The sequence below is a fragment of the Heterocephalus glaber genome, unplaced genomic scaffold (assembly GCF_053883595.1).
Source record: "Heterocephalus glaber isolate CG9 unplaced genomic scaffold, H.glaber_assembly_v1.0 deba00000122, whole genome shotgun sequence".
Lineage (NCBI taxonomy): Eukaryota > Metazoa > Chordata > Mammalia > Rodentia > Bathyergidae > Heterocephalus > Heterocephalus glaber.
In genome coordinates, this window is record NW_028258138.1 from 25,982,062 (window position 1) to 26,054,150 (window position 72,089).

A 72,089-nucleotide genomic window follows, 5' to 3' on the forward strand; every position below is an offset into this window, starting at 1 on the left:
ACTAGGAGGCCAGAAGAATTTGTATGATTCCATTCTTCTATTCTCCTATCAGATACATTTCTACCAAAAGGATTCAGCCTCAACCCCCCAAAATTGAGATAATGAACAATGGTAGAGAGTTATTCAGAATGTAATGTTTATCCCTACCATGTTCTAACCCTTCAAATACCAAAACATGGACTTGACAGATTAGCTTATAAAAGTATTTTTTCCAAATGTAGGTTATTTATCTTTTTATATCTCACAAATAGCAATTTCAAATAAGGGAAGAAATGAAAAAATAAAAAGATGTAGGAAACAAATTTCATTTACTCTGAATTTTTACTCTAGATATCTACCCTTGGAGACAACTTTATGGTTCTATTGCAGTGTTATCCTGTTCATTTGGGGGATTTGTTAGATACTGCATTCACTATATAAAGACAATTCATGATTTCAAATCCTTAACCACAACAGTGACTCAAGGCTATAAGAGGTTGGACAAGTGAATAGATAGGTACCAATTGAAAATTTAAGAAAGCCAGGCTACTTTAGCTAAAAGATAGTCTCATATTGGTTCTAACAATGTGTTAGTCAGGCTTCTATCACTATGATATGACATAATTATAAAGACAAGAGCTTTATTTTTGGAGGTTTCAACCCATGATTGTTGGCCCTACTGCCTGTCACAAGGCAGCACAACACAGCTGGAGGGTGTGGTGGAGGGAAGCTGCTTACTTTATGCCAGGAAGTAAAAGAGACTGAGGAAGAGGGGCAAGATTTTCATTATTTCCTTCAGGGTCATGCTCACAATGATTTAAAGACTTCCCACTGGATCCCACCTTTTAAAGTGTTCACCTTCTTCCAGTGGGACTGCAGCCTGGGATCAAGCTATTTAACACTTACAACTTTGTGGGATACTTATCCAACCTATAGTAACCAGAGTAGGTGAACACTCACCATACTCCCCCCTTTATCTGAAGACAACACCTAGGCGGAAAAGTCATACAGCATTCCATAAAGAGTGGCTGGAGACTATACATATTTTTATACCTGGAAGAAATAAGGAGGAAGAGGTCAAAAGAGAATACATCAGTCAACATTCTGAATTGAAATAGCACTCTTTCATAATATCTGAGAACTATTTTCAGGGCAATTTTGCTGGAGTCAAGAGACATAGAAGTACCCAGAAAGTAGCAACAGTGAGAGGCTTTCATTCCTTTTAGGCCTAAAATGGCTAGAAGATGAAACTGGTATTGAAACATCACAAGAGATGAAGACACAGAGAAGTGCTGTCCAGCATAATTAGACGTATAGAGAAACACACCAATACTCAAAACATGTAACTGAAACACAAAGAAACTTGGAGCAGTAATATTCAGAAATCACATAATGGTGACGTCTTGTTTTGGGGATTATGGTGTTAGCCTCTGGGGTAGAACTTAGGGCAGAGAAGTAGAAGCAATGAGTCCAAAGGGAATAAATGTAGAAAAGCCAGTGTAGGAAAGATGGAGAAGTGTACATCCAAGATAATTTACATTGATATGATATAGTGGAAGGAAACCTAAGCCACATGAAGAACATAGGCCTAAAAAAGAATGTTCTTCATTTTTCTTTCCTATTTTTTTTGTCTGCATGTAGCAACTCTTTTTTAAATTTTAGTGAATACAACTATTTTAAAGAAGCCCACACAGTCATGAACCATTTTCAAGGTTCTCGGTTATTCTTGGATAAAAAAGAATGAATCCTTGAAAACAATTTAATCAGTGATGCCATCAGTATTCAGTCTCTGAGAAAGTTTTCAAGGGCTGAAACTATTTGAAAGTACTTTCATAAAGGTGTTTCTTTAACAAAATGTTCTGCAAGGTATTTAGTTCCAAAAATTCTACCTACTTAACAACTGAGACATGAAGAGATTTGTTTGGAAATCTAATTCCCTTTAGACATTCTCCCTTTAAAGCTTAACAGCAATTGTATAGTCATTAATATAATATTAAAGATAAAAGAAGAGAGTAATTTATCTCCCTTGAGAGGGAATATTTAGTGTTTAATTCTTCCAAACAGGTGGTAATATAGCTGAATTTTTGAGAAAGCTAAACTTCAGTTATCAAATGTTATGCTACTCTTAACTTTAAACCCACTAATTTGAGAAATGACTCAGCAACTTTACAGTAAATATGATATGGCTTTCATATACTTTTAGCTATGTGGGTTGGACACTCTTAATAGATGTTATTATGAAATAAAGTATGACATTTGATAATTTAAGGAAATATAAAAATTGGCTATTAAAACTTCATAAACTTTTCAGGCATTAAAGACTATGCATACTTTTTTAAACAATCAAACAAAATTAAGTTTATTAAACCAACTGGAATCAGAGAGTACATTTTGGAAAAATTCTTAGTACAATCCCAGAAAGAGGAAATGAGGGAGGAATGATAGTTTTAGGCCTTGTGGGTTAGGCTGGATAATATTTTTAATTGTTGTTATTCTTGTTATTTTTAAATTCTGTCTATCCCCATGAATGTTCAATATTGGATTAAATATATGAGATGGAAAAATGAGTGTGTTATGCACAAAGTACAAATATCATTGTTTCAGAAGGCAGATAGTGGACCCAAATTTGAATAATAAAAATAATTGAATGACATGACAAGACCACTTACAATTATTAAATTATCCACTACTGAAATCACAGGAGAGCTGAAACTTTAAAGAGATGTATCTGCCAATAAAGTGCTTGGTTAGTGGATCACACCTTGGCAAATTCTCAGGTAAGTAAAGCTGAGAGAGTAAATACTTTCAGTTCTTTCTCCTTTCACTTACCTTGGAGCTAAACCACTTAGAAGTACAAAGGAAGGGAGCTGGTATGATGATATTTGTAGAAGTCAGACTCTCAGAGAATAGGGTAGAAACAATTGGAAATCTAATGATTTAGAGGGGAAAAATCTAAATTAAATAACATAAAATGGAATCTTGAAAATAAAGGGACTCGCTAGCATTTTCTGATAACATTTGCAAGAGTTAAAGTTTGTATGTGAGGATATGTCTCAGAATGGAGTTCACTATCATTTTGACTTTTTAAGTCAACAAATTAGAGGCTAAATTAATTTTTAAATTCAATCCAGCCTGAGTTGCAAAATTTGCCCTTGGGTCCTATTTTGAAGAGAGACACAGTTTTTCATAGGTAGTTGTTATTTTCTTTTCAAAATGAAAGAAATGGAAACAAAAACTGAGAGCAATGATCACCATGGCTTGACAGTGTGTTAAGTAACAACTGGGCTTTGGAGATACCTGCCATTTTCAAAAATAACTTTTTTGGACTAATTGCCAGTAGGGCACCAGGAATTTAGAACAAGGAGTGATTGGAGGAAGATTTATTAGGAATAAGTGATGGAAAAAACAATAGTACCATGATGTTAAGAAAGGAAATTAAGACAGTATTATATTTAATTTTTAAAAACATTTATATTAGTACATGTTTGCAGTACATAATGATGACACTCATCATAGGGTTTTAGTATATAGCACATCTTAATTCTGTTTATTTTATTTCCATTTCTCTGGACTTCCCTCCCTCTCCCTCTATTTTAAGAATAACAAAGGAGACCTAAAACATATGAGAGCAATCCTTGATTTAAATCAAGTACAAATAACATGTTAATGTAAAGAATTAATCCATTTCTACTGATTTTCATTTTCTGTCTCTGTTTGATTTCTCTCTCTTGGTATTGTGTGTTATATGTTTCTATATTTGTGTGTATAATTTTGTATGTGTATCAATTATCTAGAACACAAGGTAGCACCTGTCATTGGCAATAAACATCTATTATTTTGTGGCATTATTTTTTCTTTGTTAGTTTATTTTTTGTATGAGAATTGAATTCAGAGCTTCCACATTGAATTACATCCCCATGGTACAGTTAGAAACAAAGGAGCTGAGTGAGCTACTCCCTTCCCTTCATTCAGCTATGGACAGGCACCAATCTGGTGGTTTCCACGTTTAAGTTTAAGAGGTCATGATGCTCAAGGTGGCAGACCATTAGCTCTGACACCAGTGAAAGAGGGAATGGGAGGCAGCTGACATCAGAGGAGTCTGATTCTTTAAATAGAGGAAGCCCGAGTTGTGTTAGTGCTCACTGAGAATGCTTTTCCTTCTTCTCCCAGGGCTCAACACACACCACAGCCCATGAGCCAATGCGCCAGCCCTGAGACCACTAGCTGCTACATGGCCAACACGGCCACCAGCTCCTTAGTGGAGAACATTTCCACCACCAGCAGCAGTTTCACCTACAACCCTCAGTTCCTCTTCCTCCGTCTTTTCCCTCTCTTTTTTTTCTAATAATTTTTTAAAACTTTTTATAGTTTTCTTTCTTTGTTTCATTACAAATGGTAGTGGTCTTGCTTTAGATATACATAGCGATCACATTTATCATGTGGAATTTGGACAGTACATAATATATCTTAATTCTTTTTTCTCCAATTTCCTCCCTTCCTTACAACTCCTCTTCCCCTCCATAGTTACAAAAGCTTTGTTTCCATTGTTTTCTTCTATTCTTCCCCCCGCTCCCCGCCCACTGTTTCCCTTTCCATTTGAACATTTTCTTCTCATTTCCCAATATCTATTATACATTTTGGTCCTCATGTACACTTTTGGATTCTCATACTAGAGAAACAATATGATATCTAAATATGTGTGTCAATTTATTTCACTTTAGAGTATGGTCTCAAGATGGATCTACTTAGCTGTCTCAAGTTAATCTTTCTTTATAGCAGAATAGTACTCCATTGTATAAAAAACCACATCTTCTTCATCCATTCATTAGTTGATGGGCATTTGGGCAGTTTCCAAGGTTTAGTTATTACCAACTGTGCTGCTATAAACAAGGGTGTGCATGTATCATTGTGGTATGATGCTTTTAATTCTTTTGGGAAGATATCAAGAAGGGGAATATCTGGGTCAAATGGAACCTGTAGTTTTAGTTTTTTGAGGAATATCCACATTGATTTGATTGAACCAATCTACACTCCCACCAATAATGGAGAAGGGTTCCTTTTTCCCCACAGCCCTGCCAACATTGGTTATTGGTTGATTTCTTGATAATAGCCATTCTTTCTGGAGTAAGCTAAAATCTCATTGATGTTTTAATTTGCATCTCTTGAATGACCAACAATGTTGAACATTTTTTTCATATACTTATTTGCTTTTAGTATTTCTTCATCTGAGAAGTGTCTATCCCTTTCAGATGCCCATTTTTGGACTGGGTCTTTAAATTTGAAGGGTTTGATTTTTTTGAGTCCTTTGTGTTTTCTGAATGTTATCCCTTTGTCTGAGAAACAGCTGAAAAAAATTTTTTCCTACTCTGTGGGTTGTCTCTTCACTCTGTTGACTTTTTCTTTTGCTGTGCAAAACCTCTTTAGTGGGATGAGATCCCATTTGTTGATTCTTTGCATTATTTCCTGTGCAGTTGGAGTTTTTGTTCATGAAGTCTTTGCCTACACCTTTATCTTCAGGAATTCTACCTATTCTATCTTCCAATAGATTTGGGGTTTCTGTTTTAATATTTAGGTCTCTGATCCATTTTGATTTTAGTTTACTGCATGATGAGAAATATGGGTCTAGGTTTAATCTTTGCATATGGAAAGCCAGTTTTCCTACCACCATTATTTTTTTTTGTATTAAATTCTTTTATTGGTACATTGTAGGCAACACAATTACATTTCTCATTGGGAATTTTACCTTTACATAACGCATCTTGGTTCTTATTTTTTCCCCATTCCTAGCCTTCCCTTCACGCCCTCCACCCTTCCCTATTTACAAAGACTTTATTTCCATTTTTTCCATTTCTCATCATTTTTCCTTTCCCTTCTTTCCTTTCCCCTGCCCCTCCCACTACCCCTACCCCTTTGGACCTTTTCTTCCTATTTTACATTATCGATTATTCATTCTAATCATTGGTACATTTTAGGTATACAATATAATGACATTCATCATTGGAAATTTGCACCTTTACATATTCTCTCTTCCTACCACCATTATTAAAGAGGTGATCTTTCTTCCAGTGAAGGTGTTTGGCTCCTTCTTGTGTCATTTTTTAATTAAATTTTCTTCTTCATACAGACCAATATGATGTGAAAATATTAAGTGCAGTTCAAGCACCTATTAAATTTTCACATCCTCTACTTGTAATTCACTCTGTAGCTTTATGATAAGAAGTAAGTACTATGATAAGCTAAATAGTTTTTCAAATTTAGCTGCTAAATTAAAAAAAGATCAAGGTCCATCTCTATCATGAAACTCTAGAGGTAACTATGAAATGAAAGGCCAAAGTGGATGGCTCAGAAAATGTAATACATTCTTGTGGAATTTAGAAGAAGCTGGGAAGATTAAGGAGGGCAGGGGAGCCTAGGGAAGGACCTTTTGAGGCAGCAGATCATGATCTAGTTGTTAAGTTGTTTGGAGGTGTGCAATGCTATGAGAATGGTTGTGTGGGAGTTCAAAGCATCCTAGAATAGTGCACTAAATATAACAATTCTACAAAACGGGAGAGTGACTGAGAGTTTGCAGACAGGGAAAGACTGCAAGTATTTGGGTGGGAAGAAGAAGGAGGGTTATAAGTTTGTTCTTAGGCCTTTCTATGAACTTAAGTTTTTACAAATTATTAAAATTCCTTTTAGCTGGGGATAAGGAAGTCTTCTGTAGGGCATTCTTGAGAAGAGTCAATAAATAATCACACATGTAAATACTTAGCCTGACACTTGGCCTCTAGGTAGATGTTTAAGCAGTGAATATTAGTTATGGACCTTCTTTCTTTGAGATGGGATCAGGAAGATAGAGCAGAGGATTAGGAAGGCAGTAGTAAAGAGATATTCTAGACTGGAGCAAAGCATACTTGCAGTGACATTTTTGTGAAGACAGTAATGGAAAAAATTTGCTCCTGGTAAGCATCCCTATCTACTTCATGGAGATGAAAATTATTGCTTCACACATTTTTAATTTAGTAAGGTATCAAATTTGTTTACAAATACCCATCTATGGTTTAAGCTTACCTTTTTTGGGGGGGCAGGGTCTCACTGTGCAGCCCAGGCTGGCCTTGAATTTGTGGCAATTCACCTTCCCCCCTGCCTCAGCCCCCTGAGTGCTGGGATTACAGGTGTGCACCATCATGCCCAGCAGGAGTTTACTTGATTCCTACTGTGTTCCCCATACCTCACCCAGCTGTTGGGTTTACCATGCCAGTTTTCTAGGAAGGTGCCATCGAAGAATCCAGTGGCTAGGAATAGGAATTTTATTTAGTAATTGACACATCATGGTCACAGCCCAGGGTTTCTTTCATCCACATCCATTATGCCAGTGATTGTTGATGTTTAACTCAGCTGTAAACAAAAAGGAGCAGTCCACCATGACCATTTTTTGCAAAGTTGTGGGCTATGCCAGCAAAGAGAAGGAAGGGTAGGAACACAGGGCCATAGTGACAGAGCATGTGGACTTCTACAGAGCAAGGAGAATCCAGAGAGTGGGAAAAGTCCCTGAGTAGGGTGCTGGTCTTTTGCTAGTTGCCATATAGGAAAAACTACCATGAGATGACTAAACTAAGCAAGCATGTGGAATTGTTTAACTGGATACCTCGGCTCAGAAATACAGTTTTGTTTTGTTTTTTTCAATAGGGACTAAATACTTTTTTGGGAATTTTAGTGCTCTCAATTCTAGTGCTTGCTAGGATATTCCATCAGATTATCAACTTTTGCCACCCTTTTCTGCTTTGACAAGCATTGCATTCTTTTCCCATATTTTCTTTCCTTTGCCTGAAGTCTTCTATTATCAATTAGCAAAGGAAGGCTCTTTGTTCAACCATCTTTACATCTGAAATTTCTTGCTCTCCTTTATTCTCCTGCCTTGTTTTCACTGTTTTGTGACCACTAGTTTTTCTTTTGTTTGTGGATGGATCACCTTACAAATTTGGGCTGTCAATTTAGACTATTTCTGTTTCAATTTTGAATTAATATCCTTTATCAGCACTTAGGAATATTGCTAAATTAATTTTTTTTAAACTTGTTTTTTTTTTCCAAAAAGCTTTCTGATCTTTTTGAAGGTTCTCATGTACATTGTAGCTAGTCACTAAACCTGTTTTTGAATATTATTTTCTAGATATCCCATGAAGGGTAAGAATGTTTGTTTTCAGCCATTTTGAATATATTTCACTGTTGCTTTCTAAATATACCTATTTTTTGCAGTTTATTTTTAATATTCACATTTGTTGACATATTCATTCTAGTGTTGATATGAAATCTTCATTATACATATATATAATATGGGATATATGCATTTGTTAAAACATGAGATTTCCCTAGATTAAAGTACTAATTAATTTAAAGATACTACCTTGTTTGTATTTTTACAGTTTTTTAATTAAAATTGTGATTCATTTTATCTAAAAAAAGAAAAAGTAAGAGAGTTTAATCAAAGAGATGATCTCTCTGAGGAAATTAGTCCTAGTTGCATCAGGAGATTTTTATTCTGAACCTTTGTACAAATTAACATGCATTCATTTCTATAAAATGGGTATGATAATTCTATTTCCTTATATATTACATTTAATTAATGATTGTGCACTGTTGCATGATGTATATTCATAAATTAATAGGTAATAATCTACATTCTCAGTGTTCTTTATTAAAGTTCACTGAGAGCTAATTAAAAGGAGCATAATTTGTGCTTTTTGGAGGAGAAGTGTTATCTAAGTGTAAATTAGGGAGAGAAGTGGCAGTTAAATCTATACAACATACCTATTACCACACATTTGAGGCTTAACTCTAATTACAGATCAGACATGAGAGCAAACAGCATCTGGGAGACTTCCACTCATTTCAGAAGGCCCTGCTTAACATCTCCAAAAGAAGAATATTCATTTAACAACAACAAAAAATATCAAGAAGCCACTTTCTGCTTTGGACAAGAGGTGAGAAGGAAAAGGCCTCTTTCCAAGTCATCACATCAGCACGGGTTACAATTCTCTGCTGTACACAATATCTTCTCAACAAGTGTCACGAGAAATGGAGTTTAGTATTTAGTTCTTCAGACTGAAGAAAGCATTTTTGTGGATTGGTAACTCCACGCAGAAAGGGCATTTGCACCTGATGGAAGAGCACAATTCTGTAGATAGATTTGTGCCAATTTTCAAACCTTCCACCATCTGAATAATCCCTGAGGTTAAATAGCTGGTAGACATCTGTAGGCAGAAGTAAGAGAAATGAGATCATCAAGGAACGATATCGTGCTTACAACATGTGGCGAAATGAGTGGCTCTTCACCATCTGTTATTTGTGTGTGTATTTTATTATGTAAATGTTCGTACACACTGAATTCTAAACAAAGGAACATTACTTCCACTTTGTTGGTGCTGCCAAGCTCGCCTATGTGTCCTGGAAAAAGAAAGTGGCAGACAGAAAATTCAGGGTTCATCTGGCCACTTGTGTCCCTGTCCTTTCACCAAGAGGGTGAGAGACTCTAAGTAGGTTTGATTCCTTTTCTACATCCTGTTAACAAATACAAAGCTTGACTGTGAATGGAAAACAATGTCTTAAATACTACAGTTATGGTCCAAAGCTTCTTTTGCTGGCGTCCAAGGGAAAAAGATACCAGAAGCTAGGATGCCCTGGGATGGATCCAATGTACACTAGTGATAAATCCAGGCTAGAAAATAAATTTGGACAGAGAAAACAGGCTCTGTTCAATTTTCTCTCATCTGCTTAATTCCTGGCACACATCTCTGGGTCATGGGAAGGTTCTGGTGGACTGCTGTCATTGTCTCCCCCAAAACAAGAAGGGTGTGTGTGCATGTGCATGTTTGGGAGGAATAAAAGTAAGGAGATTTGGGTGACACATATTCTGGTTTAAATTTTCATAAAATTACCAATTTAAATTGAAATGTAATTATCCTAACTGGCATCTTTTTGGCAGCAGCTTTTAAAAAAAATCCCTCGGCTTTACTGTACCAAGCAAAAGCCCAGAGGAGTCCTGACACTGGCCTTTAATCAAAAGCTGAAAAGACACAAAAGCTTTCAGATAATCTATGCCAAGCTATCTTGGACAGCACGGAATTGCCTGGAGCACCCTTCTGGTGGCATTTAAAACACCTGGTGCCCTTAGAAAAAAAATACATCTGCGTCTGCAATTTCTCCTATAATTCCCTTAAACCTTTCCATCTCAACCCATTCTCCTATCTTTTAAAAGTAGGGATGCTGCAATAAGTGACAGTAAAATAAAGCAATTTTATTTACCAAGCAAATGATACTTGTCATTGGCTATGCCTTGAGGTGACAGACTCAGGTGGCCATCTGCACAAACACTTCCTCACTGTTTATTTCATGCGGTTTAATATAATTAAACTATCATTGTGCTCATTGATTCTGCTCAAATTTTAATTTGATAATTGGGGAAAAGGTGTGCATTTGAAATGGAGGCAATTAATTGACACTTTAAATGCACTTGAACAGAAATAATTTAAGTTACACCATACTTAGTAGTGACTTATACTGTTGTGTTTATGTGAATTCTTTCATTTAGCTTCTATCATTAATAGGTAGAAGTAAATAATGCTTCACAGTCTAAGTCCTCTTGATACTGGCAGTCTAATTCTGAAATTTGGAAATATTTTAGCTGCCACATATAATCTCATTAATTTCACAGTCATTGGTTTTCTAAAATACAGACTTCCTAACTTTAAAAAACAACCTAAGCATTCATAGCTAACCTTAAACATATGTAACATAATTATGCAGATTGTCACATAATTTTGTCAATAGACAGCTGATTTTCATCTTGACAAACACCTTGCACAAAGAAATAATAATAACAAAGACACAATTTTTCAATTTATAATGCCCATTTTCTTCATGATTTCAGTGAAAAGAAGGAAAATAATTAGTTCTAGCTTATTTTTCTCTAATACCAATTTTACTTTAATTTGTTCCAAAGGAATTTATATATTTTGATGAACTTACTGAAATTTAAAAAAGAACCTATTTATGGATAAAGCAGATTTTTTGTGTTAATTATCTTCCATCTGGAAACAAATATGCTTTCATATTTTTTCAGACTTCAAGAACAAAAGCTAGTTTGTTTTAGCAACTTGTAAATTCTCCACCATTTTTCCTAGAGCTCTTTTATTTATAGAGCCTGAAATAATTTTAATCAAAACTCTGAAGCAAATTCAATTTTATAAAATGTTAACTGCTATAAATTATGCCTGCAGTAAATATTACTTAATAAAAATATCTGTTGTTTCTACATACGCTCTGAGAGGATTTGTTCTGAAAACAAAGGGCTGAAACAATTGCTTTGTTTTATAGATGAAAGTTTATGCTCTGTTTCAATCTACTATTTGATATTTTTAATATTCAGTGTAACTATGGATGAACCCAAGGACATTTTGGCAGGATACTTCAGTTAAACTACCACAGTCTTTTTATTAAAGCTGGAAACTTCATTAAAATAGGCTCTGTAAGCTCCAGCTTCAAATCAAGGTTGGCAACAAGGCTCCTAAGAATCTTTTCATATAAATGTGGTTCTCTTGGAACTTGAAAACTTCTGAAAGTAAGCAATACTAAAAAGCATAAAATGGCAAAAAAATTCCAAAGAAAATACAAGAGTACACAAAATGTACATCTGTAGCATACATATTCATTACAAAAACACTATTTCTTATAACTTTTTTTCATCTTCTACTTTCAAATAAAATTCTCCAAAAATATATTTGATCAATCACCTAATATAATAGTTATAAAGGAAGAAAAACATAATCCTGAACATAACTCTTACACATCAAATTATCATATTGCATCACACAAATGTATATAATTAAATTATTAACAATAATAAAATGAGTTCTTATTAATGAACAGAGTGAGGTCTTCTAAAAGACTAAAGTATTTTAAAGCTAAATAGAAACTGATAGATCAACTGATCTAATTCATTAATATATAGTAGTATCAAGATACTATGGGCCAGCAATTAAAAGGCTCTGCAGACTCAACAAATAGGGAGTGAACTGAGATTATAAATTATACGTTTGAAATTCCAGATTAATGTTTATTCTATATGGCATTATTTGTAATTTCAATGCTCCTGGTTGAAATGGTGTCAATCTTATAAACTTGGCATCTCATTTAGTAAATTAATTAATAATTATGACAACTTTCATTGTTTTGTTTTTACATTTTTGAACAAAAGCTAGATTCTACAAATCTAGGTCTTTACTTCCTAAAACACCTTCATTCTATATTTAAATATAAAGAACACCAATATGTCAATGATATATTTTGAATTTACCAATAATCTCTTTCCTTAATGTGTATTGTTTGTTAATGAATTAATAAGGAGAGTCTTCTCTTTTTCCCAAGGACTCACTCTCAAGAACATTTTCTGAAAGCTTATAAATCACATAGAGGTATTACTTATGTAAGAAAAGCTATAACATTCTTAGTTCATGGCTAGATAATAGCTGATTTCCCTTATATTCAGTGTGTACATCTCACTAAAATAATTCTTCCTTTAAAAATGAGGTATCAGTTCAAGGGATCAACATATTCTGTTGATGCTTATTTAAAAGAGAAAGACCATCTCTCTTGAAGGAAACACCAAATTCCTTAACTTGATTTGTTTTGTTCATCAGAATTAATATCTAGCTCTGGTCTGGGTGTTTAGTCAATAAAATCATATATATGCTACAATTACTCATTTCAAATTACTTGGACAATTCATATACATATACAGAAATTATGACAGTTCAAGAAACACTAAATAAAAGTGACTAAATATGTTTTACTAGTAACAACAGGTGTTTAATTCATAAAATTCTTTCACCCATGGAACAACTTGAATGTTTTACATTTCAATTTTTTAAAGCACTCAGTATCAAAATAAATTATGTGAATAAGGTAATTTCTGGTTTCATTAAGTATTTTTTTTTCTGTGACCATAAGAGTAGACACAGGGAATCTGGAGGTAAATAAAATATAGTAAGTTCACTCAAGGAACCTACTGACAGTTAAAAATATAGTAAGTTTGAAAAGTGAAGAATTTGATCACTCGTATTCTAGGGGTAATTGCATAAGATATTTTTTAGCCATGAAGATATTTGAAAAATGAAAAAGATAAAAACAATAATTCAAAATCAGTGCCAAGAAACAGGAAAAAAAGATACTGAATAATAAACGAATTCCTTGTTGATATCTGTAATAGTGAGTGCTATGCCATTACTTTACATGTACATGCAATAATTCTTAGTTTGGGGAAATATTTGAAATAGATATTTTTTTCCCTAAAATGTGATTTTTCTCAGAAATCCAAATTTTACAAAATTATTTCTTCAAGTTAGGAAAAATAAATTCATTGGTATGTTTAGCAAATGGTGATCTCCATTTACGATATTGAAAATCACCTGAAGGTGAGCTGAAACAACTCATGGGATCACTAAGAGATGACTGGCACTTATATAAACATTTCCTTCATTTTCAAAACCTTGACATTTAAACAGCAGCTTCTACTTAGTTATACTATCATCTCTTCTTTCTGCGTACTAACCTTGGCCTGCCATTTTACAGGCTTTCCAAGTGTGTAGGAAATTTGGCTGTGTTAGATTTGTTTTAATATATTCTTGGAAATTTTATCTGGAGCAGTTCTGTGTGCTTTCATCAAGTGGCTAAAATGGATGCAGGTTTTCTAATTCTGCCAAGGTCATGACTAATATACCATCAGTTGCTATAAAAGTCTTATAACAGCAGGTTCTGAAGGCATAAGAGATAGGGCATGTGGGTTACTTTGCCATCTTTCTCTCACTTTTTATATCATAGTTTCATTGCAGTAAAATCAGGGGAAAAATCTTTGGGCACTACTCATGCCATTTTTTGAAAGCCTTAATAATTATCCTGGCAGCTTACATGCCTTATTAAACCAGGAGATGTAATGTGTGCATAATTCCTTTTCTAAAAAGACTGCCCGTGGCAAAGACAGATGCTCTGGAGAGAATCACACAGTGAGCTGTGAAACTCCCCTAATCATGTGTTTGTCCATTTACCAGCACTTCTGTTGTTACCAGAACATGTTTATGTGCAGTCTCAAGGATGGCTTCTCAGCATAAATGTGAAGGTAGCACTCACTCTGCAGGCTGTGGAGTACATTTACGATTGTGTGTGCTTCCTTCTAGTTTTTGTGTTCATTGTCCAGTTCAGGGTTGATATTGCTTGCTCTTCACAACACTGCATGCAGCGGGAACCACTTCTGTCTCATAGTACTCACAAGAAACTGTAGAACATTCTCCAGACTAGAAGGTTCACTTCTCCAACTTCTCCAATCCAGCTCTGTCTAATGAATGAGGCTGCTAAAATACTGGCTTTTGTTTCCTGGGGCAGGGGATAGTCTCTTGCCCATGTGGTGAGAGGAGAGGTACCCAGTTTCCCCTTAAGTTAAAAGTACAAAAAGCTGAAACCATACTGTAACTTAAATTTAATTCTCAATGAGTTTAGAGTTAGTGTGTTCCAGCCAGAGAGGCTGAATGGTCTGGGATGAAAGCTATTGTTTTATGTGTTAAGAAGAGTGAGTATTCTGTAGCTAATAGCACTCTTTTGAGTATCTACCTTATTTACAGTAGAGGAATGGTATAGATATCATATTTCATCAGTAATGAGGGCTTGAATATGTTCTATGAATAATTATAGTATCTCTTCATTTCTTTTGTTATAAGAAACATTTACAATAAAGTCTTTTAAATATGCAGTGAGAGTGTAATTCAAGTTATCAAGTCTAACAAGAAATTGTTTTGGCAAGTTCACAACCCTCTCAAAATTCAGGGGTTTGGAGTTTCATGTCTAATTGGAACCTTTTAATGTTGGAATAGGTTTGCTCTTAAAAAAAACAATGTATGCTTTTAAACAAGGCAGGTACCTTTTAAAAATAGTAAGTTTCTGTGACATCAAATTATACATATTAAAAAATATAAATTTTGATGTCTTAATAAATATACAAAAATGAGAATTAGCGAATTATATGTACATATCCATAAGAAATAAGGACATTGAAAAATTGTTTGTAAAAGCTTTCTGCATTGCTATTGAGCCAAATAATTGAAAAAAAATACCTGGAGAGACTGGAAAGTTTTGATAAACATGTTGCAATTTGCTACAATATTTTCCCTCAAGAGTACAAACCAGCTGTATAAAGACAATTCAGCTTTCTGGTTTGCTATTAACTTAGATGATCCTAAGATTATTTGTTGCCACATTTCCAGGTTTTCCAGCAAGAAAAGCAACCTCTCCAGTTTTTAAAAAATATTCTCCACACGTGACTTTTGACCTATTATACATCTAGACATGTACACTGGACATACTAAGCACATAAAAGAAAAGAAATGTATTTTTTGTCTCTTTCCAGTCTCTTTATGTTTAGTAGATGACTTCCATGATTTTATATTATATGTATTAGGTAGCAAGTATCCTCTTAAAACAGTAAGCTTAGATATAAAGCATCACTGCACTGGTAAACATAACTCAAAAACATTACTTATTGTCAATAACAAGCAAAAATTAATGACAAGGCAACATATTTTTGGCAACACCTATCAAATAGGATTTTTGTAAAACTAGGTCTCAAAGATAGAGTTGTGAAAGAATTCTAAAGGATGTGTTTGTGCATGTGTGTCCGTGTGTGCTATTCTTTGATTGTGTAAATATATATCAAATGGGGTGCTTTATGTTTTAACTTTGCAAAAGCTTTTTGATGCTTCATATTTCAATTTTGAAAAACTTTTCTTTATCCTTTTTAATGAAGTGATTCAGTTTGCAGGTATATTGACTTGTTCAAGCAAAGACTTTCTTTCTTTATTTTAGTTTTCTTGCTTCAATATTAAGTTGCAGGAATCTTTTTGAGATAAATGTACATAGTGCTATGTAAAAGTTAATACATACTTCCTCTTTCACTTGGTTAAGGCAGTGTATACTATTTTCTCTATCACAAAGTTCATTTTTCTCCATACAAATATCCAATTGTTGCATCATTGTTTTGGTTCCAGTTGTAGTATATGTGCAGCCAAAGTGAGCATGTCTCAAAAAGCACATTTTTAGCTTCCTTTGAAAGATCTTTATACTTTGCTTCAAAAATCATTTGGCCAATTGTAATTTAGCTTATTTCTAGATTGTCTATTTTCTTCCTTTTATTTATGACTCTTTTTCTCCTAAACTATACTCTTGATTCCTATTTTTTATAGTATTTTATGAATTAGAACATTTAGATCCTCTAGTTTTTTTCCTCTTTTGAAAAAATTGCTTGAGTATTCATTTGCATTACCATATGAATTTAAGAATCACCTTATGATTTTTGCAAAAACTTGCTGAAATTTTTGCTTAGATTGCAGTGAAAGTATAAATCCTTTTGGAGAAAATATATGTCTTAACAATATCTATGTAGCCACATACAATTAGCAAAATTACAATATTAACATGCATAAAATACTATTAACTAATTTATAGGTCTTCTTTAAGTTTATTCTTTTACCCTACTAATGTCCTCTTTCTAAACCATGATTCAATCAAGGGTCATACATTGTAATTACTTATCATATCTCTTTAATCTCTCATTTTGGGAAGTCTCTTCTGCCTTTTCTTTTTGTTCACATCTCCATTTCCAATCAACTCTTTAGTTTAACCAGTGGATTTTTTATTATAAATATTCAAGCTTTTAGTTCTGAGATTTCCAATTTTTAATTTTTTGGATGAATATCCCTTTACTCGATAAAAGTTTCATTTTGTTTATGCCACTGAGCATAATTATAACTGCTGTCTTAAAGTATTTGTTTAATAATTCCAGCATCTACTAACCTCATAGTTGTCTGTAGTCATTTCTTTTAAGATTGTATCACATTTTCCTAGCAATTTATATGCAAATAATACTGGAATATATCCTGGACATTCTAAATCTTAGGTTGTGGAGAATCTGAATTATGTTATGTTGCTCCAAAAACTGATGATGCGTTTGTCTTAGGAGGCAATTAACTTGGTTAGACTCAAAGTGCAAACAAGAATGTCTGTGGTAGATGGTAGCGTAGATCTCAGGACAGCTTCTCAAACTGCAACTATGAGTTGCTTTCCATTTGTCTCATCTAGCATGTGGTTTAGTGGTCAGTCAGAGACTTGGCCTGGATTTAAATTCAAATAGTTGGAGGTTCTCCTTCTCTGGCTGCCTCCTTTGTGATAGTCTCCTCTTACTTTCTGGAGAGCCTATGTCCCTTGGCCTGTTTCCCCTAAGTAGTAAACTGATGAGGTTTCTACTAGAGTTGTTTGAACCATTCTTACACCACCACTGCTGAAACTACGGCTGCCCTCTGTGTAAATTTGACAGAGAGAGAGGGAGGGAGGGAGGAAGGGAATGAGAATATGAATCTGTTTTCTACTACTTGGCTCTTCTTTAAAGTCTGCCTGTTAAGCTTCCCTTTCTAGAACCTGAATTAGAAACTAATTCCCTTTCTAGAACCTAATTATATTTGTAACTTTTACATATTATAGCTTTATAATGGAGGATTGCTTGGTTGGATGATTATTTCCCCATTAACATGACATAAGAGATTGGTTGGAAATTGGATTTTGAATGGTGAGATTAAAAGTAGAGAATGTGGAGACTAAAGTACTTGAAAGGGAGAATCTAGTCAAAGCTTCACTAATACAATATGATAATAAAATATAAAATAATGCATTCTGTTGGGTAGTCTCTAACTCGTAATCAACCACTTAACTACTCCCATCTACTTCAGACCTCCTGACAGCCATACCACAATAGCAACTAGCAGCCATATTTGTGCAATTCAAGTTCAATTTCCCAGCCAAAATTTATTGGGAGTTGATGGCACACTACCTGTTCTGGATCCAAGTCTTTTTTTTTTTTAAGAATTAGGAGTTAGGATTTAGGGAGTTTCTTTATCATTGTGGGTTAATTTCTACCACATAGAATGTCTCTTATCTTTTGACATCAGACGAGTAGAAAAAACATCTATCAAAAAACACAGAGAAGGCAGACAGACAGGCCTGTGCACGCCCTACCGAGGTCCTGAGTGGCATGGAAGATGCTTAATCACACCGCTGTAGACAGGCAGGTCTGCCCACACCTTACTGAGGTCCCCAGTGGCGTGGAAAACTCGCCAAATCAGTGCGCTGCAGACAGGCAGGGCTGTGCACGTCCTACCGAGGTCCTGAGTCACGCAGAAGACACCAAATCACCCCGCTGCAGACAGGCAGCCACCTGATTCCACAATACAAAGACACAGAGGCCACCAGACCACCAGACCAAGGTACTGAGTCCCGTTGCTCCCAGCCCAGAGGTAGGGGCTTCTGAGCCATTGTCCCACTGCTCCTGGTCCAGAGGAAGGGGTTTCCCGGACACCATCCCTCCCCCTGCTCCCAGCCCACAGGAAAGGGCTTTTGGGTCACCATCCCTACTGCTGCTCGCGGCCCCTGTCCCATCTCACCCAGCTCAGAGGAGGTAAACCGTGCAGGCTCTAACAGCTTCCGCCCAAGTCGAAATGGGAAAACACATAAATAAGTCTCAAAACCAGACTTCCAGATCACCTACAGCAACCCAAAGGGAAATGACATGGAACACTCTGATAATCAACCACCTGGACCCACTGAACTGGCAACAAAAGGGGATCTGGAAAAAATGAAATCAGAAATAATTTCTCAGATAACAGGAGAAATTGTGCCCCTAGTGCAAGACATGATTAATAAATCTAGAGAGGAGCTCAGGAACATGATGGAATCCCAACATAAGAAACAAATGGAATCCATAAAACAGATGCAAATAGATTTCCAGGACATGAAAAACTCCATTGAAAGTCTACACAGCAGAATGAGCCAGTGTGAGGACAGAATTTCAGATATAGAAGATAAGATTGCAATTAGTGACCAGGAAAAGAAAAATTGCTTCCAAATTATAACGGAACATGAGAAATCAATCCAGCAGCTGCTAGATGATGCAAAGAAGAATAACATAAGACTGATTGGGCTCAATGAAGAAACAGGAGAGAGTGGAGACGACATAAAAAACCTCTTCACAAAAATAATGGCAGAAAACTTCCCAAGCAGGGGAAAAGAGCTTGACATACAAATAAGTGAGGCATATAGGACTCCAAATAGCCTTGATCAAAAAACATCTACACATAGGCATATAATTGTTAAGATTCCAGAAACACAACAGAAGAACAAAGTTTTCCAAGCAGTCAGAGAAAAGAAACAAATCACATTTAAAGGAAAGCCCATCAGAATCACAGCAGACTTCTCAACACAAACCATCAAGGCAAGAAGAGCTTGGAGTGACATATTCCAAGCCCTCAAAGAAACAGCCTCCAACCCAGATTGATGTACCCTGCAAAATTATCTTTCAAAATGGATGGAGAAATAAGATAATTTCATGACAAATAGAACCTTAGGAACTTCGTGAATACCAAATCAGCACTGCAAAGAATTTTACATAATATCCTAGGAACAGACATTGAGGATCACAACCCCAGGAAGCAAAGCAGAATGAACCCATCTGGCATGACAAGAAATTAAATGGAAAGAGGGAGAAACCAACAAAAAGAAAAAGTCATGGCAATGACAAGTCAATACTTTTCAGTTATAACCATCAACGTTAATGGTCTCAATTCAACAATCAAAAGAAATAGACTGGCAGAATGGGTCAAGAAGCAAAATCCAACAATATGCTGCTTACAAGAAACACACTTCATTCAAAAGGAAACTCATAGACTGAAAGTTAAAGGGTGGAAAACAATACTCCATGAGACAGGAACCCGAAAAAAAGCAGGAGTAGCTATCCTCTTTGCAGGTCAAGTAGATTTCAAACCAACACTGATTAAGAGAGACAAAGAAGGACATTACATCCTCATAAAGGGAAGAATCCAAGAGGAAGAGATGACAATCATAAATATATATGTACCAAACACTAGTGTACCCAACTATATAAAACAAATACTAACAGACATGAAAAGTCATATATGCACTAATACAATTGTGGTGGGGGACCTCAACATCCCACTGTCACAAATAGATAGATCAACTAGATGAAAAATAAATAATGAAATACTAGAACTCAATTGAACTCTTGAACAAATGAATTTAACAGATGTTTACAGAGTCTTCCACCCCACAAAATCAGAATACACATTCTTCTCAGCTGCACATGGGTCATTCTCCAAAATAGACCACATTCTCACACATAGAACATGTTTAAGTAAGTGTAAAGGAATTGAAGTTATCCCCTGTACATTATCAGACCATACTGCGATGAAATTGGAGATCCATAGCAAAAGAAACTCAAAAAATTTCATAAACACATCGAAATTGAACAACACACTTCTGAATAACCAAGGGGTCACAGAGAAAATTAAAGAAGAAATCAGACAGTTCCTTCAATTAAATGACAATGACAATACAACATATCGGAATCTATGGGACACAATGAAAGCAGTCTTACGAAGGAAATACATAGCAGTGAATACGCATATTAGGAAAACAGAGAGAGCCCAATTAAACAACCTGATGCTACACCTAAAGCTTCTAGAAAAAGAAGAACAGGACAACCCCAGAGCTCATACAAGGGAGGAAATTATAAAGATCAGAGGAGAAATCAATGCAATGGAGACTAAGAGAATGATACAAAAAATCAATGAAACCAAGAGTTGGTTCTTCAAAAGAATCAACAAAATTGACAAACTCTTAGCCAACCTTGTCAGAAAAAGGAAAGAAAAGGCCCAAATCCATGCAATTAGGAATGAAAAGGGTGAAATTAAAACAGACCCAGCAGAAATCCAGAGGATCATCAATACCTACTTCCAGAACCTATACGCCAAAAAGATGGACAACACAGAAGAAATGGACAGATTCCTAGATACATATGAATTACCAAAGTTGAACAAAGAAGACCTAAAAATTCTGAACAACCCAATATGAACCAATGAAATTGAAAATGTAATTAAAAACTTATCAACTAAGAAAAGCCTGGGCTCTGATGGCTTCACTGCTAAATTCTACAAGATATTTAGAGAGGAACTGCTGCCACTACTGTTTAAACTCTTCAATGAAATTGAAAGGGAAGCAATACTCCCAAATTCATTCCTGGAAGCAAGCATCATCTTGATTCCCAAAGCAGAGAAAGACCCAACCGAAAAAGAGAACTATAGGCCAATCTCACTAATGAACATAGATTCAAAAATCCTTAATAAGATAATGGCAAACAGAATGCAGAAGATCATCAAGAAGATCATACACCCTGATCAAGTGAGATTCATCCCAGGGATGCAGGGATGGGTCAATATATGAAAATCAATTAATGTAATACACTATATCAATAGAGCCAAGGACAAAAACCATATGATTATCTCCACAGACACAGAAAAAGCATTTGACAAAATCCAACATGTATTTATGATAAAAACCCTACAAAAAATTGGAATAGATGGTCTCTACCTCAAACTGATAGAAGCCATCTATGAAAAACCAACAACCAATATCATACTAAATGGTCAAAAACTGAAATCCTTCACATGAAAATCAGGAACAAGACAAGGTTGTCCACTATCACCACTCTTGTTCAATATAGTTCTGGAAACATTAGCCACAGCAATTAGACAAGAGAAAGAAATAAAAGGAATAAAGATAGGAAATGAAGAAGTCAAATTATCATTATTTGCAGATGACATGATACTGCATATAGAAGACCCCAGGAACTCAACTCCACCAAAAATCTTCTAGACTTAATAACCAAATTCAGTCAAGTAGCTGGTTACAGGGTTAGCACACAAAAATCAATAGCATTCCTCTATACCAATGACAGACTCATTGAGAGAGAAATAGGACAAATAATCCCTTTCACAATAGCATCCAAAAACCTGAAATACCTAGGAATCACCCTAACGAGAGAAATCAAAGACCTCTTCTCTGAAAACTATGACATTCTGAAAAGAGAGATTGAAGATGATAGCAGAAAATGGACAGACATCCCCTACTCCTGGGGAAGAAGGATTAATATAGTGAAAATGGCTATACTTCCAAAACTGCTATATAGATTTAATGCAATTCCAATTGAGATCCCAGCAGCATACTTCATAGACCTCGAGAAAACAATCCAAAAATTCATTTGGAACAAGAAGAGACCCAGAATAGCAAAAGCAATTCTAGGTAACAGAGACATGGCAGGGGGGATCACAATCCCCAACCTGCAACTCTACTGCAAAGCTACTGTGATAAAAACAGCATGGTACTGGCAAAGAAACAGACTTGAGGACCAGTGGAACAGATTAGAAGATGCGGAAACAACGCCAGACACAGCCATCTCATCTTTGACAAAGGAGCCAAACACTCTCACTGGAGGAAAGGTAGCCTCTTTAATAAATGGTGCTGGAAAAATTGGGCTTCAACTTGCCAAAGATTAAAACTAGACGTATATCTCTCACCATGCACTAAACTAAAATCAAAATGGATTAAAGATCTAAATATTAAAATAGAAACTCTGAACCAGTTGGAACAGAGGTTAGGTAGAACCCTTGAAGACATAGGTGTAGGAAAAGATTTTATGAACAAAACCTTAGTTGCCCATGAACTAGCACAAACAATCAACAAGTGGGATCTCTTCTTATTAAAAGGCTTCTGCACAGCAAGAGAAACCACCAGCAGTGTGAAGAGATAACCCACAATGTGGATAAAAATCTTCACCTGCTCTTCCTCACACAAAGGTCTACTATCTCAAATCTATAAAGAACTTAAAAAGATCAGACCTCCCAAATTGAAAGACCCAATCTGAAAATGGGCATCTCAAATGAACAGACATTTCTCAGACAAAGAAGTAGAAATAGCAAATAAATACATGAAAAAATGCTGAACATCACTGGTCATTCAAGAGATGCAAATGAAAACAACCCTGAGATTCCACTTCACTCCAGAAAGAATAGCTGCTATCATGAAATCAACCAATAACAAATGCTGGTGGGGCTGTGGGGAAAGAGGAACCCTATTCCACTGCTGGTGGGAGTGTAGACTGGTGCAACCACTGTGGAAATCAGTGTGGAGATACCTCAAAGAACTAGGACTGGAAGTCCCATTTGACCCCACTATTCCACTGCTGGGGATCTTCCCCAGAGAATTAAAAGAATCATACCACAGGGTTATATGTGCACCCATGTTCATAGCAGCACAATTTGTAATAGCTAAAACTTGGAAACAGCCCAAATGCCCACCAACTGGAGACTGGATAAAGAAAATGTGGTTTTTTAATAAAATGGAGTACTACTCAGCCATAAAAAATGAGAAATTAGCGACATTTATAGCTAAGTGGATGCACATTGAGGTGATACTCTTAAGTGAAATAAATAGGCCACACATGTGTAAATACCGAATAGTTTCTCTGGTGTAAGAAACTGAAAGTGTAAATAAGATCTAAATGTATAATAGGTAATGTGAAAGAGGAAGAAAAGGGGCAAAGGGGAAGGAAGTGGGAGGGCTAGGGGAAAGGATAGAAGGAAATAGGATTAATATGAGAAAATGAAAAAATAGGAACAAAATCTTTCTAAATAGGGAGGAATGGAGGGGTTGAAGGGAGGGCTGGGCAAGGGTAAAAAAATAAGAACCAAGAGAGAATACGTAACGGTGCAAATTTCCAATGATGAATGTCATTATATTGTATACCTAAAATGTACCAATGATTAGAATGAATAATAGATAATGTAAAATAGGAAGAAAAGGTCCAAAGGGGTAGGGGTAGTGGGAGGGGCAGGGGAAAGGAAAGAAGGTAAAGGAAAAATGCTGAGAAATGGAAAAAATGGAAATAAAGTCTTTGTAAATAGGGAAGGGTGGAGGGTGTGAAGGGAGGGCTAGGAATGGGGAAGAAATAAGAACCAAGATGCATTATGTAAGGGTACAATTCCCAATGAGAAATGTAATTGTGTTGTATACCTACAATGTACCAATAAAAGAATTTAATACAAAAAAAAAACAACACAGAGAAGCAGAATCATGAAATGATGAAAAGTCAAATTAAGTGTAGTGTTCTAGTGCTCTTTTCTACTCTACCTGACATCTAACAGCATTATTTGCATATTTGAAATCCCTGTATGCTAATGAGCAGTTTCCTATTTTCCTTACATTGGCTTTTGTAGTTTGCACCTTTAAGAATCCCAGTTTATCCAAATACTTTACATATTACAGGCATTATGAGAAGGTTTATGTAAGTATAAAGATAGAATGCACAAAAGAAAATGTGATGGGGAAGCTAATGTAGTCCAAGATGGGCTAAAATTATTCATTATTTAAAGTGAGATAATTTCAAAAAAACATCATGTAGATATTAGACAAAGATCCTATCTGTTAACTTGTATATAGTCAGAAGAACATAGATCAAAAATATTTTATAAGCCATGGATATTTTTCCCACTTGCTTACGTAATGGTAAATAAGATAATGCTGTTAGGCATAAACTCTCTAAATGCAATATTACTATCTTATCCTGCTGCTCATTCTGCACCTCTGGGTCAATCTCATTACTATAATTAAGTTTCTGTTTAATCAATTTTATTTCTGTACTTAATAAAAAGAGGCAATTTTTCTAGATGCTCTGTTTCCCCAATTATATAGCCACTAAGAAATCAATTGCTTAACAAAAGTTAAAGTAATATGATTTCAAGATGAATTACTCTCTAACAGAAGGACATACTAAGCTGGATGAAAAATAAGAACCTGTCCCCGGATCCCCCAAACAAATAAATAAATCTCAGGAAAGGCAAAGCTTGGGATCTCTTGGATTTGTCAAACATTTCATGGATCTTCCAAAACATTTTGGCAGAATAATTCCCTAAAGTGATTCATTATCCATTAATTCATATTTCAATGTCATTTAATATTTGTTGAATATTCACAACATGCTAGCTTTGCACAGCTGCTGAGAACATGCTTCTCTGTCTCTCAACCTCACACTGCATGTTTTTTTAAAGATGTAAAAATAAGATACATTTTTATTTCTGTTGAGAAAGCAAAAGAAAATTAATGCACATACCCTTCAAGAATTAATTTTCATACCTTTATAGGAAGGTGATCATTCATTTTGAAACCACAAAATGTGCCCCTTATTTCCACTTATTTACACACACACATATATATAATGTGTTTCTTTTCTATTTATATATATTTATATACATATGTGTATTTTTATGTATAAATCACATTTTCACTTATTTTTGATATTACTTTTATATATTCATGTATACTTTAATGGTTCTATCTTTTCTATAAAAATTTAGCCATAATTAAATTTTTATTCACAGCCTAGTGTTTCATTTCTGTGTAGATTTTTGGACATTTCTATTTTTTAGCAAAGAATATTTTTTCTGTTATCTATATTCTTTATTTGTATATGATTCTTAATTGGAAAACTTTTGCATACACACTTTTATATTTACTTGGATCCCATAAGAGAAGGCTTTGAACCATTCTTTGCTGCATAAATCAACAAATCTTACTCCCTCACTTGATTCAAATATCTGCTTTCTCAGGCCTTCTTATCAACAATAACATGTACACACTTTTGCCCACACTCTCAATTCCTAGACTTTGCTGTAAGTTTTCTTTCCTTACATAGTGGACTGTTTTGCATTTGTTTATTGTCAATTTGTACCCACTACACTAGAAAGCCCATAAAATGAGGATTTTTGTCTAATTTCTCCAGTACTTCAGTATGTTAGAATAGTGGGTAGTACAATTGGAAGGTTGGCAATTATTGTTAATAGTGAATTCTCCAAAAGTACTATTTTTCTCTTATTTTAAAATGAAACTCAATTTGAAAATCATCCTATGTGCTATCTTCCACTTCTTTTTAATTTTCTAACCTAATTTAAGATTTATTTCTTTTGCCTAATATTCCTTTCATTGTTATTATACGTAAGCTACTTAAGTCCATCCTTGGGAAAATGTTTCCTATTTTCTGGTAAAAATTCCTCTTACTCAATTTTTTCATTCACTAAGACTTTTTTATATTGCACCTCATGGTTGCTTACTATGACAAACAAATGGATTTCTTTGAAAAAATATTTTAGACAGAAAAAGCTTAGATACTCATATACTGATATTTGGTGTAGACGCTATAATATTTTGACGGATTTCAAAATTTTTCATTTGAGATAAAATATAAAAAAGAGTTTTAAAAATTCCCCAGTAAATTGTCTTTTTATTTGAGGGAATATTAATGTTTTGTTACAGTTCAATGACCTGAAAGATAAAAGGGGGTTATAACAACATTATTAACTATTACTTAGTGTCATTCGATATTATTTCTTTATAATAAAAGTAGAAAAGTCATAATCAGCCCCACACTGTACAAGAAACCTAGGATGTTGGATTTGAAAAAAAAAAATAGGTCAGTTTGTTTATTGTCTTGATTTCATGAGATACAACTGATTCGGCATGGCTCTAGAACATTGTATTCACTATTTTTCTATTCCAATAGTGGACTGCTACTTTTACAAAACACAAGAGAAAGTTATTATGTGACATCTTGTTGATTTCCTTTGATTTCTTTCAAATAAGAAAAGTATTTGAGCCCAAAGTTCCCACTGCATTCACCAGTGTCCTCTATCCAGCTAACATATTTTTAATTAATGTTAACAGTAAAAAAAATAGTGTGTGTTATGATTATTCAGTAATAGCCCAAACAGCTGGCTGATTTTTTTTTTTCTTTTTGTTTTGCTGTTGTTCTTGTTTGGAATTTTCTGTTCATATTTTGAAAGAAAGTGTAGAAATCAATCATTTTTTGATTGAAGGAGTCATGTGTTTTTTGAAGGCAGATGTCTTAGTTACTTTCTTGTTGCTGGGATAAAATACTAGACACTCACAAGTTAAAGAACAAGAAGTTTCTTTTATCTCACAATTTGTAGAGGCTTCAGTTCATAGTTGGCTGGCTCCAAGGCAGGGTAGCATGGCAGGGGGACGTGGCAGAGGGGAAAAAGCTCATGGCAGGGCAGGCAGGAAACTGAGCACTCAAGGGAGGTGGTAGATTCTCTCTCTCTCTCTCTCTCTCTCTCTCTCTCTCTCTCTCTCTCTCCATCTAGACCATGACCAAAGTGACCCATCTCTTTTTACCATCTCTTTCTACCAGGCTTCACCTGATATCATACCCAGCTACAAACTCATCAGTGCACTAATCCAGTATCACACATTCATGATCCAGTCATCTCCCTAAAGCCCCATCTATGGGTGCATGAGGCTCTTGGGGGGACATCTAGATATAAGCCTTCACAATAAAAGTATACATCTTACTAGCTGACAATTTACAAAACAGATTCTTATTCTTTTCTCAAGGGAGTATAGAGAAGAAAAGTCTGTGCTAGTAATGTCAAAGCGTTTTTGTTTTTCTAAGACTAGAACACTACTTCCCAATGGCTCATTTTGCTGATAGAGACAAGGTAAGGTGACGACAGTTTTATGGTTATTTTAGAGACAGGTGGTATTTTTTTCTATTATTTTCTGGACCTGAAAGTTTATCTAATTTGTGGTAACTTGAGAACAGGTAAATATGTTTGCTTTGTAGTATCATAACATCTTATGTGTAATCAGCCACATCTCAGAACAGTTTTTACTGAATTGAATTCATCTTAGACCAGGTGCTCTAAAAGGTAATGGTTGGATACATTGTCACACTGAGTATAAAAACAGGACATACTTTGTGCAAGAACTGTTTTCACTAAAACAGCAAGTTGGATAAGGTTTACCTTTCTTTCTAGGTACCTAGCTAAGAACTGAGTGAACTTAAAGAAATAGCTTTAATATAGAAATTTAAACACCTAAGTTTGTCTAATGATAATTACCAATGTGTGGAATGATGTTTGCAAACATAGTCAACCATTTTTATCTCTGTTATGATATTTCAAAAATAGTTTAGACATTTTCTATCCAAAACACTCTGCCTGTAAGTTAAGCAGATAATATAGAAATTAATTTTTTCTTTATTTCATCATACAGCATTAGGAAGAAGCTTGGGCTGAGAATTTTTTAAAATGTGTTTTCTATTTCCTTTTTGTTAATCTGTTTAGTTATGCAAAATTAGTTAATATTTTTTGGCTCAGTCCTTGTAGTCTGAAAAATGAGAAGGATGGTTTATGTTACGTCTATAGCCTACTGTGTTTCAAGATTCTCAGACTTTCTCAGTTATCTGTCTTAAAATGATCCATTTGAACTTCATTAAAATAGATTAGAATTCATGTCAAAAGGTGTCTCTTATTGATAAAATAACCTGAGAAACCACTAACTTCCATAGATGATAATGAAACAACCTAAGCTCATTTTGTTTCTGTAAATCATTTTAGTTGGTTTTGCAAAGTTAAGCTGTAATGGCAGACTTGCAGTTCACAGTGTTACAGCTCTTAGTGTTACAGCTCTTAGCCGAATCAGGCTAAGAATCAAGAATGTACCACTGGGAGGTTGGAAGCAAGTGTACAGCTGTATTACGCCAGCAGGCTGATCGGGGATTTCTCCCCAAAACAATCAACCCAGAGCTGGCAGTGAGTCGGGTTTGTATAGATCAAGACAGGAGGGCCAGGGATACAGATGTAAAGCACTTAACATCAGTTCATACGTTGAGGAAGTTACATCTGAAAGGTCGCCGAAGAAGGGGGGCACACACACGGACGTTCAAGCAAGCTTTATTGGGGCGGCAGTCTGCAGCCTGCCGGGCTGACTTACAGAATGGAGACCAGCAACTGTATGGGCTGAGCTGGAAGCTTATATAGGGATCTTGCAGGTGGGAGAGCACTAGGCCATTGGTGGGGGTGGGTGATTGGGGCTGGGGTGTGTAACAAGAGGTTTCGGTTGGGGGGGATGGAGTAACAGCTTTCGGGAAGCCCCTATCTCACTGGAATATCTGACTAAGAAACCGGTGGGGCAGAAAGACCTTAACTAGGCAGAAAGTCACTAACAAAGGGAGGTCATGCCTTAGCTATGCGGAAGTTCCCTGTTCCTTGTGGCCGGAGTGAGGTAAAGGGAAAGGAGAGGAGGGGACTTGCTCTGTGGGGGCTCTGAAATACCTAACAACATCCAGTTTACATGATTGGATAGAAAAGCACACTGGAATTCACTTCACTTGTATACGGTGGGAAAGTAGGGATTACATCATCTTGAGGATACAGACATTTACTGAGAACAAAAGACAATGAAGGAGGACATGCCCCGGCAAGCCTCAGAAATGCGTTAGGTGTGAGAGGGGGTATGACAGGGAGTGACTCTGGTCAGTCAGGTCAGCTAGCCACAGGAAAAGCTTTTTGCTGAGAAGTCATTTTTCCAGCTCAAAACAATGTAATTTTTCCTATGATTATAAACAGAAGCTCAAAACAAAGCTAAATATTAATGCTATCAGTAGCTACTTTTTGAGTGCCCAAGATTAGGACTCTTAGGTAGCTTCTATATCATTACCTACAGATTAACTGGTTTATGGTAGGTAGGTAGCATGACTGTTATTCCAACCATGGTGTTGAAAACCAAGTCTCAGAAAAATGCAATACATAATCTATCTTGGGGGATTAAATTCAATTCTTCGTTTGTTTTTTTCTCAAATTAAAATAATGCCAGAAAACATTTTACATATAAAAGAAATGTTTTTCATATGGGTTTCTAGAAGTCTAGAATAATAATATACTTACAAAAGCGTCACATAAATCAAATAACTCTAAAAGAGCCATTTGGATTTTAAAATACAAAAATAAAAAGCCTCTACAAAGTGAATTTTGACAAAGCTAAAGACTGGGATACTTTGTTCATCTTTTATTATTATTACTAGTCTGTATACCAGAATCATTTCCAATATACCAATAATATATTCACTTTAATTTGAGGTTCTTTAGAAATAATTGTGCTGGATTTCATGTACCTCCTTGCTTTCATGGTATATTTATTTTACACCTATCATTCCTGAAAAATATTTGAGATAGTGATCTCTTCTATAATAACCTCTGCAAAAAATAGATCTATAACCATAAAAATTCATAAGAGCATAAAAATTTTAAGAAGATAAAAAGTGCATGTTCATTGATTTTTTTGTCTTTTTATGTAGGCATCTTTAAAGCGATAATTAAAATTAAAAAATTTCAACTAGGAATCGCATGTCATATTCCAAATGATTAAATTTTATACATATTATGACTTGATTCTGTCCAAAATAAGAAATTGCCCAATTTTCCTGGTAGTTATTTCCTTAGGCGTTTGAAAAGTGCTCAGGTTTAATTTAATGATTAAATTAATACTGTACTGAGGATGAGAACACTAATATTCTGAGAACTTTGGATAAATTCTAGGGAAAGATAGCCCATTTTCCATGAAGACAAAAATATGTAACTTAAATAATTTTTTTTTTTTAGTACCGCAGATCGAACTCGGGTCCTTGCGCTTGGGCAGCAGGCGGCGAAACCACTGAGCTAAATCCCCGCCCCGTAATTTAAACAATTTTAATATATTGAATACAATAGGTGAGAAAGGGTGAATTTCCAGGATAAACATGGGATTTCTCAGTTGCATAGGTAGACACATTGTATTACCACTGAGAGAGGAAAGAAACAGAAGAGGATCAGGGTAAAGGCAGAAAATGGGGAAAATTATGCAGCGTTGCTATATCAAGCTACTTAATTGAAGATATTAAAAAGGCAATTCTATATGTGGTCTCTGAGTTGTAGATAAAAGTTGTGAGTCTTCAGGGTATAGATGATATGTTAGCTTTCTGTTACTGTGGCAAGATACCAAAGATAATCAACATAATATGAAGAAAGATTTATTTTGGCTCATGGTTTTAGAGATTTCTATCCACAGATGCCCGACTCCAATGTTTTTGGGCCTGCGACACAGCAGAATATCATGGTGGGGGGTACTTGGTGGAGTAATGCCATTCCCCTCATTGTGACTGAGAAAGAAAGAAAGAAGGGGCTGGGGCCCATTATCCTTTTCATGTCCCCAAAACCTAACTTTCTTCTACTTAAAGACTTCATCACCTCCCAGTAGTGCCACAGTCTGGCACCAAGCCACACTTTATAGGCCTTTTGGGACTTTTATGATTCAAACAGATGGTAATGAAAACTTTGAGCATAGATAATTGGGTATAAGAGCAGAACGAACAGAGCAATTCTGAAGAGACAAAATTGACTAGAAATTTTTGTGGCATCTCACTTTTCTGTGAGTGATTGTGAATCTATAATGAAACAGAATTGTCCCATTGCAAATCACCATTGTCTTTCTACAACTTAAGAGCAGACACTAAATAAGATAACAGATACAATGATCCAGGAGTAGAGTTTTGGGAGATAGATGTAGTAAAATGATAAAATATAAAGGGATTAAGAGGATTTGCAAGAATGGTTAAGGGAAAAACTGAAGAATGAAGTAAAAGTAGAAAAGAATATTGATTAAGAGATTTAATGAAAATGATACAGAAATCATAAAAATATATAAACATATAACCTTTGTGGAAATTGTTCGAAATGTCAGGTCCTGAAATCTGAGGCTTTTAAGAGAGAAGAAATGATTGCATCTCTGATTTTGGGAGTAGAGAATTTGGAGATGAAAATTTCTAGGGTATAAGTGGTAGAGGCAAGGGTGGAGTGTTAACTGTATATGTCAACTTGACTGAGCCATAGAATAAACACTGTTTTTAGGTATATCTGTAAGAATGCTTCTGTAAGACCATTTGAATTGGTGGACCTGGGGCAGTGGATTATTCTCAGTGTGGCTCTTCTTTTCATTATGGATCTGTTAAGGTTCTGACTAAAAGAAAGGGCAGAGGGAGGGGAAAATTTACCCATTTATCTGCCACATTGTTTGAACTGGAACATCTTATCTTCTCCTCACCTTGGGATGAGATTGACATCATCAAATCCACTGGCTGTCAGGCCTATACATAGGTACTGAACTAAATCCTCTGCTTTTCTGATTCTGCATCTTACAGACAGTAGATCATGGGATTTCTTGGCTACCATAATGACATAAGCTTAATACATCTTCACATGTACACACACACATGCACACATGCACACACAATATTTATTAGGAGGATCAGCAGTATGGATGCTGAAAAATCCCAGGATCATGGGAAGACTTACAATCACAGGAATAATATGGGTTATGCAAAGGGTTCAACAAATGTGAAAAAACTACCTGGAAGTTAATAGATGACAGGTACTAGGAAGTGAGCCTCAAGAAGAAAGAGTATTATGAGAGGATGAAAAGCTAACAGTCTGGAAATCACAACACAGGATTAAAGAGGAAAATGAACCCTATTTCTGAGAGCTAACTTGTGAAAGAATATACAGCCACTATTTGAAAGGGATAAAGGGGAATTTCTACAATAAACTAAGGCTTAGTTAAAAAAAAAAAAGATGCTCTGGAGACATCTGAAGACAATGATCAAAAATAAGGAGTAAACTGGGCATGGTGGCACATGCCTGTAATTCAAACACTATGGGAACATGAGGCAGGAGGACTGAAAGTTTGAGACCAGCCTGGGTAACTCAGCAATTTAAGAAGACTATATCTCAAAAAACAAACAACAAATAACAAAAAATAAAACAACAGAAGTGCATGCAGATCCTGACAAACAGCGATGTGGACCAGAGCCTTGCAGCTGCAGGCAGATCCCAGCCAGAGCCACTCCTTGAAACCAGTGGCTCGGGCACACAAGCCCAAGCCAAAGGGTAGCCTAGAAAATAGCTGCACAGGTGCACAAACATCAGTCAGAGCCCTGCCCCATACCATCAGTAAGTGCATGGAGACCCTAGCCAAAGGCCTGCTCAGATACCAGGGTCTGAGGTCCACAGCCCCCAGCCAAAGGCCCTCCCAGACAATAGCTACATAGGTAGCAGGCCCTAGCCAGAGGCACACCTAGATACCATAGCAAGAGTGCACAGGCCACAGCCAGAAACCCACCCACACAACAGGTTAGCTCAGGGATCCAGAAGACAACCATTCTGAACCCAGGAATTGGTGCACTGGTGAGCACCAGAGAAAAGCCTGCTCAGTAGCTTGCTGAGAATTGAAGACCACTGGGTGAGGAAAAAGTTGCCTCAACAAAGGCACATCAGGATGCATCTGTTGAAATGAGAAGACATGTAAAGAAATCTCAAAATCAGGCTCCAGATCACCTAAGGCAACCCCAAAGAGAAACACAATGGAACAATCTGATACTAAACCACCTGGACTCCCTGAACTGGCAACAAAAGAAGATCTGGAAAAAATGAAATCAGAAATAATTTATCAGATAACAACAGAGATTGTGCCCCTAGTTCAAGACAAGATTAATAATAAACCTAGAGCAGACACAGATTAAAAAAAAAAAAATGGAGGAGCTGAGGAACATGACAGAATCCCAACAGAGGAAACAAATGGAATCCATTAAACAGATACAAAGAGATTTCCAAGAGATTAAAAACTCCATTGAAAGTCTGCACAGCAGAATGAACCAATGTGGGATAGAATTTCACATATACAAGATAAGATTCCAATTATTGAGGAGGAAAAGAAAAATTGCTTTAAAATTGTAAGGGAGCATGAGAAATCAATCCAGCAGCTGCTAGATGATGCAAAGAAGAATAACATAAGACTGATTGGAGTCAATGAAGAAAGAGGAGAGAGTGGGGATGACATAAAAAACTCTTCACAGAAGTGATGGCAGAAAACTTCCAAAGGAGGGGAAAAGAACTTGACATACAGATAAGTGAGGCATATAGGACTCCAGCTAGCCTTAATCAAAAAAATCTACACATAGGCATATAGTAGTTAGGATTCCAGAAATCCAACAGAAGAATAAAATTCTACAAGCAGGGAGAGAAAAGAAACATATCACATACAAAGGAAGCCCATCCGAATCACAGCAGACTTCTCAGCACAAACTCTTAAGGCAAGAAGAGCTTGGAGTAAGGTATTTCAAGCCCTAAAGGAAAAATATTCCAACCCAGACTGATGTACCCTGCAAAACTATCTTTCAAAATTGATGGAGAAATAAGATACTTTCATGACAAAGAGCACCATAGGAACTTAATGAATACCAAACCAGCACTCCAAAAAATTTTAAACAATATCCTAGGAAAAGACAATGAGGATCACAACTCCAGGAAGCCCAGCAGAATGAATCCATCAGGCAGGACAAGAAATTAAATGCAAAGAGGGAGAATCCAACAAAAAGAAATAGTCATGACAATGATAAGTCAATACATATCAGTTATAACCATCAATGTTAATAGTCTCAATTCAACAATCAAAAGAAATAGACTGGGAGAATGGGTCAAGAAGCAAGATCCAACAACATGCTGCATACAAGAAACACATTTAATTAAAAAAGAAACTCATAGACTGAAAGTTAAAGGGTGGAAAATAATACTCTATGTGACAAGAACCCCCAAAAAAGCAGGAGTAGTTATCCTCTTTCCAGATCAGGTGGAGTTCCAACCAACACTGATTAAGAGAGACAAAGAAGGACACTACATCCTTATAAAGGGAACAATCCAAGAAGAAGAGATGACAATTATAAATATATATGCACCAAACACTAGTGCACCTGACTATATAAAGCAAATTCTAACAAATATGGAAAATGAAACAAGCACTAATATGATTATAGCGAGGGACCTCAACTGTACACTGTCACAATTAGATAGATCCACTAGATGAAAAATAAACAACAAAATACTAGAACTCAATCAAATTCTTGAAAAAATGAACTTAACAGATGTTTACAGAGTGTTCCACTCCACAAAATCAGAATACACATTCTTTTCAGCAGCTCATGGTTGTTCTCCAAAATAGACCATATACTTGCTCATAAAACATGTTTAAGTAAGTGCAAAGGCATTGAAGTTATCGGCTATATAGTATCAGACCATAATGTGATGAAATTGGAGATGAATGGCAAAAGAAACCCCCAAAATTTCATAAACACGTGGAAATTGAACAACACACTTCTGAATAATAAAAGGTCACAGAGGAAATTAAAGAGAAATGAGACAGTTTCTACAATAAAATGACAATGCCAATACAACATATCAGAATCTATGGGACACAATGAAAGTAGTCTTATGAAGGAAATTCATAGCAGTGAATACTCATATTAAGAAAAAAGAGCAAGCTTGATTAAACAACCTGATGCTGGATCTCAAGCTACTAGAAAAAGAAGAGCCATACAATCCCAAAGCTCATATAAGGGAGGATATTATAAAGATCAGAGCAGAAATCAAGCCAAAGGAGATGAAGAGAATAATACAAACAATCAAGGAAAAAAAGAGTTGGTTCTTCAAAAGAGTCAACAAGATTGAGAAGCCCTTAAATAATCTTATCAAAAGAAAGAAAGAAAAGGCCCAAAATCCATGCAATCAGGTATGAAAGGGTGAAATTACAACAGACCCAGCAGAAATCCAGAGGATCATCAATACCTACTTCAGGAACCTATACTCCAATAAGATGGAAAACACAGAAGAAACAGACAGATTCCTAGATACATGTAAATTACCAAAGTTGAACGAAAAAGACCTAAAAATTCTAAACAACCCAATATCAATCAATGAAATTGAAAACGTAATTAAAACTTACCAACTAAGAAAATCTCAGGCCCTGATGGCTTCACTACTGAATTCTTCAAGACATTTAGAGAGGAACTATTGCCACTGCTGTTTAAACTCTTCAATGAAATTGAAAGGGAGGCAATGCTCACAAATTCATTCCAGGAAGCGAGCATCACCTTGATCCCCAAAGGAGAGAAAGACCCAACCAAAAAAGAGAACTACAGGCCAATCTCACTAAGGAACATAGATGCAAAAATCCTTAATAAGATACTGGCAAATAGAATCCAGAAGATCAAGAAGATCACACACCCTGACCAAGTGGGATTCATCCCAGGGATGCAGGGATGGTTCAATATACGCAAATCAGTCAATGTAATACACTATATCAATAGAGCCAAGGACAAAAACCATATGATTTTCTCCATAAATGCAGAAAAAGCATTTGACAAAATCCACACACATTCATGATAAAAACCCTACAAAAAATTGGAATAGACAGTCTCTACCTCAAACTGATAAAAGCCATCTATGAAAAACCAACAGCCAATATCCTACTAAATGGTCAAAAACTGAAATCCTTCACATTAAAATCAGGAACAAGACAAGGATGTCCACTATCACCCCTCCTGTTCAATATAGTTTTGGAAACATTAGCCACGGCAATTAGACAAGAGAAAGAAATACAAGAAATAAATACAGGAAATGAAGAAGTCAAATTATCATTATTTGCAGATGACATGATACTGCATATAGAAGACCCCAAGAACTCCACCAAAAGTCTTCTAGATTTAATAACCAAATTCAGTCAAGTGGCTGGTTACAAGGTCAACACACAAAAATCAATAGCTCTCCTGTAAACAAAAAATAGTTTCACTGAGAGAGAAATGAGGTAAACAATTCCTTTCACAATACCATCCAAAAAATTGAAATACGTAGGAATCAACCTAACAAAAGAAGTCAAAGATCTCTACTCTGAAAATTATAGCACTCTGAAAAGAAAGATTGAATATGATGTCAGAAAATGGAACGACATTTCTTGGTCCTGGGTCGGAAGAACCAAACAGTTAAAATGGCCATACTTCCAAAACTACTATCTAGATTCAGTGCAATTCCAATTGAAATTCCAGCAACATACTGCACAGACCTTGAGAAAACAACCCCAAAATTCGTTTGGAAGTAGATGAGATCTAGAACAGCAAAAGCAATTTTAGGCAATAAAGACAAGGTGGGTGTATCACAATCCCCAACTTGAAACTATACCACAAAGCTACTGTGATGAAAACAGCATGGTACTGGAAAAGAAACAGACCCTAGGACCAGTGGAACAGATAAGAAGATGGAGAAACAACTCCAGACACACTCGGTCATCTCATCTTCAACAAAGGAGCCAAACACCCTCACTGTAAGAAAGATAACCTTTAATAAATGGTGCTGGAAAAACTGGTTTTCAACTTGCCAAAGATTAAAACTAGACCTCTATCTCCCACTATGTACTAAACTAAAATCAAAATGGATTAAAATGTAAATATTAAAACAGAAACACTCAACCAGCTAGAAGAGAGGTTAGGTAGAACTCTGGAAGACATTGGAATAGGAAAAATATTTTCTGAACAAAACTTCAGTTGCAGGTGAACTAGCACAAACAATCAACAAGTGGGACCTCTTCTTATTAAAAAGCTTCTGGACTGCAAGATAAACCACAAATAGTGTGAAGAGACAACCCACAGTGTGGGAAATAGTTTTTACCAGCAGTTCTTCAGACAAAGGTCTACTCTCTAGAATCTATAAAACACTTAAAAAAATCAGACCTCCAAAATTTAAAGAACTAATCCAAAAATGGGCATCTGAAATAAACAGATTTCTCAAAGAAGTAGAAATAGCAAATAAATATATGAAAAAAATGTTCAACATCACTGTTCATTCGAGAGATGCAAATGAAAACAATGCTGATATTCCACCTTACCCCAGAAAGAATGGCTGCTATCATGAAATCAACCAACAACAAATGCTGGTGGGGCTGTGGGGAAAGAGGAACCTTGATCCACTGCTGGTGGGAGTGCAGACTGATGCAACCACTATGGAAATCAGTATGGAGATACTTCAAAGATCTAAGATTGGAAGTCCCATTTGATCCAGCTATTCCACTCCTGGGGATCTTCCCCAAAGAATTAAAAGAATCATACCACAGTGGTATACATGCACCCATGTTCATAGCAGCACAGTTTGTGATAGCTAAAACTTGGGAACAGCCCAAGTGCCTGTTAACTGGAGACTGGATAAAGAAAATATGCTTTTTCTATTAAATGGAGTATTATTTAGCCACAAAGAGTGAGAAATTAGAGGCATTTATAGCTAAATGTATACACATTGAGGCAATACTCTTAAGTGAAATAAATAGGACACATATGGGTAAATACCCAAATAGTTTCTCTGGTGTGAGAAACTGAAAATGTAATTAAGGATGAAAAGGTAAAATAGATAATGTGAAATAGTAAGAAAAGGGGCAAAGGGAAAGTGGAAGAGGTAGGGAAAAGGAAAGAAGAGAATAAAATTAATATGAGAAAATGAAAAAAATGGAAGCAAATCTTTGTAAATAAGGTGCAGCAGAGGGGTTGAAGGGAGGGCAGGGGAATGGGGAAAAAAAATAAGAACCAAGATCGAATATGTAAAGGTGAAAATTCCCTGTGATGAATTTCATTATATTGTATACCCTAAATGTACCAATAAAAGTAATAATATAATAAAAAAACAACAAAAATAGACAGGGCTGGGAATATAGCTCAGAGTGAAGGCCCTGGGTTCAATCTCAGTACTACACACATATATACACTGGAAGTGGAACAAAGCAGAAAGGCATCACAAACACTGTACTTTATCGTTTTGTTAGGAATGAAAGACCTTCACAGTTATATATAAAAAAAAAACTATTGTGGAATAATGGCTATCATTTTACCTTTTGTCTAATATTTACCAAATTTTCTGACTAGGACTGGTAATTCCACATTGGTATAATCTACTAAACACAGAAATACTTACTATGGGACAGTTGCAACATTGCATTTCCATGTAACCAAATGAGAAATACCATTTGTGGCAGCTAAAAAATTCTCCCTTTATATTTTTGCTCACCTTTCATAATGTATCTCAACCTTTGATATGGAAAGAAAGCAAAAGGAACAATTTTATCTCCCTGAGGCAAAGAGATTTTTGACCAGCTGTATGCATCTACCAAAGAGGTATTGTATGAATTTAATGCTTTTCATTAGAATTGACATTAGTGAGCTTTCAGAAAAGTACAAATTATACATAAAAAGGACTAATAAAAATCCTTGCTTAAATTTTTTTTGCCACCTTAACTCAGTCCATTACCCTTTACCATTTTACATTTTCTTCCCCAGAACAGAAGCTCTACTATATTCATAATCATGCACTTACTTACACATACTTACCATCACGTCTATCAATGTAGTAAAGTAGCATCAAGGAAACACATTACCACATGGGTACAATTATTTTCCCTTGTGTTTCTGTCAGCAAAAATAGAGGCAGTTATAGGGGCAGTTATAAAAAGCGTCATGAATCACAAAGAATCATCTTAACTGAATAGATAAGCTAAATTTTTGGCTCATTGATTGCTAGTATGTTCTATACTTGTTTTCCTCATGGGATGTAGATCTAGTTTCTAAGTTGCCTAAAGTATTATCCTTCTGTCTGGTTAAGTAAATGATTAATACAATGGAAAATGATGCAGGCATTTTAATGAGGCAGGTGTCTATGTACTGTCATGGAAAAATGCTCATGATATGATGCTTTGTTTAGGTTAGATTAGGTTGCCAGAAAATACTTTCTGACTAGGACAGGCATATGCGGAATGTTTACTGGGAAATGAGAAAATTAGAAGGGAAGGACTGAGCACAGGGAAAATCTGGACTGCAATGTTATTATAAAAGGCCCTAACTCATATTACCAAAAGCTTGGTAATGGTCCTTTTGAGTCACATCAAAGTGTGGCAAAGAGGGGATTTTACTCCCATATTTCCATATTTCCGCAGCATAAGGTTTGATGGAACTCCTATTGTGCCCCAGTATTAGGACCTCTGGACTTGCAAAGCTGAAATTTGCATAGACAGGAAACAAAAATTTCTCATATGGTAATTGCGAATGATGTTAAATAGTGCCTTATCTATTTCTATTTGGTTTCTGGACTAATTTTACCTATTGGTGATCATTAGTGATCATATTATTTATCACACCCTGGGAGATGGCATCATGCTTCTGAATATTATCTGTAAGACTGAACCCAAGTAATGTATTTAGAAAGCCAACATGCCAAGCTACAAGACTGATAAACTATGGGTGGTGCAATGTATAACAAAGTAAGTGGATACCACACCTATGTGTCTATTTTTTATACACAGTAGTTTTACTGTAATGTAATTTATGGGATGCTGTGTTGGGTAAAATACTCTGTAATTATTCAAAAAATAATGTTAATTGTGTCTCTGAGGAAAAAAATAAACAAAATTTTTTTTGCCAATATAAGGCAAATTACTTTTTCTTGTTTCAAGGGTATTCAGCTTGTCACAAAATATATGGTAGAATAGGCTTGAGGAATGGGGACATATGGAGACTCAGCCTTCATCTCTGGTAGGGGGGATATTGAGAAGTTGCAGTAACCACATAAACCCTGATTAGTGGGCGCTCATTACTGTCTTGTTATGCCTAACCTCTATCCCTGCTGCCTGACTTGGTCATACATTCATTGAGATGGGAAGGAGTGGCCAGTAACAGGGATTTTCATGTAAACTGTCCATGATGTATTACTAACTTGATTGTTTAGAGATGATTTTACATTAGATTCACTCTGGTAAGGCTTAACAAATTGTACAAAACTGCACACTCCACTCTTATGTTATTTTTCTCCAGTTATATGCTACTTCCTCAGACCTTCTTGTTTCCAAACTAATGTTCTGTCTCTTTTCCAGACCCTGACAAATTGGGTAAACTATGTCCCATCAGTTTGAAGATATTCTTAACATTGTTCCTTTCTCCAGATCTTACTCTTGCTCTTCGGCCTTGTTTTTGACCTGATTTATTTTATTACTATTAAAAAGGTTCATCTGTCTTGCCTGGGTATCTTAGTCCATTTGGATTGGTATAAGAACATACTGCAATATGAGTGGCTTATAAACAATAAAAAATTTTTTTCCCACAATTCTAGAGGCTAGCAAGTCCAGATTCAGTGTCACTTAGGAGCCCATTTGCTAGGGCACAGATAATGCCTTTCAGCAGTGTTCTCACCTGTCCAAAAGGATAAATGTGCTACCTTGGAGTTAATTCATAAAGGCAATAATCTCTTTCATGAGGCTCCACTTCATGACCTAAAGGCTCCATGCCTTAATATCATGACCTTGGGGCCAGGAATACCACATATGAATTTTTTTTTTGTACCAGGGATTGAACTCAGGACCTTGTGCTGGAGAGGCAGGTGCAGCGCCACTGAGCTAAATCCCCAGCCCTCCACAGATGAATTTTGAGAAGGAACATTCAGACTATAAAAGTGGATTTTATAGAAAACTTGATTTTGATTCTATTGTTAAGGTTGAATATAAACTTCATCTAATATCTTTTCCCACCAAGACAGGCTCCTGTTGCATAGGCACTTCTAAGATATATGTTCCAAGTGGCAGAGCTGTTTGAACCTCAGAGCAGACCTGCTGAGTCTTGAATTAGGGTCCACTTAATACTAGAGGTTTTTATATCCTCTAGTAAATGTGTTGAAAGTATTCCATATTGTTAAATGTGCTACTTTCAAAATCCAAAGAGGCCTATCAATTATTATATTGATTCTGAGTGGTTGTCTTGAGAAGCAATCTTTTTATTTTACTTTAGAGAAAACATTTTGATATTTTCTAGTCTTTGGGAACTCTAAAATTTTCACTGATGTAAAGGGTTCATGAATCTTACTAGAGTTTCTTGTCTGCCTTCTTGGAAACATGTATCTTAACGAAGGTCTTCAATGTACTTGTCATTTTTTGCTCACTTGGTTTGATTAGCCTGATGTCATCTCTTTAGTGGGTCAGTCTGATGTTTTCCAGATGTCCAGATGGTCTAAGTCCCTTCAGAGTATATTAATTCATAGTGATGGAAAGTTAAGATAGTTCTGACTGATAATTAAATTCTGCATTTCTTCTGGAAATTTATTATGCTGTTTTTGTCTGGGAAAGGGGTAAATTTCAGAAGTTTCTAATTGGCTTTCTTAAGATAGTTCTTATAACTGTTCATGCCACAATCATGAGATTTGCATTAATAAGAAAGTATAACTGTTCAAGCTATTCTTTTACAGGTGGGGTAAATTCCTACTGGGTGAGTTTATAAACCTAGCGGACCTGGTGTGATACTGCAATGAGCCAGGATTTCATTTATCACCTGAATACTCTCCACCCCTACTCTAACAATGAGAAGCAGGATGGTACTCTAATCTCTGGTTACCAATGTCAATTCAGACTGAATTTACAAGATTTACATGAGTAAATGGCCACAGGATCCCTTTGGGAAAGATTGAGGAAATTATACTTGAACATGTTTTCTGTCGAGTTCTGTGCCTTATAGGTCTGATAAGAGATGATGATTTTTGCTTCTATAGACTGTTGGCCATACATACAGTTTTGATTCTTTAAGCAATACTTATGCTGCTTGTATTTTTTATTCACATTTCTAGGGATACCATATTTCACTTTCCATACCCATAGCTCTGTTAGTCAGCACCCTGTCTACTATATCAGCCTTGTTGCTTAACCCCATGATTGCATATATCTTGCTTTTGGTGACTCATGCCACTACTGGATTGCTGTTATTTCAGGATCCTATTAGGTCATTACTTTCAGGGAGTTTAGCTCTGCAACAGCATCTCCTACTTTTACTCTGACCTACAAATGATCCCCACCATTCAGCTTCTCAACAATGCCAGTGCCTCTCACATCAGCACAATCTTTATTGCCATAATAAGGACTACTATGGTAAGTGGAGTATCCATTTCAAAGCTCAGTTGCTAAGAATATTATTCTCTGGTGAGTTTTCTGACCTTAGATAGTATCATCCCAGCATGCTTATTTCTTTCAGTCTTTTGACTCCTTCCCATCACTATCTATCACAGTATTTTTTGGCCTTTCTACTTTATATGCGAGAATCATTACTTTCTACAAACTTTCAAGGGACATTCTAGCAGTGTATAGTAGTGCTCTATTAAGCCCTATATTTCAGTAGTCTGCTAATATGTTGATAAATTTTTTCCTTATTCATCTTTACTTTTACCCTTCTTACCCAGGCCCTCAATATCTAGTGCCATACTCTTCCTTCTCCTAGAAAAAAAATTGGATTTCATGCTTTAATGCAAAAGCTTTCTCTTCCTTTGAGATACACAATACCTCCATAGCTAGGCAGTATTTGGTATACGCTTCTGGTTATGAGTCTGGATCCCAGGATATCCTGATGGAACAAGCACTGACTTATAATGTGTTAAGTTTAGATCTAAAATATTCCCCAAGGTCTCATGTGTGGTAGGTGATTGCATCATCGGGCACCATAATCATCAATGTGCTCATCCTAACAGTAGTTGATAGGAGTTGGGGCCTGGTGGATGTAGGTCACAACTGAAGGGAGTATTCTTGGATCCTCTTTTTTTTTTTAAGACCTTTTTTAAGACCTTTCCTTAGTCAGGCCCTTACATGTGCCCTTTCTGGCTTGGAGCCAGCTCATTATGAATCAAATCCCCTGAAAACTTTCTCCTCCTTTAAGTTTTGAGTGTTGGGTATTTTGTCCAAGTAATGAGAAAGTGACTGATATACAATGTCTCTGGTTCCTATGAGCTCTGTGTAGCATCAAATCAGAGGCTTAGGGTAGACAGTGCTGTCTTCTAACATGGGGGATTGGGTCACTTTAGTAAGCAAAAATCTAGGAAATCTGAAGGTTTAATTTCTCATATACATCTATCCAGATACACCTATTTCAAGCCTCAAGATCCCACTCCTTCCAGAACTAAAGGTAAAATCCGTGATGGAAGAGACCTTCCAGGACTAAGAAGCTTACTTTCTCTGCAAATACTCTTCTACTTAAGTCCTGAGAGGTATTTTGTTGTTGTTGTTGTTCTGTTTTGTTTTTCATTCTCTCTGAATTCCAGATGCGGACATTCAGGGTTTTCCTAAGTGCTATCAAAGGTAATTGTAGTCTTTCATATCCTGTGCCTTCAATTTCTGATTAATTATCCTGAGCTATTATTATCTTTAATCAGAAAAATTCAAGGGTAACGTCCATTGACCTTGTAGATACTATTTTCTTCATACCTCACAAGTCCTAGAGAAATTGCACTAGGTGATACATCCTTTCCATTGGTAGTATATCGTGTTTACTACCAGTCAAAGTTTTAACACTACATCACTAACTACAACACAATAAGGCTATACATATTCTAGCAAAATAAGAGGTAACACTTCTACACCACTGTTGATGTTCCAACACTATTCTAAGATCATGTAATATAGGCCATGTAAGCCTCATAGAAACTGTAAGAACTAGGTATCACTATTATCCCCCGTTTTTGATGGAGAAATTGAGGCAAAGAGAACTTGACTAAAGAATCTTAAGATCACATACATGGGAAATGATAGAGCCAGGATTAACCCCAGGAAATAGGACTATATTGAGTTAAAAAAAAAAGAAGAGAAAGGAAAATGTGGATAAATATTAAAATATGTATGCATTTGGGTCAAAAGTCCATAAAATATATAAATGAAAAATAAATTTATATACTCAATATACTATATGAAATATATCCATGTTTGAAACATATACCTGTGATATATATACCAATTTGTAACAGTGGTTACTATTACAAATTAAGAAGGGGATAGGGAACAAAAGTAATTGTTTTTAAAAACTATTTACTTTTGAGCTTCTCTAACAAAATAGCTTATTTTATCTTTGAAAAGAATTAGCCAAAAGAGAATAATTCAACTCCCTTACAAATTCAGTATTACTCACTTGATTATCACACACTCTCCATCTTTTCCTGCATCCAGCGCAGCAATTTAGTTATGGAAATTAGAAATTTTTTTAACAGATTCCTCAAAGCTTTATGTTATGATTTCAGCTTTTTCCTCACTTATCAGACATGCTTATTTCAGTTCTGAATTGCCATCACATGGAAATTTTATTTATTAATGAGCTACTGTATTTACTGCATGATTCATTGTCACTAGTTATCATTTTTCCATCTGAGCTAATCTGTACATGAAGTAGGTCCTGTGGATTTAACTTCTTTAACAGAAGGAGATCGACTGCAATGCCATCATAACGCCTTTTTCTCCATAGAGTTTGTGTATATTTTGAATGATTGCACCTGCCCACAGTAGGGGTGAGGGATGTCTTTGCAGAAGCCCTGAGGTTATTGCTTATGGTTCTCTGCAAAAATAGAAGAGCTAAGGGGAGTTGTCAAAGGGAAAGGAGAGTATGTGGCAGCTTTCTGTGGTTGGGGACTGGTGGAGAATGTACAATCCATTTAACAATCTCAAATGCTGGTGTAACCAGCATCCTCTATGCTTAGTACTTATGCACTTGACCTTGCTGACACCTCATTATCACAGGTCTCCATCTTTACATGGCATGTGCATTTGGTATCTATGATCTCACTTCCTTCTTGCCCTGTCTCCACTTCTGAAGTAGTTATTCCCTCTCTTTTCTGCTTCCCACTCAACCTATTAATTTCCCTTCATAGGTAATAAGATATCACCTTAACTATTTCAAAAAAGGAAAGCCCATGACAAAACAGAGCTAGAAGATGAGAAATAGAATATGAGCATACATGAATGACTTTGAAAGTAGATAAATAGTCTGTACCTTTAAATTTAACTTAATATATGGCATTGGAATTTTAAAGCTTGTAATGATAATTATTTTGCCAAAATTGTACAAAGAAGGAAGATCAACTAATAAGGGAGGAATAGATTTTAGAAATTTTATTTTCTATTTCACTTTTTTGATTAGGAAAGGTATACGGATATGTTAAATCTCTCATTGTGACACATTTCTACAAAGAAGATTGCATTCTAGAACATACATAACATTGGAACAAGAGCTGGTGCAATACCTGGTAAACACAGGCTCTCAGGTGACCTTCAGTGTCCTGGTTACATAGGTCACAGAGGCAGAACTCAGTGTCCTGATGGATCTAAGGGCCAGAAGACCCTCCTAAAGCCATCCCCAGACCCAGTGTATTCATTGTCTTCACATACTTCCTTGATATTTCTCATTCATGGTGATACTGGACCACATTTTCCCCTTTTTAGCCCTAATATTAAAGCACTTTCCTCAGCACAAAATTTTTTCAACTCTGGTTAGAAGGCAGTTATTTTTACTAAGGGTTCCTGCTTCAGGGTGGGAGTGTGTTGATGGACAGAGAGATAGAGACAGACAAATTGAAAATCGGACTCTTGGTTCAAGAGCATTTATTCTCAGGAAGTGCTTCTTAAGGTTAGAATGTTCTTTGAAAGAAGGTACATGAAAAATACCTGAGAGGTTTGTTGAAACTCCATGGAATTTGCTCATAATTGAGCTGTATTGTCTTCCAGCAATGTTTCTCAAGTCTTGCCTAACAACAGGTTTATCTGGAGAGTCCTAAAATTGTGTCTGTGGCTACCCCCACTCAGAAAAGTTAAACCAAATTCTCAAGGATAAGATCTGACATCAGCATTTAATATTGAGAAGATTCTCATGTGCAAAAAGATGAGAATTTGAGAAGCATTCCCTGGGGGAACTTTTACTAAATGCCCCCTATATCACTGAAAATTCCCTCCATTTGGGACATCATCCTTCCCTTGTTCCCTCTATTTTCTCCAAAATGTTTTTACCTTTGATGTCCTTTCTCTTCCTCTATTCCTGGTTTAATCATTTATGTGATTAATCTATATATTTGTTGAGCTCCTCTTACCTGCTGAGCACTGTATTAGGTTTTAAAAATAAAAGCCATTTAACTTTCCAGTGATTTGGGGAGGTAAAATAGGAAAGTAAGCACAAAAACAAATTTTAAAATGTATATTGTGCTTATTTGAGATAAGTCTTTTGAGAGAACAGAATCAGATTTTATAATAAATAGGAGGCTGTAGAGATAGACTTAATTTAGAATAGGTGGGTTGATAAAATACAATCTGGAGAAGTGACCTTCAAGTTTCAGACTAAAGCATTAGAAAAAAATTGGTCAGGTAAAAATGCAAGAGGCATGATTGTAGAACATTTTCTGACAGGAGTGTGGTTGGAGAGCAGTTACTGAGGGAGAGAATGACTCAAAGAGAAAGTTGAAGAGAGGCAGCGGCCAGAAAATGTAATGGTTGTTGATTCAGTGAAGAATTTGGATTTTAGTATAAGCATTGAAAGAAATTATCCAAGGTTTTTAGGGAGATGCAAGACATCCTATTTACAGGTGAAAGGTAACACTAGCTATTGAGAACTGGGTGGCTGATGAGTGAGCAAAAGACACACCCATCAGGGGACATTCCTGAAGATAAAGAAGACAAACCTAGCACCAGCAGGGTGGAAAAGGGAAGATGGATTGAATAATTTTGGAGAACCAGATACAATAGGTTCAGGATATAGAATAGGTGGATTAATGGGAGAGAATATCCTCCAAAGTATATGTTGAAGCCTTACTCTCCTGTCTTCACTGAGAATGTGCCTTAAAAAAAAAATTGAGCCAGGATCTTACTGTTGTCTGGGTTGGCCTTGAACTCACCGTATATCTCAGGCTCTCCTTGAACTCTGGATCCTCCTGTCTCATCCTCCTATGTCTCATCCTCCTATGTGTTGGAATCACAGTTATGTACTAACATGCTTAGAATTACTGACATAGCCTAGTTAAGATTAGCTCATCGGGGTTTCAGGATTATTCCAAAATGACTGCTCTCCTTAGAAGAGACAAATTTGGATAGGGATAGGAGCACATAGGAAAGAAGACCATGTGAAGACCAAAGCAGAGACTGGATGATGCTACTGGCCAAGAAATGCTAAGGATCATAGACATACACCAGAAAATGAGATGTAGAAAGGTTATCTCCTCCAACTTACAGAGAAGTAACTCTGTAGATACCTTTATTTTGGCCTTTAGCTTCTCTTACTGTGTAAGAATAAACATCAAGGCAGTTCTTGGAAAGTGATACAGTGAAGCTGAAAGAAGACATCAAGAATTTGCAAAATGTAACTGATTTTAGGTCAGTGAATAGATTTTATGTTTCTATTTTTAACAAAGCCTTTTTACAAAATATTTTTGCATATGCTCATTTTTTTCTTCTGAGCTTTTTTAGTTCCTAAAATTTTCTTGCTTTTTTGGGGCATCCATGTGAATGAGGTAATAGTATTTACCTTACTCTATTTTTGATAGAAATGGGGAGCAGTAAGATCACAAAGGCAGAATTTTGGAAAAGTTTTTAATGTGAATGTATGTATATTATTGAAAATAGGAGTATGACATTCCAAAACTCTTAAGTGCATACAGGGGTAGATGCATACCATGTAACAGCAATTAATTTATGAGATAATAACAGTTAAGTATTGTAGAAACATTAAGCACTATCAAAATGGGGGTATCAAAACGACAAGTACAATAAGGATTAGATATGAAAAAACTTGAATTAATTCCTAACTCTCTTGCTTACTAGCTGTATGATTATTGGAAATTAATTTGTCTTACTATATTTTTTCATATGAACTAAAAGAGATAACCCATTTGAAATACTTATCATTGAGCTGGACACATGGTAAAAATGAAAATAAATATTTTATTTTACTTACGTTATCATTTATTGAATGGAATTGAAATAATGGTGTAATAGTGAAGGATTGTGATATCATTCATGTACATACAAAATGTATCTTGAAGCATTAGATAAAGCTAAGAAGTCATCTTTAATATAATCCTCTAGCTTTGTAATTGGTCTGTTGTGGATACCAATTAAATGTTTATGGGTCTTTGGATGGTGGCTGTATCTGACTGAATCTCTAGGAGTAATCCAATTAGTCGAATTATTTCCTTATAAAATTTTTATTTCTTTCCACTATTATTTAATTTATGTTTATTATTTACTGTGCCCCATTTCACTCAAAGTATTAATAAATTGACTTTTATTTAATACCACATTGTCCTACACTTTGTTTTGATCTATTGTTTCTCTTTATTTCATTATCAGAATTACTTTTCTCTTATTTGTGACTTTTATTTTCCCCGTTTAAAACAAAATCAAATCTTCCCTGTTGCCCAGCTATACATTGATTTATTTTTTTTGTTCTATGAAATATTAAAAGATTCACCTGCTAGATATGTCCAGTATAATTTAGTTTATCATTTCTCTATCCCTACTGCTCTATTTTTCTCTCTCTCATAATATTTTGTCATTATAGTTTAAATGTTAAGAAAACAAGCTCCATAAAAATCAGTTGCGCTACCTGAAAACAGCCTTTGAAAGTTAATAAACTTCCTAAAGAACTGGTATGTAACTTTATTCATTTGGCAACTGTAATTATTCTGAAATGAAATTATATTCTTCCAAATGAAAGTAAATTGCTGAAGAAGTCATTTCTTTACCTGTAAAATAAAAAATATATTACATTAGTGAATTCTCAATCTACTGAAAATGTAAGATAGATTTTGCACACTTTTTAATATACCCAAAGTACTAATGTAATTTTTATCAATTTATGATTTAGAAGTTTGTTTCAGTGACATCTTTCCCTCTATCTTGTTCCTTTTACCAAAGACAGGCAAACCATTAGCAGCTATCAGCTTAGAATCACCAGGTGAAAATCCTGGTTCCCCTGTTCTGAAAAAACCTTGTTCCAAAGAATAATTATCTTCTAGTGATAGGAGCAATGTACCTGACTAACAAATGTACTAAGAACATTTATTATGTTCCCTTTTTACCCAGTAGTTTTCATATTTATGGAGCTTGTTAAATGTCACAGTTGCTTAGCCTTTCAAATACTTCATGAGAATATTGTTCTTTTTGAAAATTAAATTATCATAAAAAGAAATTCCCTCTTGGCCACTACCTCCAAGTTTGATTTTCTTTTTCTTACCTCATATCTCTAGCTCAACATAACTACTTGTATGTGTTCAGAATGTGTGCTCCCAGTACTTCCTCTAGGCAACTCCCTATATATTTTGTGTAGAGTGAACTATGGGGATTTTTATTTCTACTCCAAAAATGTAAGTATTATTGTAATAGTCCTAACAAGATTTTAACTGCTGCATAGTATTTTACAGTATAAATATTTTATGGTGTCCTACTATGGACATTCAGGATCTTCTTCTTTTCCTTCAATTTATTCTGCTCATAAAAAATGAGAAAATGAATATCCTTCTACCTGTCAGCTGGTACAAGTAGGCAATTTTTTTTCTTTAGAACATAGAATGATGTAAAAATTATGTGTTAACAGAGTTTTTGTTTGGTAATATCATGTTTGTTTAAAGAGATAGTGTCAAATACTTCCAAATTGGTTCCACCGAATTATATTCTTATCAGCAATGCATACAGGATATTTTTCATATAATATTCACAAGATTTGATGTTATCAAGCTTCCCAACTTAATTTACAAGACCCTGCCTACCAGGACTTATAAGCATAGCTTCATGTGTTAATTGAGGACATGCTTTTCCATGACTTCCCTGTTAATATGCACAACTCATTTCTGTGTTGAGTCTTTTGCCACTTTCATATTATCTGTAGGACATATTAAGATCTGTATTACTCAGGGTGTGGTCCATGGATCTGTGGTGCTGCACTGATAGTTCATTACTTCAGGGAGGTAGAGAAATTGGAAGTAAATGGACTGAGTAACGTGATGACTCTTCAGCCTCATATAAGCAAAGGAATTAATCTGATATGTCCTTTGAATTTTATTTTTCTAGTAATTAATTTTTTTTGCAGTCACTAGATTTGTTCATAAAGATTAAAATTTGAAAAAAGCCACCTGCCCCGCAAGCACAAGTTCCTGAGTTCGATCCCCGGTACCAAAAAAAAAAAAAAAGAAAAGAAAAGAAAAGAAAAAAAAATTTTGAAAAAAGACCCTCAACATACAGTTTCAGAAGTATCACTTTGAATGTTTGGACATTATGAAAATGCAAATGCTCTCTATCTTTGCTTATCACTAAAATTTATTAATAGCATATTAGTGAACTCAAGCTATTAATTTTGGTTTAGTCACTATATCCATTTTTATTTAAATTTTCTTAGTGTGTTTGCTATATGTAATAATGACATTCCTCATTGGGAGTTGGTACATGCACATAACACATCGTAATTCTTTGTTCATCCCTTTTCCATCCTCTCCCTCTATTCTTCCTCCATTTCTTGGTTTTCTGTATAACTTTTGTCATGTCTTATTTACTCTAGTCCACATCTCGCCAAAAAGCATTACTTTATATTTTCTTATAATATTAAGATATTTTGTTTTGTATATTTTGGATGTATCTTAATGATGCTTAAAAGGTGAAGCATGATTTGTTTATCCAAAAATGTAACCAACTTTTCTAAGACCATTTATTGAAAAAGTTTCTCTTCACTGATTTTGAAATGTTTTTCTTGTTTATTTTTGCATCAGTACTACAATTATTCAAAAAAGATGTTTTTACATATTTGCATATTTGGTAAGACAGTTTCTCTTTTGTGTTCATCTTCAGGTAATACTAGCCATTCCTAAAAGCTTACCTTTTACATGAAATTTAGAATCAGCCTATGAAATTCTATAAAATCCTTGAATAATACTTTTCTTTACAAATCATTTTCATGTTAATTTGGAAAAACTGTGTTGAGATGTTCCATCTGAGAAGATGTCATAGTTCATTTATTCGAGAATGAATGTCAATCAATAAACTTTTACAATTTTCTCTTTAGAAGTGAAAATACTCTTATGATTTAAAAATCTCTATTTCTTCTAATTGTGTCTTTCTTTCCTTTTTTTTCTCCTCCATACCAGGGATCAAACTCAGGACCTTGTGCTTGTCAGGCAGGCATGGCACCACTGAGCTAAATCCCCAGCCCTATGTCTCTTTTTAATTCTTAATATTCTATTCAAGAATTCTCTTGCTTTTTCTGAATTGGGATTATATAATGTTGTGCTATCAGTCTTAATACAGTTTTGCTTCTAAGTTACCTTAGATTTTTTAATTTCACAAATGTAGCATTTTTCAAAATTTGTTTTCTAAGAATTTACTTCGAGGTTTAACTGCTATCATAATTTGGATACTTTATTCATCACTTTAGTGTATTTCTCATAAGTAAATTATACTTTTTGTTACCACCTTGAAAGTGATTGTTTCTATCTTATATTGGCATGAGTTTGAAACACTATATGTACACTGTACTTTAATCTTACTATATGGCCAAAACTATTTATTAGTCCTAACTTTTAAATATGATACTTTTCACTCACAAGTACAACATTAAGAAAATTATCTTTCATATCTGATTTTTTTACTGCATTGTCTAGGACCTTTAGTATACTGATAAATAATATTCAAGATAAAAATAGTAATCTTGTTTTAGGGTTAATAGGAAAGTGGTTACGGCTTGTGTCTAGATGTCCCCTCAAAGCCTCATGTGCTCATAGGAGAGACTATTGGGAGGTGGCTGGATCTAGGTGTGATGCTGGATTAGGATATGTGATACTGAGATTTAGTTTGGTGTGGATAATGGAAGTTCCAAATTGGGTGTGGGTAGAATCAGTCAATAAGCTTGTAGTCTTCATGGAATATGGAGACAGAAAGAAGACAGGCTTGCTGCCTCCTGGCTGCCATGCCATGGATTGTTTTTGCTCTGTTATGTTCCTCTGCTATACCACCTTGCCTTGCAGCCATCTGACTATGGACTGAAACATCTACAAACTGTGACCTGAAGGAAACTTTTCTTCCTTTAATTTGTGGGTATTTTGTATTTTGTCCCAGCAATGAGAAAAGTAACTAAGATAAGAGTGTATATTGGTTTTCATTTGCTATTTGAGGCATTCATGGGTTTCCAATGAACAGGCATTATCATAATATTATCTCTTTAAACAGGAGATTTTTATTTGTTTGATTTTTTGCTATTCAGTTTGTTTTGGATGTTTCAATGGGAAGTTTATCACATTTAGTATGTCATTGTTCTATTGCTGAGTATGACTTATGCATGAAATAATTATATTCATTTTTATTTTTGAGGCATTTCTTTGTGACTGTATTTGTTTGTGTTTTAAAAGTATTGTATGTGTGTTTCATCTGTATGCATATTGCCTTTTATATTTAGTATTGTTTATTTGTGATATTCAAATCCTCTTTTGCCTGGATAAGTTTGGTTTTATCCATATCTGGAAAAGGTATATGAATCTTTCCTATTACATTTGTATGAGTGTTAACTTCCTTTTTCTAGGTTAAAAAATGCAACTATTAAATCTTTTTTCATGAATGTATCTTTTCTACTCAATGTGAAATATTCAACTTTGTATTTTTAAATGATTTTCATCTGAGATTTTGGTTTGGTGATATTACTGATGTTACACAAATTATTACACAACCTTAAAGTAGAAAATTCAGCTAAATAAATCAATTCAATGAGAGACATTAACAGTGTAATGAACAGAATTCAGGAAAGATTAGATTGGTGACTGAGTGTACATAAAGTAATATTGTAAAGGGATAAAAACACCACTAAATGAGTTGGATTAAAACATGAATTGGCTTTTTTTCAGAGAAAACTGAAGGAAAGTGAATTTAGTTTTACTGAAATTCTGATTATGAATAAATATTTATATTGAGTCTTTGCAAAAGAAGTTTAGAATTCATGTTCATCCAAATAAAGCCCTAATAATAATTCATGAACTCTTTTTAGAGTTAAAACATAATATTACAGTGATAAATGCATACTCATGTTTATAGCAACACAACTTATAATGGTTAGATCTTCAGAAGCAATTTATATGCCTATTAACAGATAAATGGATGGAAAAAATGTGCTGTATATACACATTGGAGTATTATTCAGCCAATAAGAAGGATAAATTTATAGGAAAATGGATGCACCTTGAGACCATAATACTAAGTGAAATAAATCAGACAAAGAAGATTAAATACCATACTCTCTTTCTTAAATGAGAAACACAAAGTATAAATAATTTGAAGAGCAAAATAAAAGTTATTCCCAAAATAAGGAGATAGACTTTGTAGAAATGAGGAGGAGATCTGAGAATGGAGAAAGAGAAGAGAAAAATAAAAAAGATTAAGATTCAATATAAAGATGTACCTATTCCCTAAGATGAATGTATTCATTGTATATTGCATACATATACTAATCTGAAAAAGAAACAAATTATCAATCATTCAAGAATTTCAACTAACTGTTTTTTCACCCCACCTCTGCTACTGTTGCCTTTAAATAAAGTGTCTGAACTTCACCAAAGTAGTTGTACCTCAGCAATTGCAAATCTACTACAAGGGGTAGCTTTCCATTTTGTTTCTAACCTTACTGATTCTACTATCTTCACAACTTACCCCTACTCCACTTGGTTTAAGCAAAACAGGAGGAAAAGTAAGTTTACTAATAGTGTTCCATGGTCTTTACTGAAGCAGGCATTACAGTATTACTGTAGCAAAAAGGCCTAGGAGAGAACATTGATGAAAATAAAGTAGGAGCAGAAACTGTATGACAGTGTATGAGAGAGTGGAAAGAAGAAAAATGCTTTGGATACAAAATCTTTCAAATAATTTTACCAGCAAATAATTTCATCAGGAGCAGGAAGGTAACTATTCTAAGTCATAGATCATGATGTTTGTTTTAAAGAAATGGAGAATTGAAGAAAAGGTGCTGAACATACACTACAAAGTCAGAAGTCAAATGCATAGAGACAGAATTTGCAAACACATAAGTAGATGAATTGTGTTCTAGAGCATTGAAGGAGACAAGCAGAAGGCCAGAGCTTCAACCTTGAGAGTGAAAGGAGTTCTATTTAAGGTGATGGAGAAAAACAGAGGTATGTCAGGAACTAAGATGACTTAAAGGCCCTTAAGGTTAACAACCTCTCTCATTCACAGCAGCAGAGAAAACAAAATGGTTACAATAGGTTGTGGGCAGGGGTAATTCCCAGGGTCATGCAAAATTCTCTCACTTTCTTCATTCCTTTCTGACCAATGAGTCCCACACATCACCCTCACATACTCAGAGCCCTTGTAGTCCATCTGCTCACTCCAAGTTCTAATGATGTTAACTTCCAGACAAGGAAGAGCCCTTGAACACAGGCCAGACTATGTAGATTGTAGAAGTTTTGGAGTCCAAGCCAAGAGCCGGGAAGAAGCCAGGCTGCAGAAATTAAAGCCAGTCAAACGAGAAGACCCCCACGGGGAAGTCAGTTACAGCCAAGTCACAGACAGGGCAACCCCATCACTGATCAGATAGAAATGTGTGAGGAAAATGGAAAATCCAGGATAAAAAACAGAAGGTTTTAGGTGGGGTGACCCTGACTGACAAAAGAAGGAGCTGTTGTTTAGCAAAGGGCACCTCAGACCTGCAGAGTGGGGCTACAGACAGTTGCTGAAAGCTAAGAATCAGATTTGTTTCCTTCACTGTGTTTCTTGCTCTGGAATTTGCTTTGCAGTTCTCCTTACCTTCCCTAGGCCCCTGTGGTTACCTCACCTTCATTTTGGGAGGAAATAAAAAAAGATAATTTTATCTGATTAAAATTTATGATAGCTTTAACCTCCCTAAGGAGTGATTTGTAAGTTTAAAAATGTCCTCTGCCCCCCAAACCCAGATGACTCACTAATCAGTAGAATATGTTGGAGGAAGCTGAGCAAAATCCTGGTTTGAATGTCAGTAAATTGGACCAGTTAACTTGTGGTTTCAATTTAACTATGTTTGGTTCAGAAATCTGTATTTTATTAAGCTAAGTCTTTTCTAATTTTGCATTTTCTTTTACTTTCTCTTTGGTTCTTAGTACAGTTAATTTCAAATTCCAGCTTTTGTGTTGTTGTTAAACAAAAGACAAATTGGGAAAAGAGTTTTTGTCTTTTTCCAGGCCCTGTGGCCTGAGGCAACTGTGTCCCTTCAGACTGTCGTGAAGGTAAAATTAAGAGAACCAGGAGGGAGATGTAAGTACTGGGAAGAGGCAACTCATACTGTTATCCTTTTTTGCCTATGATATTCTCCCACATAAACTTTTCTTTTTTCCTCATAGAGCTTGTGTATATTTATTCTTAAAACTTTGCTCTCTATTGCATTTCTGCATATCTTCCTGAAAAAGATGAAGTCATCGGATTATAGTGATACATGCAAACCCATGTTTATAGCAGCACAATTTATCACAGCTAAATCTTGGAAAAAGCCTATGTGCCTATGAGCAGTAGAATGGATAAAGAAAATGTGGTATTTATACATAACGAAGTACTCCCTGGCCATGAAAAAGGATATACTTGAGGCATTTGTAAGTAAATGGATGCACCTTGAGAACATAATAGCAAGTGAAATAAATCAGACACACAAGTTTAAATATCAGATGGTTGCTCTTATATGAGAAACCCAAAATGTAAATAAAGATCAAAATAAAAGTAGATAACAGGAAGTAGTGAGAATTTTCCACAAGGGAAGTTTAATAAGAGATGGAGAGGAAATGAGGGGAATAGAAGATGATGGAAAAAATAAAGAGAATTGATGAAAATAAATGGAAATAGAGGTTTTGCAAATGGGAAGGACAAATAGTTGGAAGAAGCAAGGAGGGATTGGAGGGATTGGAGGGATGAGAGAGATGGGAGTGAAGGGTATGCAAAAAGAATTAAGACGCATTATGTACACAAACCAATTCCCCCCAAATATAATCATTATGTACTGCAAAAATATATTAAGAAAATAAAAACCTAAAAAAAAGAAAAGAAAAACCTGGCTCTCTAGAATAATATTTTGAGAACCCGGCCAGGTGGTCTTGCTCAAATAGAATCTCCACAATTAGTGCTCAAAATCTGTACATTTATCAAAATTTCCAGATGGTGTTCAAACAGCTAGCAAGGAATACTCTACCGGATACAATGAAGTAAAACTTTACTCTGAATTAATCTTGTTTTGTTTGTGCATTTCCATCAATTTTTTGAGCACTGGAAAGTATTCAACTTGAATAAAAAGATTATTTCAAAAGAACTAGAAATTTCCAAAACTAATTTTGTTACTGACAGAACAATTTCTAACAGTTAATTTTTCTCTTCCACATTAATTTTTCAAACGTTCTTACAAATGATAAAGAAAAGGAAACACACTAAGTTCATAATTGTAATTTAACTGGCTAGCTACCTTACCATGACATATTGAACATAAAAAATTTAAGATCACAACCCCTAGTATGTAATGGCTTTTCATTAAATATGTATCTGCTAACTTACAAAAGAAAGAAGAACATTTTAACATAATGAGGAAGAGAAGAAAATTGAGCTGTGTGGTCAGTACAAACAAATTTATAATTTTTTCTGACCACTCAGGAATGTTGTAATATATTGCCTCTTAGTAGATTCCTGACATAAAATTCTGCCTCCTATTATTTTTGAGATATAACTTTATGCAGTGGAATGCACTAATCTACTAATCTGGAAATATAGAGTATGTGATGCATGTATACATTTCTAGAGTGCATTATGAAGGCATACATTTGTGTTACCCAAACTATAAAGTGTTCCTATCACCTCTGAATTTCTTTTCTTTCCTTTCTCTGTCAATGACTCCCTCAGAGGCAACTGTTGTCTACTATCATGACCGAAATCCATTTTCTTCTGCATTTTTTCTATAAATGAAATCTTTTTTGAATCACCCAAGTTCTTGCATGTATTTGTAGTTCATTCTTTTTATTACTATTATTTTACTATATGAATATACAAATATCCGTTTATCCATTTTGCTATTAAGGAATATCACTAGCTTTGGGCTATCATGAATAAAGTTCCTATGAATATTCCCTGAGAAACTTTTAGTTGTGATATGTTTTAATTTACATGCCTACATGCCAAGGAATAAAATTGCTAAATCAAAGGTAGATACATATTTGACTTTATAAGGCATCACCAGACAATGTTCCACCAGCAATGTACACAGATTTTCATTGTTTCATGTCTTAGTCCCTTGAGGCTACTATAACAAAATACAGTACCTTGGGTCAGGTGGCTTACAAACAACAGACAGTTTGGGAGCTGAGAAGTCCAAAATCATTGCACCTACAGTTTTGGTGATTGCTGAGAGCAAGCTTCCCAGTTCATAAATGGCACCTTCTGTCTGTGTTCTCAGATTGTGGAAAGGATAAGGAAGCTCCCTGAGGTCTCTTTTTTAAGGACATTAATTTCATTCATGAGCTCCATTCTCATGAGCTAATTTCTTCCCAAAGACCTCATCTCCTGACATCATCACAGTGGTACTTATGGTTCAAAATACAAACATTTCATATTTCAGGTGGTCGAACATTTTAATCACAACCATTCTAGTTTTTGTGTGTGAAGTGATATCTTATGTGGCTTGGATTGTATTTCCTTACAGGACAATTTGGCATGCTTATTTGGCTCTTGTATATCTTCTTTATTTTTCTTTGTGAGATATCTATTTAAATCTGTGTACCTTTAAATTATTATTTTTGTTCTTTTTATGGAGCTGTAAGAAGTCATTTTTTATCCTGAATATATGTCATCTTCCAGAGACAGAGATTCTGAATATTTCTTTCAAGCTGTGGCTTGCCTTTTCACTTACAAAATTGTTTGCAGATGAGGAAATGTTTTAATTAAGTGGAATTGAACATTTTTTTTCTCTTTTTGTAGTTTATTCATTTGTGTTCCAAGAAGCTTAAAAGACTTGGGATATTCACTAACAATTTCTTGTACAAGCTTCATGATTTTGTATGTACATTTGGATCAATAATCCATTTTGAATTAAAGTTTTATGTGGAATAAAATATTGGTCTATATTTATCTTTTTTTATGAATAACTTCTATCTAGAGGGAAAATTTTTATTTCTTCCTAAATGCAATTTAGTGTTTCTTTGAAAAGTACTTGATTAAACAGTTTGAGACTATCTTTTAAATCTCTCATTTCATTGAACCTATTTGTCTTAATACCAACCTAAATTGTTTTGATTAATATATCTTAATCTGTTAAATTAAATTTTCCAAATTTTTGTCAATATTTTGTCTCCATGTTTTTGTCAATATTATTTTAGAAACATACTTAACTTGTTCCATACATAATTTAAATTGTTGTCAAATTCTACAACATATAGCAAAAATTTTAATGGCATTAATGTCATTGGACACTTTGGGAAAATAACTGACATTTTAGCAATATTGTGCTTTGCATATTATTAATATAGCTTCTGAATTATTTAGGGGTTCTTTAATTTACTTTCAATATAGATTTTGTGGTTTTCTGAGTATTGGTGTTACAGATTGGACTTCAAGGAAAATAGTTTGCAGAAAGTTTATTGCATACTCTTATCTTGGGAAAAATATCTATGCTAAAAATGACAACACTGGGATTAGTTAGAAGGAGAATTTGACAAAAAGGCAGTTATAACAAAGTTTTCAGTTGATCTGATGGAGCTTTCACAATATGAGAGAGCCCTTTAAAGTTTTCAATGGAAACAAAATGATTGGACCTGTATATACCTGGATCAGTCATTGGTTGTGAGTGTAGCACTGAGTAATAGCTTTAGGTGGAGTAAATCTCTTGACAGCTACTGAGTATACGTTAATTCCAGTCAAAGCTAACTATTGTAGCTTTAAGAATAAGAACAGAATTGTTGAATATAGGGATGGGGTTTGGGGTGGGAGATGAGGGAGGATAAGAGACAGTAAAGGGATTGAAAATAATCGAGATATGTTATATCCATATACCAGTCCCCCCAAATGAATGTAGCTATGATTCATTGCAAACATACAGTAAAAATAAAAAGAATGAAAGGGTTCTAATGTCATCGATTTTTTCACATATACTTTCTTCTTAATTTGCTTTTGTTAGTACGTGTTCGGATTGTTTACATTCCTTGTGAGGAACTGATACATGTATGTAACACAGCTTAATTCCTTCTTTCGTCTCCTTTCCCTTCTCTCTCTCCTCTTTCTATCCATCTCTTGAGCCACCTCCTTTGCTTTTTTGTACATGATTGCAGCATTTAATGTTTACATTTCTAGTCGAGAGTAGGTGCATGCACATAACACATCCTGATTCCTTTCATCATCTCCTTTCCCCCCTCTGCCTTCTTTCTCCCTGCACTTGAGACCATAATGTTAAGTGAAATATATTAGATGCACAAGCTTAAATACCACGTGGTGTGTCTTAAATAAGAAACCTAAAGTAAAAATAGAGAGCAAAATAAGAGATAAATAATAGGAAGTAAGGAGATAGATCCTTCTCAAAGGGGAAGGGAATAAAATTTTGGTAAAGGCTTTTGAGTTCCCTTTTGAAATGGTAATCTATTGAGGGCTTCTGTTTCTGGTAGGTTGGACAATACCTATTTGTTTATTGGTGTGTTTTGTCTATACTTATTATGATTGGGTTTAAGACATCTTGTTATTTGTTTTCTGTAGTAGTATTTGTTCTTTCTTTCCACACTTTGTATATAAGTTGTTTTCTATGAGATTATTCATGCTCTTATGTTACTTAATTAAATATAATGCCTTTATTTTTACTTTATTAGTTCTGGGCTCATAATATTTATCTTTTATTACTATTAACCTCAAAGTAATACTCTGTCTCTTCTTTTATAATTTAAGAACATAATGATAATATACTTCTCACACTCCTTACAATGTTGTGCTATTGCATCATACCATTCACTTCTACATATGTTGTAAACCTCAATATCTATTATTAGAATTTGCTTCAATCAATTTTAATTAAGAAAGGTAAGAAGCATACTTTGTACTCAATCAGTCATCCCTACTCTTAATTTCTTCAAATAAATTTGAGTTTCTATGTGGAAACTAGCTATAGGAAATAATTTTCTTTATCATTTATTCAATTTTAAGCTTACTGGAGACAAATTCTTCACATGTGTTTAACAAAAAATGTATTTTCTATTAATGTTTGAAAAACTTTTTTTGCAATATATTGAATTCTAGATTGACTTTTTATTTCCACATTTTAAAATGGTGTTGCACTGTCTTCCAGAATGTTTATTTTAAAAAATCAAGGTTATCACTGTTATATTTTCCTTATATAGTGTGTGTGCTTTTTATTTGAGTGATTTTAAGATTTTTCTTTTTACTTTTGAGTTTTAGATATTTGATATCAATATATGTGGGTATGCTTTTATTTCTGTTTATCTTTGTAGTTTTTTTGAGATTGTTGGATCCATGGAATATTTTTATGAATGTTTTTATACATACATGGCTCTGCTTGATATTCCTATAGGGTAACGAGGACATTGTGTTTACATCATTTTTCAATTTTTGATTCATTTGAATAATTTTCATTGTCTGTCTTCAATTTATTAATATTTTCTTCAGCAGTGTCCAATCTTGATTTTTCAAAATTTCAGATATTGTATTTTCCAGATTTAAAACATCTTTTTTTATATATATATAGTTACCGCTCCTTTACTGAGCTTTTTCTGTTTGTCAATCCATTTTCCCCTTAATTCTTTCTATATATGTCATAGCTACATCAAAGCCCTAGTAACATAGTTATATGTATGTTATCTATGTATATACTCTGTGTTTGTGTCTATTGATGCATAATTCTGTATTTTTCTTTGGTTATTTATATGTCTAGTACTTTGCAGAGCACTACATTGTGAAAATTGAAATCGTGCAGTCTCCTTTAAAAATATTTTTAATTCTGGTAAGTGATTAATTTACACATAGATCAGCTTGATTCTGTCAAAATTTGGGTATGCTTACAATACCCATAAAACTGGGTATTTGGAGGGGGCTGGGATTTAGCTCAGTGGTGCCGCTGCCTGCCTCGCAAGTGCAAGGTCCCGAGTTGGATCCCCGGTACCAAAAAAAGAAAACAAACCAAAACAAAAAAACTGGGTATTTGGGAAGTATAAAGTGAAAGCCCCTGTCTCTTAGTGAGGTTCACCTATTCCAACTGTTTGGAATTCCAGTACTCTCAATCATAAAAAATCTTTATAATTTTCACTTCATCTATTGAGATTTCTTTCAGACCCCGTGATAGCTCCCTCTATGCAAGTGCAACTGAGTTTTTCATGAAAGAGAGGCACAAGGAAGGTTTCTAATCCTCCTTCTCTATGTATCTCTCCTAATACTGTATTCTGTAAATTCCAGCAGTCCTAGCAGTCCAAAATCGTCTAGATTTCAGCTCATCTGCTCAGGAAGCCTATTCGCTTGTGCTTATCTCTACTTCTCTATGACTCAAGATACTCAGGAAGGAAACAGGCAAATGTGGAACTAACTTGGCGTATTTTCCTTTTATAAGGATCACGGCAAAACACTTTCTGTGCATGATACCACATTTTCGTAGATATTTATAGCAGGAGAGTCAGTCTAACACTATTATTCCATCACTACCTACAGCCAAATTTTTTCTCCTTTTTCTGCAAAAAAAAAAAAATAATAATTTTATATATATATATATATATATCTTTGGATTCAGGCTTATTTTTTTCAAAGCATTTTTATATGTTATATTATCTTCAAAACACTATCATATATTGTAGTATTCATGATGATAAGAATAGGGGAAGGAAATTTTTAAATTCTGTATTTCTCTAAAAGATATTGAGTAACTCATTTGATCTAAACCATCTGAATTGGTATCTAGGCTTCTAATTTTTATTTAGTAATACATCTGCAAAATATTTCAAGGAAAAACACAATGCTCTTTTAATTTTATACTTTCTAGGTGCTGGCTTTTCGCTTAAACATAGGCTTTACTTTTGCAAGTTGTATTTTATTAAAGATACAGAGCTGTTATATCACCCCTTCACATCTTAGGCTTTTCTTTTTCTTGTTTTTCTTCTTTGCTTTATTCTGAGAAGTTCAGCCTCAGGCATGTGTAATTTTCTGGTTTATCTGATTAGTAAATCATGTAAAAACATGAATGACCATTAGCTTTGCTTAAATTACTATTTGGATGTTGATATTAAAATTACTAAAGTGATTTTAGATTTTAAAAACATAAGTGATAAAAATTTGACCTATTCTTTTTTATTTTAAACTTACCATAGTTGTAATTTAATATTAATATAGTTATCTCTACTACAATCTCAGCACCATCTTTAACTGCAAGGCTCCTAAGGCAAGTAAAAACTACATCTCTTTGGTTAAACCATGGTGCTTATGACAATTGCTGGTTTATAGCAGGTGCTCATTAAATATTTATTAAAACTGTGAACAATAAGAGCTGATTAGTTCATATCCATGACTATATTCAATTGTAATTATCACAACTCGAGAAGTTCACAGCACACTAGACAAAATGATAGGGATAATGATTTGGATGGTTAAGTGCAGAGAATGAATGATTGAAGTAACTGGAGTTGTTAAGCTGAAAAGAGACTCCCTGAGAGGGCACATAATGCTGCTACTAAGTTATCTTCTGTAAGTTGAGTGGAAGACTTTCTCTATGATGCTTCAGAGAGAACCATTAAGCACAATGTTGATGTTTCAGAGTGGGAAAACTTTAGCACAATATAAATAGGAATTATTTCACAGATATGCACCTTGGCATCAAAGGCCTTAGGAAGTAGTGGGATTCACACCTGTTCTTGGTTCTAGGAAATGAATGTCTTGAGTAATATAGAAGTAATTCATGTATCACTTGGGATAACACATCAGAAGAACTTTAAATGTAATTCCAAATTAAATTTAAATAAACCTGATTCTCAACAAACTTATTTTGAGCTTCTAGTATATACAACTCCCCTAAGAATTTTTTTTTTTTTACTGTAACGAGGACTTATTTTCCAAATATTATTTCACAAGAGTCATACATTCTCAACCTCCTTGTTTGGATTTGCTATTTCCTTTAAGAGATATTGCTACTGAGAGTTTGGCACATATATTCAAATGTTCAGAAAAGGGAAACAAGAACACAGAAAGCTAAAATACAACTATAGTTCTGCAATGTTCTTTATAAAAAATTAATGAATTTTGTTTTCAAGAGATTCTAAGATTTTATAAAATAAATCATAAGGACAAAAGATAATTAAACAGGCCAGGGAAATATAAGAGATTAGGCTAAACATTTTAATGTACTATAAATTTTCCCTCTATTATCTAAGCATAAGTCCTTCTTACTGACGCCAAGAAGAATAAGTATAACATTTTTGAGATAAGTTTTCAAAATATAATATTTCCGAAATGTTTCCACCTTCTGGAAACATTTATAGTAACAAACACTTATAGTAACAAAAATTAATGCTTCTACTTTCATTAACAAATATATAAAGCATAATGTAATTTTCCCATTACTTAAAATGGTCGAACTAGACAATATAAATTTTCACAGCTTCACAAGATTAGTAGTAGACATGAGATCATATGCATAGGTAAATTAATTTAAAAGATCATTTACATTATAATACGTACTTTAGCTACCTGCAAGGACTCTGAACTCATTTGTTAGGGTCTGTCAAATACTCAAAAATATGTAGAAATGCAATCGCATAACTGAAAACTGCCAAAAACTGTGCTGCGTGGCATAGCTGCTCCTTGCTGCTCTAGACACTATTCTTTGATACCTGTATCTATGAACTTTATGAAGTCATGTGGCCTATGAAGTCATGTTTAGCCTAAAATCTCTTGGTGAGTTCATGTCCAAAAACGCCTCCAGTGTATCTATCTGCAAGAGTTATAAACCCCTGTTTAAATTATATGGAATCAAATAATATATTCTTATTTTACTCAAGGATATATTGAATAAAACATTGTTTCCTGGATACATCGATAACATCCTTCTATGTCATACATGATGAAGTTTATCTAAAATTCTTGCAGTAGAGATTACTTTCTTTGCCTTAAGTAAAACCTGCTAAGGGTGATCACGTTTTACAGCCCCCTCTCCATTCTTCCTCTATGACTTTGCCACCTTGTTTGAAGTTTATGGCTCATATCTGCATGACATTATTTTTTCTTTTTTGTCAGTTTTTTTCCATTAAGTTTATTGGTACATTTTAGGTACACAATACAGTTACTTTCATCATTGAGATCTTGTACCTTTACATGATGTATCTTGGTCTTATTTTTTCCCCAGTCCCCTGCCCTCCCTTCACCCCCTCCACCCTTCCCTATTTACGAAGACTTTGTTTACAATTTTTTCCTTTTCTCATATTTTTTCTTTTCCCTATTATTTTTTCTTCCCACTGCTTGCTATAAATTTTGAGGGCTGAGATAATAAACTAGCCACATTGATGTTAATGTAAGGGTTTACTCTGGAGAAAAGGAATACATGGCATGCTCCTTGCCATAATCATAAGGGTTGTTCACAGATATTCCAAATCTCTCCTCTGTCAATAGAACAGTTGAACAGCCCTACTCTCTGAGAAGTTAGAAGTGGGCTTATTGTTTTGCTTTGCCCAATAATGTGTGAATGGAGATATTTTGTGTCATCTCTGAAAAGAAAATTTTAAAAGCTATTTGTTTTGTTATAGTCTCTTCTTGTGTCAGCCACATGAGATCATATGCAAAGTGGGAGAGTCTATTGATCTGGAACATGAATGACTATGATGAGCAGAATCTCCATTAAAATCTCCAAGGCATGAATACAGTGAGTGAAAATTGAACTCTTGTGAGGAAAAACCATTGTGAGGGTTGGTTAGTGTGATGCAGCTTATCTTATCCTTATATACTCATTAATGTACATGAAAAAGCTACTTTCTTTGTATATGATCCTATTTTATTTATTATTTATTATTGAAATATATTGTGTGCAAGGAATGACATTAAGTGTTCATTTGGGAAGTGATATAGAAATTAGCAAGATTCATTTTTGCTCTCAATATGTTCATAATTTATATTCATAAGAATTATGTCCTTACTAGCATAATATATGTTACATTATGTTTTGGCAAATCTATTCTTCATAAGAAAAAAAGGCTAAGACTCATCAAAGAGTAAACTATACAGTTATGGGGGCAGAGACTCATTCCTTAAGTGCAAAGCATAGCAAAGGAAAATTGAAATTGTTCAAAAATCAGAGACATTTAAACAAAGTAAACAAGTTCAGTGAAGATGCTACTAGGGATTAGATTTACCTCAGCAAGATGATTCTGTAAGAGAATTTCAAAGGAAAGCATCAGACTGAGTATTTAGAAATGAATCTATCACTTGTTTCCACCTACAGTATTAGAGTTCAATGCAATTGCAAATATTAAAAGGGATATAGAGCGAGAACCAAAGATCTACAAAAAATGGCAAACAGAGGCATCCAGGATGTAAACTGTAAAGGGTGGATGGGTGCTTGACAGAGAAGCTTCAGCCCAACTTTACAGAATTATCCAAAGAAAAGATAACAATCTCAAGTGAAGAGAGGGTATTCTACTGAATTTTCCATTGCACATAATAACAGTATGTAAAAGCCAGAGGTTCTGTTTTGTTACTACTGCTTCTTTATCATGCAAATGTGAGCCTGCTCAAAGTTTCTATGTGCCTTAATTTCTTAACATGCACAGTATGAATAATGTAGGTCAGTGTTTTTTAATGTGACTATTATTTAAATTTTTTTCATTAAGTTTATTGGTACATTTTAGGTATGCAATACAGTTACATTCATCATTGAGATCTTGTACCTTTACATGATGTGTCTTGGTTCTTGTTTTTTCCCTATTCCCCTGCCCTCCCTTCACCCCCTCCTCCTTTCTCTATTTACAAAGACTTTGTTTCCATTTTTTTCCTTTCCTCATATGTTTATAGCAACACAGTATGTAATAGCTAAAACTTGGAAACAGCCCAAATGCCCATCAACTGGAGACTGGATAAAGAAGATGTGGTTTTTCTATGAAGTGGAGTACTACTGAGGCATAAAGAATAAGAAATTAGAGACATTTATAGCTAAGTAGATGTTCATTGAGGCCATACTCTTAAGTGAACTGAATAGGACACACATGTGTAAATACCAAATAGTTTCTCTGGTATGAAAAACTAAAAGTCTAAATAAGGATCAAAATGTATAATTGATATTGTGAAATAGGAAGAAAAGGTCTAAAGGAGTAGGGGAAGTGGGAGGGGTAGGGGAAGGAAAGAAGGGAAAAATATGGGAATTGTAATGTAAATATTAAATGAGTTAATTTATATAAAGTAGATAAGGTGGTGACTAGCAAAAACAAAGCACCATTTTTATTATAGCTATTGTTGTGTGATTGTACCTTCTCTGGAGTTCCAAGTAGTGAGTGTTTGGTTCATAGATTTTCAGTGAAAACAACATGTAAAATAGTACCAAAGCAGAGATGACTTGGTTGAACCAAATTGCAATGTTTAGTCTAGTCATTAAAAAGTAATTTTATTTTATTTGCCTAGATGTCTAGTTTTATTATCTTGGTTACATGAAAGTGTATATTTAGCTTTCATGAGAGGTTTTTAGCTATTTTCTTTAAGGAGAAGAAAAAACTTTTGGTAAAGCCACTTATCAGAAAATTTTTTTCAATTTTTATTCCACCCTCTTTAATAAGTTATGCTTTTTTTTATTTATTCAGTGCAATTTGGTTAAAATCCTTTCTCCTTGTTTCCACTTCCAAAAATTAAATTTACTATTAATCCCATTTGCAAATATGATGCATTGATTTGTGATTCTTTCATGTTTTTATGATGCTAATAAGAGCAAATGCTAAGAGGCTTCACTTGTAGAAATTTTATGGAATTTTGATGCTAAGTATTCTTAAGGCTTCCTTTCTGCTATATAATTTGGCAGGAATAACTCTTTCTTTTTTTTCAAATGCATAAAATAAGTTTTCTATAATTTTAAGGAAAACAGACAGTGGTCAGAAAGATTAAGCTAACACTCTGGCCCTAAGACATGAAGTGAGAAGCAAAATGAAATGTACAACTTAGATTTAGCCTCTGGTGTTTTAGGACTCATGACTACTTTTGATAATGATTTTTGGGGTAATAAGTATCTTGTCTTCTCATGTAAAAAAAAAAATCCAGGCTTACTTCTAAGTTAGACATTCTGGTAAACAGAAGAAATATTTTTAAAATATTTCTTTATTTTGAAATTTTTTATTTTATGAAATATGAAACAATTTAATAACCAAATAATAAGAGAATAACAATCGTTATTACACTGTGTATCATTATCTTCAAAGTAGTTACTCAGACTCAAAATATTTTTATTCTCTTAAAAATTGTAAAAAAGAAAAATGAGTCTAAATTTTTGCATAAATATTGGTCTGAAGTAATACTACAGAAGAATATTATTTGAAAGAAGAGATTCTGGCAAAGGGAGGCAGATGGGTTCCCAATTACTGAGATTGAGTAGAGGTTAATTTGTATAATGTGAAACAGTAATATTCAGCAGTGACATTCATATTATGAAAAATAGATTTCTGTTTTGCCTATCTTATCTCCTCTTTCTAAATATCAGGCACACAGTCTTGTTTATGTTCCTGTTTAAAATTCTCTCATTTATTTACATGAATCTTCTTTTCTTCCTCCACTATTTTTTTAAGATCCACTGAAATGTGTTACATGCTTGTAAATTATACCTCAAGTGTGACAGACTAGGACTATTTGGAGGATGCCAAGTAGCAGTTGCCCTAGCAACAATAACCAGGGGATGCATCTCAAACTTCTGCCTCCTCTCTTCCCCCTCATTTTTCCTGTTTTGAGAGTAAGATAACATAGTTATCAGAATTAGCTGAATCTGGTTTCTGTGTGTGGTGTAATGAAAGAGAGAAACTTTAAATTCTGCTTTTTCTTACTATCAGGAAATTCAATACTTCTCTGCAAGTCAAGACAGAATGGAGAGGGACTATCTGGAAGGAAAAAGCTCCATGGTACCATACTAATAAATGCTCAATGGTTGGAGCATTAATTGTCAGAATTGCTCTTGCAAACCACTTTCGAGGAATGAATAAATTGTTGAATTTCCACATGTAGGCTACAACAACAGCATTACATTTCATTGGAAGATTCTATATTGTGTTAAGTGGAAATTTCTGTTCTGCTCTCCTGAATCTGATGTGGAACATTTAATTTTACTTTCTTAAGTGGAGAAAATCTAAGAAATGGGAGTATAATCTGCATAGTGAGATGGAAAACTTCATTAGCTATGACTTTATTGATATTTACATCCTTTGCTCTCAAATAAGTATTAACACTGTAACAGAGAATGAAGTTTAAAGACATCGGTTTGCTAAGAGAACCATAGAAGTCTCTGAAGCAAATAAGCTTAAAATTTAGGAACTTCTCTTGCGAGAGCTACTTCTAAGGCCCTTGACTAAATATGCTTTTGTGGATTTATTAATTTTTTTGCACTCTTCAATATTCTCCAACTCCTGCTCTCAATAGACTTGAAGTTCTCAATTTTGGATCCACTTCTGAAAATAAAGGGAAAAAATGACTTATCTGACCACCATTATTACTCTTGTATCTTTTTTCTGACATTTGTATTTCTAAACTTGTAGCTCTGTTTTGATTAGTTATGTCTGGGTTTCTTCCTTTCATTTTGGGGGTTATTAAAGATCTTCCTTCAACCTCAATTTATGCATATATAAACAATAATAACAAAAATGTATAGTTTGTACACATAATTGATTAAAAACCATTTAATAAAATGAGTAAGATGAGATGGCAGATAATAAAAAATAAACAGGAGAGACAAGATTATTTTTAAAATAGCAAATTTACTTGCCAACAGAGTTTTTCAAGAGACTATTCTAGGAAATTTATGAGGGATATATCAGATATTTTTCTGGAAGTTTTTGTGTAATCTTAATAATGAATACAATAAAATAGGTGTTTAATGAAAGTCTCTTTAGAATTCCTTCTCCATAACTTTTTAATGAATAGATTTTATTTCATATATGTCAATAACATTGAAAGGATATAAACCATAATAGGTTAGGGATATAAATGAAACTCCATAATCTAGTGTTTACAAATAAGATGCTAGACATTTTTAATAATTTTTAAAACTTAATACATCTTGGTAATTCTGGAAGGGTTTTGAAAGTTTTGAAAACTTAGTAGTAGTATTTGTTCTCCTACTAATTACATTTATCACAACTTCCCTTTTACATAAAAATATCTGATTCCACCATTAAATTGCATTCTCTTGATACAGGTCTTCAATTTTATCTCTCAAGATCATAGAATGTTGAACCCAACAGGTTTCCATGAATATTTTTTCATTGAATCTGATATAATCAGTGAATTTTTCAAGACCTTTGTGCTCAAACCATGCAGTTTATGTAGCTACTAGTGAGAATCCCATAATAGACACAATTGGGAATTTTTATCTTTACCAAAAGATAGATTTTGAAACATTAAAGTTCAGTATTTTATTTATTTAAATTAATATTTTAAAAGATTATATGCATATAACTCAAAATTTAAAATGAACCAGTGCAAACAGGTGCATTGAAAAGTATCACTTCCATTGTACTCCAGACCAGAGATCATTTTAGGGTACTCTACACAAACAAAGTGTTTACATTCCTTTTAGAATATTGTATGAGCTTCACAGGGTTTAACTTTGTCTTCTTAGCTCTATCTTCTTGTTCATAAGAACATATCTTTTAAAAAAGGCTATATTCTCATTCTTTGTTATGCTACATTGTATTTTACTTTATATTTGTAGTGTAGCTTATCAAACTGTGTTTTTAATTGAAGGATGTTTAGATATTTTTCTAATCCTGCTTATCTGAAAACAAATTGGAATGAATAACCTCAGATAAAAGCATTTTATACAAAATAGAACAAATTTATAGACTATATTACTATTTTTGAGTTGAATCAAAAGTTTTGTGTTTTTATATATTGAAGATATTGCCAGATTTATTTCCATCCCTAATGAAATAATGTATACTTACAATTAAAATACATTTTCTTTCATTATTGAACTCATTTTATGTCATTCACCTTTTCTATTTTTGTTAATAAAATACATAAAAATGTTATCAGTATAATTTTAATTGATAATTACACTATTTTTTAAGTTGAGGCATTTTTCTTATGTTTAAAAATATCTGAATTTCTTTTTCTTGAGCACAAAACTTTTTATAGTCTTCCTTGTACTCAATTCAATGTGCAATTATTTTATTTATCTATTTGGGTACTTGGTCATCATTTTTCTTCTCTGTTATTGGGTGATTTCCTTAAAGCTCAATATTCTTCTTTCTAGCTTGTCATTGATTCCCTACTTCCCAAGACAGCATCTTCTCCAGCAGGCATTCAGTAAAATGTCTGTTGAGAAAATGTGAGAGCCCACAGAAGATCTTGAGTATACTGCCACAGAACTCTGTACTTGATTCTGGGCCCAATTACTTGTGAATCTCCCAAATGGCTGATTTGTCTTAGGATTTTTTGAAAGCTTGCTGAGCTATTTGAACCACCATTAAGATATACGATATTTAGTGCTTCACAATTTGTAATAGCTAAAACTTGGAAGCAGCCCAATTGCCCATCAAGTGGAGACTGGATAAAGAAAATGTGTTTCTTTTTATAAATTGAAATATTATTGAACCATAAAAAATGAGAAATTAGAGACATTTATAGCTAAATGGATGCACTTTGAGGCAATACTCTTAAGTGAAATAAATAGGACACACATGTGTAAATACCAAATAGTTTCTCTAGTGTGAGAAACTGAAATTGTAAATAAGGACTAAAAGGTATAATAGATAATGTGAAATAGGAAGAAAAGAGGCAAAGAGGAAGGAGATGTGGGAGGGGTAGGGGAAAGGAAAGAAGGGAATGGAATTAATGTGAGAAAATGAAAAAATGGAAACAGAGTCTTTGTAAATAAGGAAGGGTAGAGGGCTTGAAGGGAAGGCAAGAGAATGGGGAAAAATGAAGAACCAAGAGAGATTATGTAAAGGTGCAAATTTCCAATGATAAGTGTCATTATATTGTATACCTAAAATGTAACAATAAAATTCATTTAAACAATATTTAGTGCTTCATACCTTATGTTTTAGAATATCATTTCCATAGGGGTTATTCAAGATATCTGAATTATAATTTCAGTTTAGTTTTCCATTAAAAAGAATGTTCTCTAATGAGAAGTCCAGGTTAACTTAATATTTTCAGTACTATCATGAAAAGGGAAATGAATATGAATTTGGGAATAAGAGAAAGAATAAATGTTTATTTACAGACCTCCATATAACAAACTGGGAACTGTTAAGCTTTTGTTAAATGATATGCATAATTTCCTACATTGAGTTTTGTCATTTAATGAAAATGCACAGTTTTCATGATTGGTAATTATTTTTTAAAAATTAACTATTAATTAGTACCAGGTTTTAATTATAAAATAGATGATTTTAAATACCTCCTTTCCACAGAAATTA